Source organism: Triticum aestivum, chromosome 7D (assembly GCF_018294505.1).
Source record: "Triticum aestivum cultivar Chinese Spring chromosome 7D, IWGSC CS RefSeq v2.1, whole genome shotgun sequence".
In the NCBI taxonomy this organism is placed as follows: Eukaryota; Viridiplantae; Streptophyta; class Magnoliopsida; order Poales; family Poaceae; genus Triticum; species Triticum aestivum.
Window position 1 is genome coordinate 133,763,103 of NC_057814.1, and position 72,089 is coordinate 133,835,191.

The 72,089-nt window shown below is 46.4% G+C and overlaps 2 protein-coding genes across 3 annotated transcripts; one reads left to right on the forward strand and one right to left on the reverse strand.

Annotated features, from left to right (window-relative positions):
* Positions 1-39,422: 39,422 nt before the first annotated feature.
* Positions 39,423-43,793, forward strand: LOC123166572 (O-fucosyltransferase 7). 2 transcript variants are annotated; one of them, XM_044584379.1, is made up of 12 exons: positions 39,423-39,915; positions 40,016-40,093; positions 40,212-40,311; positions 40,409-40,476; positions 41,457-41,545; positions 41,630-41,810; positions 41,923-42,051; positions 42,152-42,285; positions 42,390-42,603; positions 42,689-42,873; positions 42,957-43,052; positions 43,141-43,793. In XM_044584379.1, exons 1-12 carry the CDS (start codon positions 39,745-39,747, stop codon positions 43,280-43,282), a joined length of 1,587 nt encoding a protein of 528 aa, XP_044440314.1. In that variant the 5' UTR covers positions 39,423-39,744; the 3' UTR covers positions 43,283-43,793. The 2 variants fall into 2 exon arrangements, with proteins under 2 accessions (XP_044440314.1, XP_044440315.1); XM_044584380.1 differs by having other exon boundaries at positions 40,019-40,093.
* A 748-nt stretch (positions 43,794-44,541) lies between these two features.
* LOC123168946 (26.2 kDa heat shock protein, mitochondrial-like) lies at positions 44,542-45,521 on the reverse strand. Its single transcript, XM_044586809.1, has 2 exons — positions 45,388-45,521; positions 44,542-45,260 (listed from the first exon to the last, which is right to left on the reverse strand). The coding sequence occupies exon 2, from the start codon at positions 45,205-45,207 to the stop codon at positions 44,839-44,841; it is 369 nt and encodes a 122-aa protein (XP_044442744.1). The 5' UTR covers positions 45,208-45,260; positions 45,388-45,521; the 3' UTR covers positions 44,542-44,838.
* Positions 45,522-72,089: the final 26,568 nt, after the last annotated feature.

A 72,089-nucleotide genomic window follows, 5' to 3' on the forward strand; every position in this document is an offset into this window, starting at 1 on the left:
ACATAGCCTCCACAATATTTATGTTCATGGTGGATTATATCCTACTCATGCTTGCACTCAATATTTATTAATTTTAATGCATGTTCATGACTGTTGTCGCTCTCTAGTTGGTCGCTCCCCAGTCTTTTTCTAGCCTTCACTTGTACTAAGCGGGAATACTGCTTGTGCATCCACTTTCATAAACCCCAAAGTTATTCCATATGAGTCCACTATACCTTCCTATATATGTGGTATCTACCTGCCGTTCCAAGTAAATTTGCATGTGCCAAACTCTAAACCTTCAAATGAAATGCAGTTTTGTATACTCGAATAGCTCATGTATCAACTAGGGCTGTCTGTATCTTCCATGCTAGGCGGGTTATTCTCAAGAGGAGTGGACTCCGCTCCTCACTCACGAGAAAATGGCTGGTCACCGGGATGCCCAGTCCCATGCTTTATGCAAATCAAATCGAAATAATTGCAAACAAAACTCCCCCGGGACTCTTGTTAGTTGGAGTCACTCGTTGTTTCGAGCAAGCCATGGATTGATGCTTGTTGGTGGGGGGGGGGGTATAAACTTTACCATTCTGTTTGGGAACCACCTATAATGTGTGTAGAATGGAAGATATCGAGATCTCTCGGATGTTATGTTGACAATGAAAGTATGCTGCTCAAAATATTATTTATCTATATTTCAAAATCGAGCTCTGGCACCTCTACAAATCCCTGCTTCCCTCTGCGAGGGGCCTATACATTTACTTTTATGTTGAGTCATCACCCTCTTATTAAAAAGCACCAGCTGGAGAGCACCGCTGTCATTTGCCTCCATTACTTTTAATTTATATTGAGTATGACTATGACTGGATCTCTTTTACCATGAATTACAATGTTTAGTCAGTCCTTGATCTTTAAAGGTGCTCTGCATTTATGTTTTGCGGTCTCAGAAAGGGCTAGCGAGATACCATCTTGTTATATCATATCATGATTGTTTTGAGAAAGTGTTGTCATCCGAGATTTATTATTATTGCTCGCTAGTTGATTATGCCATTGACATGAGTAAACATGAGACCTAAATGTTATTGTGAATATGGTTAGTTCATAATCTTTGCTGAAAACTTGAATGCTGGCTTTACATATTTACAACAACAAGAGGAAACAGAGTTTGTAAAAGTTTTTCTTTATCACTTTCACTTTATCAACTGAATTACTTGAGGACAAGCAAATGTTTAAGCTTGGGGGAGTTGATACGTCTCCGTCGTATCTACTTTTCCAAACACTGTTGCCCTTGTTTTGGACTCTAGCTTGCATGATTTGAATGGAACTAACCCGGACTGACGCTGTTTTCAGCAGAATTGCCATGGTGTTATTTTTGTGCAGAAATAGAAGTTCTCGGAATGACCTGAAAATCAACGGAGATTATTTTTGGAATTAATAAAAAATACTGGCGAAAGAATCAAGGCCAGGGGGCCCACACCCTGTCCATGAGGGTGGGGGCGCGCCTACCCCCTGGGCGCGCCCCCTGCCTCGTGGGCCCCCTGGTGCTCCACCGACCTCAACTCCAACTCTATATATTCACATTCAAGGAGAAAAAAATCAGAAAGAAGGATTCATCACGTTTTACGATACGGAGCCGCCGCCAAGCCCTAATCTCTCTTGGGAGGGCTGATCTGGAGTCCGTTCGGGGCTTCGGAGAGGGGAATCCATCGCCATCGTCATCATCAACCATCCTCCATCACCAATTTCATGATGCTCACTGCCGTGCGTGAGTAATTCCATCGTAGGCTTGCTGGACGGTGATGGGTTGGATGAGATTTATCATGTAATCGAGTTAGTTTTGTTAGGGTTTGATCCCTAGTATCCACTATGTTCTGAGATTGATGTTGCTATGACTTTGCTATGCTTAATGCTTGTCACTAGGGCCCGAGTGCCATGATTTCACATCTGAACCTATTACGTTTTCATGAATATATGTGAGTTCTTGATCCTATCTTGCAAGTCTATAGTCACCTACTATGTGTTATGATCCGGCAACCCCGAAGTTACAATAATCCTGACCACTCCCGGTGATGACCGTAGTTTGAGGAGTTCATGTATTCACTATCTGTTAATGCTTTGGTCCAGTACTCTATTAAAAGGAGGCCTTAATATCCCTTAGTTTCCAACAGGACCCCACTGCCACCGGAGGGTAGGACAAAAGATGTCATGCAAGTTCTTTTCCATAAGCACGTATGACTATATTCGGAATACATGCCTACATTACATTGATGAATTGGAGCTAGTTCCGTGTCACCCTATGTTATAACTGTTGCATGAATAATCGCATCCGGCATAATTCTCCATCACCGATCCAATGCCTACGAGCTTTTCACATATTGTTCTTCGCTTATTTACTTTTCCGTTGCCACTATTACAATCACTACAAAACTATCACTGTTACTTTTGCCACCGTTACCGTTACTTCCATATTACTTTGCTACTAAATACTTTGCTGCAGATATTAAGTTATCTAGGTGTGGTTGAATTGACAACTCAGCTGCTAATACTTGAGAATATTCTTTGGCTCCCCTTGTGTCGAATCAATAAATTTGGGTTGAATACTCTACCCTCGAAAACTGTTGCGATCCCCTATACTTGTGGGTTATCAGTGAAGCAAGTCTGGCGAAATGGGAAGGCCCATGTATTTAAAGGGGAAGGAACCAAGGTTACAATTGAGAAGCCGGGCCACCTTCAAAGCCTCAATATCATCAACGCCACTCACAATAACCTCACTCTTAGAAAAGTTGATTTTCAACCCCGAAACAGCCTCCAAGTAGAGGAGGATGAACTTGAGGTGGGCAATGCAAGCATCATTCAATTCCACCATAATGATGGTGTCATCAGCATATTGTAAATGGGTAACACCCTCCGGAATTAGACGAGAAACTACCGGAGAAATATGACCGTGATGGGCCGCCCTAGATAAGATGCGGGAGAAAGCGTCGGCGACGGAGTTGATCAGAACGGGGGACGTAGGGTCACCCTGTCGCAGGCCCCCGCCGTTGACAAAGAAGTTGCTAAAACGACCATTAACAGAGACCGCGGTGTGGCCCCCCGAGACCAGTTGCATAATCCGGTGAACATAGGCCCCATCGAAGCCTTTCGCTAAAAGAACCTTTCTGAAAAAAGGCCAACTGACCGAGTTGTAGGCCTTCTCAAAATCCAGTTTGAGGATGACAGCTTTAGAGCTACGAGATTTTAGGTCATGCCCAATTTCATGAAGGCAAAGGATCCCATCTAAAATAAAATGACCTTTAATGAAGGCAGATTGGTAGGGGCTGATAACTCTATGAGCAACAGGGGAGAGGCGAGTCGCAAAGCGTTTAGCCGGAAACTTCGCAAAGTTATTAATCAACGCAATTGGCCTAAACTAGGAAATCAGCTCAGCACCTTTAACCTTAGGAATCAGTGTGATCACTGCGTAGTTGAGGCGAGATATATCAATAGTGCCCAAACAAAAGCCCTGGATAAATGACACACCAACTGCCACAACTGCGGCCAGAATTTCTTGAAGAAGGGGATCGAGAACCCATCCGGGCCGGAGGCAGCATTGGGATTGGCAGAATTAACCACATCCCTTATTTCCTTATCTGAAAGAGGGATCATTAAGGCCTCATTTTCCTCGACCGAAACTTTCATATTATTATCCCACAGGGAGGGAAAAATAGTAAAGCCAGCAGTAGGCTTGGCTCCCAATAGAGAAGAGAAGAATTCCACCACATGAGAGAGGATTAGGGATTGGTCTGAAGACCGGGCACCATTAATGATCAAGCTATTAATGTAGCAACGTCTTCTACGACCATTGGCAATGGAAAAGTAGGCAGTAGGAGAATCCACTTTTAACGTCCAGTTCAAAGTGCCATGTTGGCGCCAATAAGCTTCCGCTTGTTGATGCAACTGCATCAAGGCGGCTTTGAGGTTATAGCGCAAAGCCCAACCAGCATCCGAGAGGCCCAAGGAATCAGCCGTATGATCGAGATCCTCAATCTGAGATTCCAGTGAGTCCTTCGCCCTAGGTTCCTCTGTAGCATGATTACGAGACCAACCCCTAAGAAATTTGCGCAACTCGTAGGAGCATCTATGCCAGTCACCCATAGGGCCAAAGGAGCGAGGCTGGGGAGCCAAGAGGTTAACGATCCTAGTAGCCAGCATGTCTGCAAAGCCCTCCACAAGGAGCCAAGAAGCATCAAATTGGAAACGGGAGGAGGGTCTAGATTGTTGCAACCCAGCATCAAGAAGAAGTGGTGTGTGATCGGAGCCCACATTAACTTTAGCGAGAAGGGAGGCCCGAGGAAAAAGGGAGTCCCACTTGGAGCAGATGAACACCCGATCCAGCACAGACTTGATCGGGGTGGCCTGATGATTTGACCAGGTAAAACGGGCCCCAACCCTAGGAAGCTCGCGAATGGCACAGTTGCTAATAAAATCGTTGAAAGCATTTGCCAAAGGCCAGGAAAAGTTAGAATTACTCTTGTCCGAGGGAGTACGAAGTAGGTTAAAATCGCTGCCGATGACTATCGGAATATTACAAGCCTCAATCTTAGCAGAAAGTTCATCCAGAAATAGGGAGGTCAGTGAGTGATCTGTTGGGCCATAAACAACCATGAATTCCCACAGAGAGTTAAGAGATTTGTGATATACGACAATACTTGCCCAAAAGATCCCATGATCAAAAGCCACAAAGTCAAACACGTCCCTTTTAGACCCAATTAGAATCCCTCTCGAGTGACCCGAAGAAGGTAGGACATTCCAGTCAAACATGTCCATGCCCGCAATCGCAGAAAGTTCATTAGGGGAGAAGGAATCTCTAAAAGTTTCAACTAGCCCGACTATGTCGATATTATCACCACGACAACATCTCTAATTTGGTCTCGGCGCTCCCTAGCACCAAAACCCCTAATGTTCCAGAATAGGGCTTTCATTTATAAGATAAATTTTTGATACGGAGGGTCGACCTGCTAGGGGCAGCGTAGGGTTTTGACCTTTTGGACATGCCCCTCCTAGAGGTACTGGTCTGGGGTTGGCCACTACCAACCTCCAGACCATCGACCCGCTCCCCAGGAACCACAACACCCGAAGCCGCAGAGGCAACGGCCTCTTTGGCCTTAGCTAGGGCAACCTGAGCCATCTCATTAGCCCTAATAGTAGAGAGGAGAAGAGAGGGTGGCCCTTGCTCGGGATCAATAGAAACTCCCACATCAGACATGATATTTAACAGGTGATCATCAGACAGAGAAGGTAAATCAAGCTGGATCGGGGAAGGGGGGGTCAGACTATGAGCATTAGCTGGGGGAGGGAGATCCTTAGTAGCAGCACGGCGCTCCGCCCGCGCCACCACCGATTCACCTGCGTCGTGCACCCGCCTGCCCCTGCGAGCCATGGAGGTAGGCGACCGGAACGAAGGCGAACGAGCCATGGGGGAGGCCGAGGCAGGACCCGAGTGAGACGCCGACCCGAGATCCTTGTCGAGGCGTCGGCAAATGCCCGTCATAGACTGTTTGGAACCCGAGGAAGCCCTGCTCTTCGCAGAATATTTCTGCACCGTAGATTTCTTCTTTCTCTTGGACTGGAATACGTCATCAGCACGCACGGGAGAAGGAGGCAGATCCTCAATACCAGAGTGGGTGGGAGAGAGCAGACGGCCTAGGAGGTTGGAGCAGACTCCCGAGATGGGAGTGACCGTGGCCGTGGGCCCCTTGTGCAGCAGCCCGTCCGCAGAAGGCGCCAGGGGAGCAGAAACTGGAGCAGCCACCGCCTCTCTAGGCGCCTTGTCAATAGGAGCATTGGATTTGAAGAGTTCCCGCTCAGATTCTTCCAGCCCATCCCATTCAGCTGCCGCATCACATCCTTCCGCCCTAAAATTTTTTTGCAAATGAAAATTTGCCACCGCGACTGTAGTCCATGTCAGCGGTCATAGTTCATGCCGGCAACAAAGCCAGCGGCCGACAAACATATGCCAGCCTACAAAATGATTAACCACCGAGGTTTCACGATGGCAACAAATACAGCGCCCAATACACTGACGAGCCTTCAAAATAAATGACCCCCAAGTTCTCTTGTCGGCAACAAAGACAACGGCCGACACACTAGTCAGCCTTCAAAATGAACAATACTCTAAGTTCTTTCGCCGACAACAAAGCCAGCGGCCGGTACACTTGCCAGCCTTCAAAAAGGCCATAGTCCACGGCCGAGGCCTCCCCTAGTTCATGTCGTATTGGTCGAACATCTCCTTTTGCCGGTTCATGAGCCAACATCTTCTCTTTGGGGACATGTTGGTTAAGTCCACACTCATGATTGCTAGCGCCACTTCTTTTGCTTTGGTGTCGGCATTGGTGGCCTCGATCGCGAGCTTCTTCAATTGGATGGCCTCCTCCATGTTATGCTTCTTCCTCTTGGCGGCCTCCTCCATGTCGAACTTCTTCGTTTGGAGCTCCAAATATATCTTCATTTGCTCCTCCTTTCCTTGGCGCTTCCTCTCAACCCTCACTTCCTTTTGAGTCATCATGTCGTGCAAAGTTTCTTGTAAGGCGATAAATGCCACATCGCGCTTCTCGTTAAGCTTCGAGTTGGTCTTGCTCCTCGGCCTCATGAGCACATCTTCATTCCCAGCCACGGCCGCCGATCGTCCTTTCTTCTTTAGAGCGGCATATTGGTCTTTGAACTTGGGACAATCTTTGATGAGCGACCAACAACGGGTTGGCGGGGGTGGCCGGCGCGACCACGCTGCCGTCCGGGTACGTGGAGAACCTGGTCTGAGCATGCTTGCGCGGCGCATGAAAACCAGGCGTCTCTGGTGTTATCGAGGAGCTCGACGACTAGTACTGCGGAGGGTGAACGGACAACGAGCCTATGCTTGTTGTGGTCATGCAGCAGCTGGGAGAATGGGTGGCCCGGTCGGCACAACCCTAGCATGACTAGGGCCTGCGTCGTCGCTGCCTACGTGGCCTTGGCGAGAATGGCATTGTTCTAGTCGATGGCGGCATTGTGTTGTGCACCCGCGGCCTCGGTGGGGTAGTCGGCGGTGGCTATCTTCTCCGCCGCAACGGTCCGTCGGGCCCTCCTCTTGGCCGATTTGAATTCGAGCCACACGGCCTCCACTAGTGTGAGCTCCGACTGCTCTTTCTTCCTCTTCTTCATCGCAGGGCGGGCAGTGGCGGTGGCTTGGTTGGTGGGTTTCCTCGGGGCACCAGCCTTGGAGGAGGGAGGGGAGGGGTGCGGGAGGGTTTTTGGAAAAGGGAGGGAAAGTGGACGCGTTGTGTCCCCGACAGGCGGGCCAAGGGAGGACAAGAGCGCGCGTCCCGCCTGTCCATGCGGTGTCCGTTTCGACACAAACGCGAACCAAATTTGGGTCAGAAATGCGTAGGTTGTAACAAAAAACATACATTTGTCCGTTTGCTCCCATGCGTTGTGCCGCGCTTTGTGTTCGTTTACCCCCAAACGGAAACGGCTGGACCATTTGGGGTCGTGCATTGGAGTTGGCCTAAGAGCATCTCCAACGCCGATCCGCATACGTCCGGACTGCTGATAACCCACAAGTATAGGGGATCGCAACAGTTTTCGAGGGTAAAGTATTTAACCCAAATTTATAGATTAGACACAAGAGGAGCCAAAGAATATTTGAAGGTATTAGCAGCTAAGTTGTCAATTCAACCACACCTGGAGATTAATTATCTGCAGCAAAGTAATCAGTAGCAAAGTAGTTTGATAGTTTTGATAGCAGTGACAGCAACAACAGTAACAGTAACAGTGATAGCAGTAGTTTTGTAGCAAGTGTAACAGTGATGATAGCAGTAGTAACGCAGCAGAAACAATATAAGATAAATTCGTAGGCATTGGATCGGTGACTTGTTGGATGATATTCATCATGTGACAGTTATAACCTAGGGCGATACGGCACTAGCTCCAGTTCATCGATATAATGTAGGCATGTATTCCGTAAATAGTCATACGTGCTTTATTAAAAGAACTTGCATGACATCTTTTGTCCTACCCTCCCATGGCAGCGGGGTCCATATTGGAAACTAAGGGATATTAAGGCCTCCTTTTAATAGAGAACCGGAACAAAGCATTAACACATAGTGAATACATGAACTCCTCAAACTACGGTCATCACCGAGAGTGGGTCCGGTTGTTGTCACTCCGGGGTTGTCGGATCATAACGCGTAGTAGGTGACTATAACTTGCAAGATCGGATCTAAAACATGGATACAATGATGAATTCATAAACGGTTCAGATCTGAGTTCATGGCACCCGGGCCCAAAGTGACAAGCATTAAGCATAGCAAAGTCATAGCAACATCAATTTAAGAACATAGTGGATACCAGGGATCAAGCCCTAACAAAACTAACTCGATTACATGATGAATCTCATCCAACTCCTCACCGACCAGCGAGCCTAAGAAGGAATTACTCACTCCCGGTGGGGAGCATCATGGAATTCGATGGAGATGGGTTGGCGATGACGAAGAACGAAGACCCCCCTCTCCGGAGCCCCAAATAGACTCCAGATCTGCCCTCCGGAGGAAGAACATGGCTTGGCGGCGGCTCCATCTCGTGGATCGCAATAATTCTTTATCTCCTTTTTTTGGAAATATGTGATTTTATAGTATCGGGGGGTCGTCTGCGGGGCCACCGAGTGGGTACAACCCACCTGGGCGCGCCAGGAGAGGGGGGCGTGCCCTGGTGGGTTGTGCCCACCCAGGGGCCCCTCTCCGGTAGATCTTGGCTCTAGAAATTCTCATTTATTACATAAAAAATCCTCGCAAAGTTTCGTTACATTTCGAGAACTTTTATTTCTACACAAAAACAACACCATGGTAGTTCTACTGAAAACAATGTCAGTCTGGGGTTAGTTTCATTCAAATCATGCAAATTAGAGTCCAAAACAAGAGGAAAAGTGTGAGAAAAAGTAGATACATTGGAGACGTATCAACTCCCCCAAGCTTAAACCCTTGCTTTTCCTCAAGCCATTCAGTTCATAAACTGAAAGTGAGAAAGAAAAACTTTTACGAACTCTTTTGCTCTTGTTTGCATAAATAAGCTTAAACAGCACCCAGGTTTTCAGCCAACATTATAACTAACCATGTCAACAATAACTCTTAAAGATTATAATGACTCATATCAATGACATAATCAGCTAGTGAGCAATAATAAGATATCTCAAACAACAACATGTTGTCAAAACAACCATGATATAATATGACAATAGTGGTATCTCGCTAGCCCTTTCTGAGACCGCAAAACATAAATGCAGAGCACCTCCAAAGTTCAAGCAGCGACTAAACATTGTAATTCATGGTAGAAAATATCCAGTCATGATGCACCCAACATTAGCTACACACAATGCATAAATCATGACAGTTGTGCTCTACTCAGTTTCTGGCGCTTGTGTTTAGAAGGTGGTGACACAACATAAAAGTAAATAGATAGTCCCTTCACAGAGGGAAGCAGTGATTTGCAGAGGTGTCAGAGCTCAATTTTTAAAACAGAGATAAATGATATTTTGGGACATGCACCCTTCTTATTCACTTCACGACTATCTGTTATCAACATCTTCCATGCTAAGCACGCTAGTGGCGGTTCCCAAGCGATAAAAGTAAAGGTTTTGACTCCGTTGGGAGTTTTTGTTTGATTATTTCAGAGATGAACTCTTTTTCATGTTTGTAGTTTGGGACTGGGCATCCCTATTAATGCCCATTTTCTCGTGCGATGGCGAGTGAATAAACACTCGACCTGAGAATAACCTGCTTAGCACGGAAGATATCGACCACCTCCTGTCGTTCCATGAACGATCCAGGCACACAAAACGGATAATTTTTTGTAGAAGTTTTTAGAGGTGGCACATGCAAATTTACTTAGGACGGGAGGGTAATACCGTATATAGGTAGATATGGTGGACTCATCTGGAATAACTTTGGGTTCAATGTTTTTGATGTACAAGCATAATTCCCACTTAGTACAGACGAATACTAGCAATTAAGATTGAGAAGCGGCCAGCTAGAGAGCAACAACGATCATAACCATGCATTATGCGTAAGTAACATTGGACACTAGCATGAGTAGGATATGAACACCATGAACATAAATATTATAGAGGCTATGTTGGTTTTGATTCAACTACATGCATGAACATGTACAAAGTCAAGCCACTCGAACATTTAGAGGAGGATACCATATCATCATACTACATCACAATCATTTTAACGCTATGTTGATATCCAAGATAAATCATTATCAACTCCCAGCTACTTATGCATGGCATGAGAAACTATAATCTTTAATTGTCATTGCAAACATGTTTAATCATAATGGGATGAAGCCTGGACACTAGGTTGAACATATTTACACAGACAGAACAAGTCGAGTTCATACCAGTTTCTCTTTGCCACGGCCAGTTCATCGTATGTCGTCATTATTGCCTTTCACTTGCACGACCGAATGATATGAAAATAATAATAGTGCAAGAGTGCCATGGACTAAGCTGGAATCTGCAAACATTTTATTCAACAGGAGAAGACAAGGTAAAATGTGCTCTTTGTTAGTTCAACAATTATTCATATGAGAGCCACTCAATATTTTCATCGTGGTTTTCTCCTTGGTACAACTCGAATAGAAAGAAAAGAAATTCAGAGAAACACACTGAAATATTTTTGGAGTTTTGGTTTTCTTCAACAAGCAAATAAAAAAGCAAAAACGAGAAAAACTATTTACACAGGAAAGCTCCAAACAAGCAAAAGAAGAACAAGGGAATCTTTTTGGATTTTCTTTTTAGTGCTATTACTAAGCATGCATAGAAAGTAAATTACTACAACTAATTTTTTTGGTTTTTCTAAGGTTTTTCAAACACACAAGTAGAAAGCAAGAAAATAAATGTAAGCATGGATGATACAATTAAAAAGTATGAACACCGACAAGTAGAATGATATGAACATGAGTGTAATGTCGGTGAGAACACGTACTCCCCTAAGCTTAGGCTTTTGGTCTAACTTGGTAGTCGATCAGTAGCCTGGATGATAATAGTGATCCTGAGGAGCAGACATCCACTCATCCCACTACTGAGGTACCTGTGCAACCTCTACAGCAGCGTGAGCATTTCAATAGGCGATGATGTCTGCATGCATAATCTTATATCTGCCCCTGGCAGCAGAATCAAACAAAGCAGGTGCAGGCAATGGAATAACATCACGAGTTGTAACACTATAGACCAGGTTATAAGGAATGGCAATATCAGGACGATCATGTGCAAGAGAGTGATGGTGTTCCATGGCTGCACGGTCTAGGTAAACCTTGGTCAGAGGGTAATCATGAGGGCGTATCTCAACCTCGAAGTGAGCCGCCAAACGAGTGGCAAAAATCCCACCATGTTTTTTACCCTGGGATTTATTAAGATGAAGGCGGCGAGCCACTATAGCTCCCAAGCTATACGTGTTGTCGCCCTCAAGTGCATGACGTAAAACAGCAAGGTCTGGTGAACTAAGTGCACCCACCTTCTCCCTAGCAAGCAAGCATTTGGTAATAAAATATGCAAAGTAATGAACAACAGGAAAATGTAAGCCAGTGACAGTGATGGCTGACACCCCTCTCTCATCACCCATAGTCAAAGTGCGATAAAAATTCTCAAACGCAGCCGGCCTAGGCTCAGCCAGACTCCCATCAGAAGGGATCAAGCATATGTCACAAAATTTAGTAAGTGGTATCTAATGGTTTTCAGCATATAAATCAAAGCTCACTTCAGGAGGATTATTTCTAGGCAAGAAAGTAAAGCTTTGAAGTAAATCAAAGATATTCGTGAGGATTTGGTGCTGTCCACACTCATCTGCGATGAAGTCGGTGAGGCCAGCATTAGCAATATATTGCGTGAACTCCTCAAAAATTCCAGCCTCTTGCAGGAACGGGGTGTGCGGCCATTCGCACGGCCGTACTTCCGCCAACCTCCGAGGGTGGAGATCATTGTCAGAAGACTCCCCAATGACACCCTTGGAGTTCTTCTTAGAACCAAACTTTATGAATATATTCATGTCCGCGCACAATTTTCTGAAAATAAAATTTTTGGGGTGACAAAAATTTGTCCACAAAACTTTATAAGATTGATAGCAACTACTCATAGGGATGCATAGAGGCCATAGCAAACATTCAAACTACTTAGAACACTAAGAATTCAACATGCAACCACATCTACAGCAGCACCAAGAGCAGCTAATTATTCAAAGTATAAACCACTAAAACAAAAACTAATTGGACAAATGGTGGAGTCACATACCAAGCAACAATCCTCTGAAACAGTTTCGGAAACGGAGCTTCGAGCAAAAAGATCAAAATCTGCGGGTTTGAGCTCAAGAACATGGGAGAGAGAGCAATGGGGATTTTTTTCTGGAGGTGAGTGAAGAAGTGGGCTAAAGAGATAAGTGAGGGGGGCCACGTGGGGACCACAACCCACCAGGGCGCGCCTGGGGGTCCTGGCGCGCCCAGGTGGGTTGTACCCACCTGGTGCACCTCCCTGTGGTATTATTTGCACCAAAAATTCTTAAAAAATCATATAAAATTTTCAGGGCATTCTAAGAACTTTTATTTTTGGGTCATTTTTTTATTGCACTGGAAATTCAGAAAACAGATAAAACATGACATTTTATTTTATTTAACTAATAAAAACAGATAACAAAAGGTAAGGACAGAAGGTAGTGCTTACTAAATCCATCAACTTCATACCGTTCAAAAATAATCCATTAATAAGGTTGATCAAGTCTTATTAACAACCACTTTCGATTAGCATGAAACCGAAGAACTTTCGTAAATCACTAAGTTACCTCAATTGGGATATGCATTTCCCCAACAATAAGCATTACATATTTCTTTTTGATAGTAGGTAGAGGTATTTGAAAACTTCCAATAGTGATTGTCGGAGATTTTTCAATAACATTAATACCATTCACTTGGAATTGTTTCTTCGGAAAGTGCACCATATGCTCATTGCCATTAATATGAAGAGTGACCTTGCTTTTATTGCAATCAATAACAGCCCCTGCGGTATTCAAAAAGGGTCTACCAAGGATAATCGACATGTTGTCCTCTTCGGGCATCTCAAGTATAACAAAGTCAGTCAAAATAGTAACATTAGCAACAACAATGGGCACATCCTCACAGATACCGATAGGTATGGCAGTTGATTTGTCAGCCATTTGCAAAGATATTTCAATAGGTGTGAGTTTATTCAAGTCAAGTCTTTTATATAAAGAGAAAGGCATAACACTAACACCAGCTCCTAAATCACACAAAGCAGTTTTCACATAATTATTTTTGATAAAGCAAGGTATAGTTGGTATTCCCGGATCTCCAGGTTTTTTAGGTACTCCATCTTTAAAAGTATAATTAGGAAGCATAGTGGAGATTTCAGCTTCTGGTATTTTTCTCTTATTTGTGATGATGTCTTTCATATACTTTGCATAAGGACGCATGATGAGGACATAGACCTGGGGTAGGGTAATAGGCCTGACCTATACGTCCTATCCAAGGTCACTATCTTAGAAGCAAAGAAGCTCAAGAGACAACAGGGAGGGCCCAACAAAGGTGTCGAGTGCAATCCACTCGACCTACCAGTCACTCGGAGACCCCTCCTTCCTTAGGTCACTCGACCACTCGATCATTCGACCATGCAAGAATCCATTCGACCTGTTTGAAGACTAGGAGTCATCCAGAACAACAAGGGGCAAGCGTCCACTCTGTAGTCTTTAAGGCCATTAAGGCATTTAAGGCTGGCATTACCAGTAACGCCACCTCTTTATGTACATTGAACTCTTGGTAACGGAGGAGGGCCAGGGTCCTAGCGCACTCTATATAAGCCACCCTCCTCCTCTGGCACAAGGGTTCGCACCCCCTGTAACACACACGCGCGCATAATTCAATCGACCGCCTCCGGGCACCAAGACGTAGGGCTGTTACTTCCTCCGCGAAGGGCCTGAACTCGTAAAACTCGTGTGTACAACTTCACCATAGCTAGGATCTTGCCACCACATACCCACCCCCCATTCTACTGTCAGTCTTAGATCCACGACAGTTGGCGCCCACCGTGGGGCTGGTGTCTTAGCGACTTTTGTGGTGAAGTTGCGATTTTTCCGATTCCTATCATCATGGTTTCCGGCGGTGTTTTGGCTGAGGGCCACGAGATACGTCTCGGCGCGCTCGTCTTCATCGCCGACGACTCCGCCTGGCTTCAAGAGGCTCCACTCGATGTCGAGGCGCTCCCCGTCCGCGGGGCGACGCACTTTCGCGCGTGCGTCCATGGCGTCCTTCTCCGGCAGCCGTCGACCCAGTACCGGTCGGCCCCGGTGGTGTCCTCGCTCCCCGCTGTTCGCCGGCGCAAGCATTCCAGTCGGTCGCGGCTCCAGTGGTGGGTGAGACACGCGGTGGCCCGTCAGTCGGCCACCCCACAAGTCGCGGCAATCGAACCCGACGAAACTCTCTACGGCCTGTTCGACTGGCTCCGTCGAGACCGCATCCGAGTACGACAGCAGCGATCCCGCGACGGAGGTCTTGATGGTCAACGGACCATGCAATCCTCCTGGCTTCCCCCGCGACGACGGTGGCGATGGCGGCGGTGATCCGTCTTGCGTTCACGAGGAGTACCGCCCCGAGCCCCTTTCCTCGCAGCAGAGGGAAGAACTTCGCCGCCGCAATATGGATGCACTTCACACTCCTATCGTTGGAGAAACCCCCGAGGCCCGGGCCTTGGAGGAGGCGCGCCTGGCCAACTTGGCTGAGCGCACTCGACTAGAGAACCTCCAGCACGCACTCGACGAGCGTGCTCGGCAGCGGGTCCCTGAATCCAGTCGGCGGTAGCTTTTTCCGCCTCAAACTCAGGTATACCGCACTCCGATCCAAAATCTCACAGCAGCGGCCCGAATAGCAGAGTCAATTCAGCCTTCCCAGTCAGAAGCTGGTAGAGGTTTGATGCAGATCCGGGCTTTGCTCCGGCCAGCCGGCGAGCAGAACACAGCAGTATGTCAGTCGCGGAATAGGATTCATAGCAGATCTGTGATGGCAGACACAGTCCAGTCGGCTCACAGCCCAAGATCGCCTCCGCGGCGTGAGGGACGTGGGCACCGGCAGGATCAGTACAGAAACCGCGAGCAGTATGATCACCGACTCGACCACGATGACCGTCGTCGAGTGCCCACTCCTCCTCCGAGGAGTGGGTCATACGTGCCTCGGCGGCATGATGACAGGCACCCCCACAGTGGCGAGCGAAGAGTACCAGTCGACCCAAGGGAGCCGGGCTTTGATGTGAGATCTATTCTTATTCAAGGTCTGGTTGACAGGAACAGAGCACACAGAGAAGGCCATGACAGAGATTATCCGACTGGCAGCAGAGCCATCAGGGCCGCAGTGATTCCTCCAAACTTCAGGTGGCGACTGGAGTCAGCAAGTTCACCGATGAGTCTAAGCCTGACACTTGGCTTGAAGACTACCGAGTGACTGCACAAATTGGTGGTGGCACTAATGAAGTGGCCATGAAGCACCTTCCTCTTATGTTGGAAGGCTCCGCCAGAGCATGGTTGACTCAGTTAGCACCTGGCAGTATATTCAGTTGGGAAGAGCTCGCCCGAGTGTTTGTTAGAACTTTTGAAGGTACTTGCAAACGGCCAGCAGGGTTGACAGAACTGCAGTCCTACATGCAAAAACCGAATGAGACCTTGAGAGATTATATCCAGAGATGGATCACATTGCACCATACAGTGGAGCATGTGTCAGATCACCAAGCAGTTTGTGCCTTCAAGGAGGGTGTTAAGTATCGAGAGTTGAATCTGAAATTCGGTCGGACGGGGGATATGTCCCTGACTCGGATGATGGAGATTGCCACCAAGTACGCTAATGGTGAAGAGGAAGACCGACTCCGGAGTGGCAAACACAAAACAGTCGCCCAAGAAACCGGAGGAGGGAATTCCAGTCGGAAACAGAAACGCAAGGCCGAACCAGCGGCTCCTGGTGAAGCTTTGGTCGTGGCTCAAGGAAAGTTCAAGGGGAAGCCCAAAGGGCCCTGGACCCCCAAGAAAGTGAAAGATCAAGCCGGAAATGACGTGTTGGATTTGCCATGTCACATTCACATCAAGAAGGACGAAGAGGGTAATCTGATTTATCCTAAACATACCACTCGATAGTGTCGAGTTCTGATCCAGCAGTTCCGAGAGAAACAACACAATGAGAAGGAAAAAGAGTCGGACAAGGGTGAGGATAAGGAAGAAGATGATGATGGTTTTCCCAACGTCAATAACACTCTGATAATTTTTGATGATGTTGAAAGTAAGAGTCGACTGAAAGTTATCAACAGAGAAGTGAACATGGTTGCCCCGGCAACACCCAGTTATTTGAAGTGGTCTCAAACTGCCATCACATTCGACCAGTCAGATCACCCAGCGCGTATAGCCACCCATGGGAGGCAAGCGTTGGTGGTCGACCCAGTTGTTTAGGGCACTCGACTGACCAAAGTGCTAATGGATGGTGGCAGCGGCCTGAATATCCTTTATGCTGAAACCTTGAAGGGAATGGGCATTCCGATGTCCAAGCTTAGTGAAAGCAACATGAGTTTCCATGGCGTTATACCTGGCAAGAAGGCTGAATCACTCGGCCAGATCTCCCTTGATGTGGTTTTCGGTGATTCCAAGAATTATCGCAAGGAAAAGTTGACATTTGAAGTAGTGGATTTCCAGAGTGCTTATCATGCTATTCTGGCAGGCCTGCTTATGCACGTTTTATGGCTCGACCATGTTACGTGTACCTCAAATTGAAGATGCCTGGTCCCAGAGGAGTGATCACCATCACTGGCAATCAGCAGAAAGCAGAAGAGTGCTTCCAGAAGGGCTCAAAAATCGCCGATGCACAAATGGCAGCAGTTGAAATGCAAGAATACCGGAAGAATGCAGATCTGAGTGATTTGCTGCGTTCCAAGAAGCCTGCCACAGATTCTGCATTTTAGTCGTCCGGTGAAACCAAGCCGATTCATATTCACCCGACCAATCCTAATGCTGCTCCTACTCATATCTCAACATCACTCGATAGCAAATAGGAAGAAGCGCTCATCCAGTTCCTCCGTGAGAACTGGGACATCTTTGCATGGAAGCCTTCTGACATGCTGGGTGTACCCAGGGGACTGGCTGTGCATCGTTTGCGAGTTGACCCGAAAGTAAAACCAGTCAAGGAACCTCTTCGACGGTCCACCGTACAGAAGAGAAAAGCAATTGGTGAGGAAGTGGCTCGGCTCCTGGCAGCTGAGTTCATCCGAGAGATTTACCACTCCGAGTGGCTCGCCAATGTTGTCATGGTCCCCAAGAAGGACGACTCACTTCGCATGTGCATTGACTTCAAGCATATCAACCGGGCCTGCCCGAAAGATCATTTTCCTCTCCCCCGCATCGACCAAATCGTCGACTCGATTGCGGGGTGCGAGCGATTGTCTTTTCTGGACGCCTATTCCGGGTATCATCAGATCCGACTGTATGGACCCGATGAGATAAAAAACGGCTTTCATCACTTCATTCGGATGCTTCTATTATGTCACCATGACATTCGGCCTGAAGAACACCGGAGCCACATTCATGAGGATGATTCAGAAGTGTCTGCTCACTCAAATCAGTCGGAATGTGGAAGCATACATGGATGACATTGCTGTCAAGTCACGTAAGGGTTCCGACCTGCTGGCTGACCTTGCTGAAACCTTTGCCAACCTCAGAAGGTATGATATCAAGCTTAACCCATCAAAGTGCACATTCGGAGTTCCTGGCGGAAAGTTACTCGGCTTCCTCATTTCCGAAGAGGGATCGACGCTAACCTAAGAAAGTTGGTGCTATACTCCGGATGAAACGCCCTGTGCGTGTGCATGATGTCCAGAAGCTTACTGGTTGTTTGGCCGCCTTGAATCGATTCATTTCTCGCCTCGGTGAAAAGGCTTTGTGTGACGCCCGGATAATTAAGCTACAGTAACCTCCGCTAATGATGCCATGTCACCATGATTACTGTTGTTAAATCCGCGATGGTTCAATCCCGTTCAAGTTCAAATTCAAATTTCTCAAACATTAAAACTAAAATGTTCAAAGTGTGGTAGATAATTCCTGGATATTTGTCATGTTGAAACTAATATTTTAAAAGGTTATTAAATGCCCTCAAACATTAAACCGTGCCAAAACAGCATTTTTTGAATGCTTCTCCATTTACGAAAAATTCAAGCTAAGTCAAACTTCCTCCTAAGTTTTTGGTGGTAGCACCTAACATTGCAATACTAAATATGTGTCCATCTCCACATTTTACAAAACTCATTTGCTAAATGAATTAAGTACAAAATAGAGGCTAGAGAAATAAAACATATGGTAATAAAAGAAAAGAGCTACACCTATTGTACAGATGGGCTCTAAGCCATTTTACCGTGCAGCCTAGCCCAACACCCCCTTTTCCCCCCTCCTCCTGCTACAGGAAGCAGAGGGGGGATCGTCGAGGCCATCCATGGTGCCCCGGCCACATGCCGGCCATCCCGCGGCCCTCCCTGGAGGTTAAGAGCATCGCCCCGCACTGCCCCAGAAACCATAGCCACATTTCCCCCCTTCCTCGCGCCGTTTCACTCTCTCCCACGCGCATCTCCCGAAGCTCCCCGCTATGGCCGATGTTGTTCGCACGCTCCCCGTCCTCCCCGCGACGTGGGACTGAGTCTGGGAGCACCGCCGTCGTCTGCTACGTCTTCCTCGCCCACTGGGTGAAGCCAGGACCCGTGCATCGCCTACATCAACTCCTTCTTCAAGCTCCGGCCGCCGCTCATCGCCGTTTCGATCCCCCGCCGTTCGACCCGCTCCGGCTTCACCAAGTTGCTCCTCGTCACCGATGTGAGCACCGCGTGGTTTCCCCTCTGTTCTCGCCTTCGATCTCGTCACCTAGCACTCATCCTCGCGAGTTCTGGCTCGGCCGTCCACCACGGCCGGCGGGCTCATCGCTGTCGTGTCCCCTAGCTCCCTCTGTCGATGCGTGCGTGCTCCAGGAGCTGTGTAGATGCCGCCTAGTCTCTTGGTTCGTTGAATCCGAGCCCCTGGGCTCGAGCTCGATCCCGTCGAGCGCCACCGCTGTCGCTGCTCGACCGTCGACGTCGTCGTCGTTCTTGGCAACTCCCGTCCAGGCCAGCGCCCTGGACTGATGCACCGTGCAGCCCCGCACCCGCCTGCGCATGGCCGTGCCCCCGCAGCGCTCGTCGTCGCCTAGAGTCGCCCGCTGCCGCGGCCCCACGTGCTGTCCCAGCTACCTGCAGGTGCTGCTGCCGCTGCTTTGGCTTCTGTCGCTGCTGCTCTTAGTTCCTGCTGCCGCTGCCCTTCTTGCTTGCACTACTACGCCCTGCTGCTTTGCTGCTGTTGAGATTGGCCATAGTCGCTGCCTCTGCGCCCATGTGTGTTGACCATGGTCACACAACCGTGGCAGAGCCATTGAACATGAGGCACGGCTGTACCAATGGCCGGCCCAGTTAATTAGGAGTAGGCTAGATTAGGGGCTAACTAGTACTACTAGTTAAAATTAGTTGCTACCCGGTGACATGTGGATGTGGGTCCCATTTAATTAGGTTAGTTTATTTGTTTAATTAGTCAAATGTGTAGATGACATGTGGCCCCTTCTAGATTATTTAGCCTAGCTACTTTTATTAGCTCTTGTGACACTTACATGTGGGTCCGCTTGAACCAGTTGACCAGTCAACATGCACTGCTCAACTGCTATTGACCCTGCTGACTGGACCACCCCTGACGCCACTGTCATACACAGTGGCTAGCTGCCGCTGTGTATAAAAAGTCATTACACTGTTTTCATTCGAATTTATTAATTAAGCTAAATTCGGAAAATGTTTAAAACTTAGAAAATTAATATAAAATAAACCGTAACTCGGATGAAAATGTTTTCTACATGAAAGTTGCTCAGAAAAGCGAGATGAATCGGAATACGTTGTCCGTTCATCTGTCACATGCCCCTAGTAGGCTGAACATGGAACATTTCCCCTCCGATCATCTGTCTAACACAGGTCCGGAACCGGGAACACCTTCCCGGTTGAATTCCCCCTTCACCTATAACGTCTAGGACCGCGTTAGAACACGTCTAGCTATGTATGTTGTCCTGTTATGCACTTGCTTGCTATGTATTTACTGTTTCTCCCCCCTCTTCTCTTCGGTAGACCCCGCGGCGGCTGCCGATGCCGCTGTGATTGACTACGTCACCGACGACCCCTCCTTCTTGTCGGAGCAACCAGGCAAGCCCCCCCTTGATCACCAGATATCGCCTATCCTTCTCTATACTCTTGCATTAGAGTAGTGTAGCATGTTACTGTTTTCCGTTAATCCTATTCTGCTGCATAGCCTGTCTTTGCCACTACTGTTGTTACCTTTACGTGCAATCCTACATGCTTAGTATAGGATGCTAGTTTTCCATCAGTGGCCCTACATTCTTGTCCGTCTGCTGTGCTATACTATCGGGCCGTGATCACTTGGGCGGTGATCACGGGTATATACTTATATACTCTATACATGATACCTGTGGTGACTAAAGTCGGGTCGGCTCGTAGGAGTACCCGCGAGTGGATCTTGTGGCGGAGCGACAGGGCAGGTTGAGACCACCTAGGCGAGAGGTGGGCCTGGCCCTGGACGGCATCCGCGGTTACTTCAAAATAACACGCTTAACGAGTTCTTGGTATTTGATCTGAGTCTGGCCATTTGGTCTATACGCACTAACCAACTACGCGGGAACACTTATGGGCACTCGACGTCGTGGTATCAGCCGAAGCCTTCGTGACGTCAGCCACTGAGCGGCGCGCGCCGGATTGGACTGGAACGCCTGCTAGGCTAGGTCTGCTTTCGGCCGCCCTTGCAACGTGCAGGTGTGCAATGGGCGATGGGCCCAGACCCCTGCGCCATAGGATTTAGACCGGCGTGCTGACCTCTCTATTGTGCCTAGGTAGGGCTGCGACGTGTTGATCTTCCGAGGCCGGGCATGACCCAGAAAAGTGTGTCCAGCCAAATGGGATCGAGCGTGTTGGGTTATGTGGTGCACCCCTGCAGGGAAGTTTATCTATTCGAATAGCCGTGTCCCTCGGTAAAAGGACGACCCGGAGTTGTACCTTGACCTTATGACAACTAGAACCGGATACTTAATAAAATACACCCTTCCAAGTGCCAGATACAACCCGGTGATCGCTCTCTAACAAGGCGACGAGGAGGGGATCGCCGAGTAGGAATATGCTATGCGATGCTACTTGGACGACTTCAATCTACTCTCTTCTACATGCTGCAAGATGGAGGCTGCCAGAAGCGTAGTCTTCGACAGGACTAGCTACCCCCCTTATTCTAGCATTCTGTAGTTCAGTCCACCGATATGGCCCTTTACACATATAACCATGCATATGTAGTGTAGCTCCTTGCTTGCGAGTACTTGATGAGTACTCACGGTTGCTTTTATCCCTCTTTTCCCCCTTTCCTTTCTACCTGGTTGTCGCAACCAGATGCTGGAGCCCAGGAGCCAGACGCCACCGTCGACGACGACTCCTACTACACCGGAGGTGCCTACTACTATGTGCAGCCCACTGACGACGACCAGGAGTAGTTAGGAGGATCCCAGGCAGGAGGCCTGCGCCTCTTTCGATCTGTATCCCCGTTTGTGCTAGCCTTCTTAAGGCAAACTTGTTTAACTTATGTCTTTACTCAGATATTGTTGCTTCCACTGACTCGTCTATGATCGAGCACTTGTATTCGAGCCCTCGAGGCCCCTGGCTTGTATTATGATGCTTGTATGACTTATTTATGTTTTAGAGTTGTGTTGTGATATCTTCCCGTGAGTCCCTGATCTTGATCGTACACGTTTGCGTGCATGATTAGTGTACGATTGAATCGGGGGCGTCACACTTTGCCTCTTTACCGACTGATGAAGAAATCTGATAAGTTCGAGTGGACCCCTGAAGCTGATGCAGCGTTTGCAGAACTCAAAGCCCTGCTTTCCACCCAGCCGGTGCTCGCTGCCCCAATCAGCAAAGAGCCTTTACTGCTTTATATTGCAGCCACTGGACAAGTTGTCAGTACAGTACTCACGGTCGAGCGGGAAGAAGAAGGAAAGGCCTATAAAGTTCAACGCCCAGTATACTATGTTTTTGAAGTTCTGACTCCATCGAAGCAAAGATATCCACATTACCAGAAGCTTGTTTATGGGATTTACATGACCACGAAGAAGGTTGCACACTATTTCTATGATCACTCCATTACAGTCGTCAGCGACGCACCATTGTGAGAGATCCTGAACAACAGAGATGCAACTGGTCGAGTGGCAAAGTGGGCGATTGAACTCCTTCCCTTGGATATCAAGTTTGAGGCAAAGAAAGCTATCAAGTCCCAAGCAATAGCAGATTTCCTCTCCGAGTGGGTCGAACAGCAACTGCCGACTCAGATTCACTCGGGGCATTGGACCATGTTCTTTGATGGAACCAAGATGCTGAATGGTTCCGGTGCTGGGGTGGTATTAGTATCCCCCCGAGGCGACAAACTCAGCTATGTTCTCCAGATTCATTTTGACTCCTCCAACAATGAAGCTGAATATGAAGCACTTCCGTACGGGTTGCGTATGGCCATTTCACTTGGCGTCCGTCGCCTCATGGTCTATGGCGACTCGGATTTAGTGGTTAATCAAGTGATGAAGGAGTGGGACGTCAGAAGCCCAGCTATGACTGGCTATTGTAATGCAGTGAGAAAGTTAGAGAAGAGGTTTGAGGGGTTAGAGCTCCATCACATACCCCGACTGAAAAATCAAGCGGCCGATGATTTGGCAAAGATAGGTTCCAAGAGGGAGGCCATTCCCAGCAATGTGTTTTTGGAACATATTCATACACCTTCAGTTCAAGAAGATCCTTTCACTGAAGAGCCCCCACAACCAAAGAGTTCCATTGATCCGACTGAAGTCGAAGTCCCAGCCGTGGTCGACTTGATCACCGAGGTTTTGGTCATCCGTCCTGACTGGACAGTGCCGTACATCGCGTACATTCTGAGGAAGGAGCTCCCAGAGGATGAAGAAGAGGCTCGACAGATCATCCGTCGATCCAAAGCCTTTACTGTGATAAGAGGACAGCTGTTCAGAGAAAGTGTAACTGGAGTCAGCCAGAAATGCATAACACCAGAAGAAGGTCGAGTGATCCTCAACAACATCTCGGGGACCTGTGGTCATCATGCGTCCTCTCGGACCATTGTGGCCAAAGCATACCAGGCGGGATTTTATTGGCCACGAGCAAATGAGATGGCAAAAGAAATAGTTGACAAATGTGAAGGTTGCCAGTTTTACTCCAACATGTCTCACAAGCCTGCATCAGCCCTCAAGACCATTCCACTCGTCTGGCCCTTTGCTGTTTGGGGATTGGATATGATTGGACCTCTGAGGACCGGTAGGAGCGGCTTCACTCACGTGCTTGTGGCAGTCGACAAGTTCACCAAATGGATCGAAGCCAAGCCTATCAAAAATCTTGAAGCTAGTACTGCTGTCAGCTTCATCAGAGAGTTAACATTCAAATATGGTGTTCCACACAACATCATCACTGACAATGGGTCGAACTTCGATTCTGATGAGTACAGAGCCTTCTGCGCTTCCCAAGGCACTCGAGTCGACTATGCTTCAGTCGCCCACCCCCAGTCGAATGGACAAGCTGAAAGTGCAAACGGATTGATTCTCAAAGGACTGAAACCCCGACTGAAGCGTGATCTTAAGCACGCAGCAGGCGCCTGGGTCGATGAACTTCCATCAGTGCTTTGGGGATTGAGGACAACTCCCAATCGGTCGACTGGCCGAACTCCATTCTTCTTAGTCTATGGAGCTGAGGCTGTACTTCCAAGTGACTTGCTTCACAATGCAGCACAAGTCGAGCTTTTCTCAGAAGATGAAGCAGAATAGGCACGGCAAGAAGCAGTTGATCTCCTGGAAGAAGAAAGAGAGATGGCCCTGATCCGGTCGACCATCTATCAGCAAGACCTGCGTCGATTCCACGCCAGAAACGTGAGGGGTCGAGCATTTCAAGAGGGAGATTTGGTTCTTCAAGTGGATCAGCAGAAACCACACAAGCTTGCTCCTGCTTGGGAAGGCCCCTTCATTGTCACCAGAGTGCTCCACAACAGAGCATACCACCTTTACAACGTCGAGCACAAGAAAGACGAGCCACGCGCTTGGAATGCGGAGCTGCTCCGCCCCTTTTACACTTCAGCTTTCAGACTGTTGAGATGTAATAAGAAATACCTTCTAGTTTGATTATCAAAGACACAGTTTTACAGTCTCCTAAATGATTGCTATTTCTTTTTTATATGTTTCAAATCCCCCAGTGGGTGCCTTAGATGCGAATCCGTTTCGCCTAAGTTTGAAAAAAGAATCCTGTCGAGTGAAGAGCAAGTCTCTCACCGAGGGCTTAGCTACAAATCCGTTTCGCCTAAGTTTCAAAAATCCTACCGAGTGGTGAGCAAGCCTCTCACTCGAAGGCTTAGCTGAGAATCGGTTTCGCCTAAGTATAAAAAATCCGACCGAGTGGTGAGCAAGCCTCTTACTCGGGGGCTTAGCTGTAGTCCAGTACTCGCCTAAGTTTGAAAAATCCTACCAAGTGGTGAGCAAGCCTCTCACTCGGGGGCTTAGCTGCAGTCTAGTACTCACCTAAGATTGAAAAATCCTACCGAGTGGTGAGCAAGCCTCTCACTCGGGGGCTTAGCTGCAGTCCAGTACTCGCCTAAGTTTGAAAAATCCTACCGAGTGGTGAGCAAGCCTCTCACTCGGGGGCTTAGCTGCAGGCCAATACTCGCCTAAGATTGAAAAATCCTACCGAGTGGTGAGCAAGCCTCTCACTCGGGGGCTTAGCTGCAGTCCAGTACTCGCCTAAGTTTGAAAAATCCTACCGAGTGGTGAGCAAGCCTCTCACTCGGGGGCTTAGCTGCAGTCCAGTACTCGCCTAAGATTGAAAAATCCTACTGAGTGGTGAGCAACCCTCACACTCGGAGGCTTAGCTGCAGTCCAGTACTCACCTAAGTTTGAAAATCCTTCCGAGTGGTGAGCAACCCTCACAATCGGAGGCTTAGCTGCAGTCCAGTACTCGCCTAAGTTTGAAAAATCCTACTGAGTGGTGAGCAACCCTCACACTCGGGGGCTTAGCTGCAGTCCCGTACTCGCCTAAGTTTAAAAAATCCTACCGAGTGGTGAGCAACCCTCACACTCGGGGGCTTAGCTGCAGTCCCGTACTCGCCTAAGTTTAAAAAATCCTACCGAGTGGTGAGCAACCCTCACACTCGGGGGCTTAGCTGCAGTCCCGTACTCGCCTAAGTTTAAAAAATCCTACCGAGTGGTGAGCAACCCTCACACTCGGAGGCTTAGCTGCAGTCCAGCACTCGCCTAAGTTTGAAGCACGCCCCTATCCGCAAGGACGACGAGGTGCAGGTCGACTGCAACCTTCTCTTCGGAGATACACCACAAATACAGCGCGCGCTCCATCCCTATACGCAAGGACGACGAGGTGTAGCTCGACTGCAACCTTCTCCTCGGGGTTGCGCCACAAGTATAACGTGCGCCCCGTCCTGATCCGCAAGGTCGACGAGGTACAGGTCGACTGGAATCTCCTCCTCAGAGCTGCATCTCAAGTACAAAGATTATTCCGAGTGAAGAACAAGTTCCACTTGAAAGCAAACATAAGCATATTCAGAGATAAACCAAGTTCAGATAAATCCTAAGGTTCCGGACCACGGATCAAAAGTACTCGTGCATCAAGCCTGAAGAAGTTTAACGATTACATAATCACTCGGCATTCCGAGGCAAATAAAGGTGGAGCATAATGTTTTTTGGTCACTCGTCAGGAGAAGGACTGGCTGGGTCGCAGAAACTGTCAAGGTCTATGCTGTCTACGATGCGAGTGGCGGCGTCAAGGAAAGTGTCCATGAAGGACTGGAAAGTGTGCCTTTTTGTGTTAGCAACCTTGAGCTCCGCCAGCTTGTCTTCTTTGACATCCTTGCAGTGCACTGGGACCAGGGACAGGGCGACATCAGCGCCGCAGCGAGCAGATGACTTCTTCCATTCTTGCACTCGGTCAGGTATTTGATTCAGTCGAGCCATCAGAGACTCGAGGTCTTGAGACAGTTCCGCCTAAGGCCAGAGTTCAGCATCAACCCGAGTCATCGCCGCCTTCAGGTAAGCAAGATAGGCAACCGCGCTGTCCATGCGAGATTCCAACCGCAGCACATTCATTGCAGCATCATCTTTGACTAGGCAATTTATGGGATCGAGACCCATCTTGACCCGCCCAGTTTCTGCTTCAAAGTCCTGGCAAAGTTCTGCACAGTCGAGTAAATGGTGAGTCGACAATATAATAAGACCTGTCAATCGACCATAACAAGTCAGTCAAACATCAGTACCCCCAAGCTTTAAGACCAGTTTTGCAGCAAGCTGGCCCAGATAAGATTCCAACTCGCCCTTCTTGGCTTTGAGGCTCCCAATCTCGTCAGTCAGCTTGTCCTTGTCTTTCTTCAGTCGCTCGACCTCCCAATTGGCGTCAGAGACAGCAGTCTTCAGCTTGGAGTTCTCTTCTTCTTACTTGCTGACTGAAGCAAGCTTCTTGTCAGCAAGTGCCGTTTTCTCTCGCGCTTCCTTCTGCGCGGCAGCAAGATCCAGATCCTTCTTCTCCAGAGCCTGCTTCATTTTCTCTAAAGAAATAACATTCTTCAGACGAGCTTGGAGTTGACGGTTTTCACTACATACATCTGCTCGAGTGGAGTCACTCGGTTCAAAAAATGAAAAGGAAAAGTGCCAGTCGTAAGATAGACAGTTAACGATTGGTTACCTCCCATGGTAGCTACTTCGTCACGAGCAGTCTTGAGATTCTTCTTGGCCAGTTCCAGATCAAGGTTGAGGCTGATTTGCTGCTTGTTCAGTGTAGAAATTTGAGCCCCAGGATCACAAGATTTCTGCAGTCAATATATAAGACATATCAGTCGACAGAAACAAAAGAGCATCACAGTGAAAGCTACTCTAAGACTACCGCCGAATCAAACATTCAATGGCAGTCTCGGGGACTACACCCAGTGGGTGCACTTAGCGTGCCCCCACCGGTTTGATTCAACACTCGGCATGGTCTGCCCAGCTCGAGTCAAAAAAAGGAAGTGAAGAAAGTTGTTCTCAGACCATAGTCAACTGCCCACAGTCCACCACGGTCTCGGGGACTACACCCAGTGGGTGCACTTAGCGTGCCCACACTGGTTCAGATTTTCACTCGGCATGATCCACCCATGCCGAGTGAGAAAATTCAGATTCTCAGACCACAGTCGACTGCCCGCAGTCAACTATGGTCTCGGGGACTACACCCAGTGGGTGCACTCAGTGTGCCCCCACTAGTTCAAAAATTCAATCGACTCAATCCAAGTCGACTCAAGTGGAAGAACTATACAACTTTAAGGCAGACAAACCCCAGTGGGTGATCGGATGAGAAATAAGATAAGTCGGAAATCAACTAACCTGGACATTGGCCTACAGAGCAGCGCCGGCGTTGAAGGCCAGCTAACTGGCCTCGTGCACCACTTTCATCTGCCCCATCACAAGATTCAACTGAAGAAGAGCTTCCTTGGTGGCACTCGGTGGGTCGTCTGGAGTTTGGTACGCAGTGAAAAGCGATGATGGCAGGGCAGTCGAAGCAGCCGCTGTGTCTGATGCGTGGAGTTGTATTGGAGCAACAGGGGTCTGAGCAGCTGACCCTGATGGACAGTCAGTCGACAGCGGGATAGCGAAAGTGACGTTGGTGCGAGCCGAATCTGTGGATCGCTCGACCGCCGTCCCAGGCATCAGTGTCGACTGAGGAACCTGAACCTCAGGCGCTTTCCCGCTCAGTCCTTTGTCCCTCCTCCTCCTTTCCCTCAGGGGCACTTCTTCTTCATCGTCCGGAAGCACAACAACGTCTCGTGGAGTTGCAGCAAACAGAAAAAATCAAAGAGACAACCGACGAACAATCCAGTCGACCGAATAAATTCGAGTCGGGCAGACTTACTGGCTTTGGAGGTAGCTGCGTCATCGGTTTCTTCGTCGTCTGGGACCTTGTCGATATCCATATCACTTGCGGTAGGGGCCGGGCTGGAAAAGTTCATCATCCACTCGGTCAGGACAGGAGAATCAGTCGGAGCAAGAAAACACGGGAAGAACATTTACCCAGAAGCAACAGGAACATCCATCTTGATCTTAGGCAAGGTCTTCCGGGCCTTCGAGGGATTGATCTTGGGCTGCGTGGTGACTTTCTCGGCCAGCTCTAGAGTCGAAGACCGAGCGTGCTTTTGAGATGGAGCGCTCGAGGCCACAACCTTATCGCGCCTGCCCGTGGGATCATGGTGCTGCTTGGATCGACGTTCTGAACGAGGCGGTGAGTCGACTACCTCCTCGTCGTCTGACTCGTCGCTCTCATCTTCATCATCGTCGTCTGGTGACTCCCATTCACCACTCTCCTCCGCGCTGTCCTCGCCCTCATGGTCCTGCTCCAGAGCTTGTTCACCATTGGGCATTGAGTACATCTCTGTGTAAATCTACAAGACAAGAAGTCGAGTGGAAATCAGTCGGATTAACAAATAGTCGGAAAACGCATCCAAATGCAATCGGTTATAGTGGCCAAACCTTGTCTGGCTAGTTGCTGTCGCTGAAAGGGTCTACTCTCCTGGCGCCCCTGGGGTTGTCCTTGTTTCCGGTGATGCTCCTCACCCATTGGGCCACTGTTTTGGCCGGCACCTCCTCTGGATGAACCCGAGCGGTGTCGCCGGCTCCGGAGTACATCCACATGGAGTGGTCACGGGCCTGGAGTGGTTGAATGCGCCGACTGAGGAACACCTCCAACAAATCCATGCCGGTGACGCCTTGGTTGATCAGCTGGACCACCCTCTCGACCAGCATGCCTGTCTCCGCCTTCTCCACGGCGGTTACTTTCAACAAAGAGGGAGTCTGAACACGATCGAAAGAAAAAGGAGGAAGTCCAGTCGACTGACCTGGAGTCGCGATATCCTGGCAGTAGAACCAGGTTGACTGCCAGCCTCTGACCGACTCAGGAAGAGTCATCGAAGGGAAAGAACTCCTCTTCCTCTTCTGGATACCCAAACCCCCACATATCTGGATAACGTGGGTTTTCTCGTCATTCGAATTTGCTTTCTTCATCGTCTGGGATCGGATGGGGAAAATGTGCTTGAAAAGACCCCAGTGCGGTCGACACCCCAAGAAATTCTCGCACACGGACACAAACGCAGCTAGATATGTGATGGTGTTGGGAGTAAAATGATGGAGTTGGGCTCCGAAGAAATTCAAGAAACCCCAGAAAAAAGGATGCGGAGGAAGCGAGAAACCACGGTCGACATGGGTGGCTAGCAGAACGCACTCACCCGGCCGCGGCTGCGGCTCCGTCTCCCCCTCCGGCAACCGGGTAGCTTTGTGGACGATCAGTCCGGACTCGGCCAGCTCATGCAAATCTTCCTGCCGAATCGAAGATCGGATCCAATCACCCTGGATCCAACCTGACGGCAGCCCCGAGCGCGATGAAGATCCCCGATTCGTCTTCTTGCCTTTCGCCGCCCCCGTCGCCTTCTTTGCGCATTCCAGCGCCGCCGTCTTTTCCTTCCCCATGGCGGCGAAGCGGCGGCATCGAGAGTGGAGAAGCCGGATGCGGTGGAGGGACAAGAGGAGGAAGAAGGAGAATGGACGCGCATAGTGCAGACGCCTCGGCCTTGCCACTTTTAAAGGCCCACTTCCGAGTGGCTGACGCGCGGGCCCGGGTGATCCTGTCAAATCCTTCAACAATCGCATGCGGGATACGTGGCAAAAAAGGTGGCGCGGAAATCAAAACGTTCATGTTTATCCACTCCGCTTGCCACGGCGCGCTCCGCCCGGCGCGCTTCCCTCGAAATTTCGAATCCCATGAAATCCGGGATCCGCCGTAACCGATCACGCCAAATATTTTGCGTCAAAGACAACACTCAACGGGTGACGTTAAACCAATCGGCAATTTCTGAATCGATCAAGGCGACTGAAACGAAGCCGAAGTTCCAACACTGGCCTCCGTTCAGAGATGAATAGTTGAGAAACACAAGAGTCAAAGCACGATCAACTTCAACCTTCTTTTCACTCGGACCTCAATCCATTCGGGGGCTAATGATGAGGACATAGACCTGGGGTAGGGTAATAGGTCTGACCTATACGTCCTATCCAAGGTCACTGTCTTAGAAGCAAAGAAGCTCAAGAGACAACAGGGAGGGCCCAACAAAGGTGTCGAGTGCAATCCACTCGACCTACCAGTCACTCGGAGACCCCTCCTTCCTTAGGTCACTCGACCACTCAATCATTCGACCATGCAAGAATCCATTCGACCTGTTTGAAGACCAGGAGTCATCCAGAACAGCAACGGGCAAGCGTCCACTCTGTAGTCTTTAAGGCCATTAAGGCATTTAAGGCTGGCGTTACCAGTAACGCCACCTCTTTATGTACATTGAACTCTTGGTAACGGAGGAGGGCCAGGGTCCTGGCGCACTCTATATAAGCCACCCTCCTCCTCTGGCCCAAGGGTTCGCACCCCCTGTAACACAAACACGCATAATTCAATCGACCGCCTCCGGGCACCGAGACGTTGGGCTGTTACTTCCTCCGCGAAGGGCCTGAACTCGTAAAACTCATGTGTACAACTTCACCATAGCTAGGATCTTGCCACCTCATACCTACCCCCCATTGTACTGTCAGTCTTAGATCCACGACAACGCATTTTCAAGATATCAGTCAAGCGAGTACGCAAAAAGACTGGCCTCAGCATTTCAGCAAAGCATTCAAATTTTTCATCATCTTTTTTTTAGTTGACTTGGGTGGACAAGGCATAGGTTTTTGAACCCACAGTTCTCTTTCTTTACCATGTTTTCCAGCAATGAAATCTCTTTTGTCATATCTTTTATTCTTAGGTTATGGGTTATCAAGATCAACAGGTGGTTCTATCTCAACATCATTGTCTGGTTCTTTATCATTGGTTGCTTGAGAGTCTTCATGAACCTCCTCATTATCTTTTTCATTATCACTAGGTGAGTGTTCATTACCAGATTGAGTTTCAGCATCAGATATAGAAATTTCATTTTCATCATCAGGAGGTTTTTCTATTTCAGGTTCATTAAAAGTATGCAAAGTCCTATCATTTTTCTTCTTCTTTTTCTTTTTAGAAGGACTTGGTGCACTAGTGTTATTTGTTTGTGAGTCTTGTTCAATTCTTATTGGGTGTCCCTTAGGATAAAGTGGTTCCCGAGTCATTTTACCTCCTCAAGTTGCAACTCTAACAGCAAAGTCATGCATATTATGATTAATTTATCAAGTAATTCTCTTTGTGATTTAGCAACTTGTTCTAACTGAGTTTGAACCATAGAAGCATGTTTTCCCACACCACTAACATCATTTGATATTCTAAATAACAAGTCACTCAAGCGAGCAATCATATCAGAATTATATTTCAATTGTTTCATAACATTTGCATAGAAGTGATCTTATTTTCTAATGTAGTTTTCAAACTCATAAGGCAATGACTAGGATGCATATTGTGAGGATTATCATTATCATTGAACTTCGTTAAAGAATTTACCTCTACCACCTTAGACAATGGTGGTGTATTAAGCCCATGTATTTCTTCAATAGGAGGTAAAATTTTAACATCCTCAGCTTTAATACCTTTTTCCTTCATAGATTTCTTTGTCTCTCGCATATCTTTAGGACTGAGATATAATATACCCCTCTTCTTCGGAGTGGGTTTAGGCGGTGGTTCGGGAAGAGTCCAATCATCATAATTCTTCAATATATTATTCAATAATTCTTCAGCCTGTCCAACTGTTCTTTCCCTGAAAACACAACCAGCACAACTATCTAGGAAGTCCCTAGAAGCATCGGTTAGTCCATTATAGAATATATCAAGTATTTCATTTTTCTTAAGTGAATGATCAGGCAAAGCATTAAGTAACTGGCAAAGCCTCCCCCAAGCTTGTGGTAGACTCTCTTCTTTAGTTTGCACAAAGTTAAATATTTTCTGTAAGGCAACTTGTTTCTTATGAGCAGAAAAATATTTTCCAGAGAAGTAATAAATCATATCCTGGGGACTACGCACACAACGAGGAGCAAGAGTATTGTACCAAGATTTAGCATCACCCTTTAATGAGAAAGGAAATAATTTGAGAATAAAGTAGTAGCGAGTTTTCTCATCATGAGTAAAAAGGGGGGCTATATCATTCAACTTAGTAAGATGTGCCACAACAGTTTCAGTTTCATAGCCATGGAAAGGATCAAATTCAACCAAAGTGATTAACTATGGGTCAACAGAGAATTCATAATCCTTATCATCAATAAAGATAGGTGAAGTAGCAAACTTAGGATCACATTTCATTCTAGCATTCAGAGATTTTTCTTTATACTTTTGTAGTAATTTCTCTAGATCCTCTCTATCATTACAAGCAATAATATCTCTAGTTGTTTCTTCACTCATAACATAACCTTCTGGTACCTTAGGCAATTCATATCTAGGAAGGTAGTTCTAGCAGGTGCTGCAGGAGATTCAGTTTCAAGCTCATCATTAGATTCAACAACATCATGTTGTATTACTCTAGCAATTTGTTCATCAAGAAATTCACCAAGTGGCACATCATCATTAGCAAGCAAGGTACTAGTTGTTGGAACCGCTAGTCCCTTGCAGCTGCCCTCCTCTCTCGCTCTGTCACCGTGGCTCGAACCAACGAGGAAGAAAGAGACGGAGGAACAAGAACAGGGACACAGCGAGGTGGTTTTCCGGTGCACGAACACCTTTCCTTGAGCACGAACTCAACACACACACCACGCCATTACAACGATCGCCACGACGACTCTTATACCTGGACAACGCCGGGCCACGACCCGCACACACCTTCCCACTACGCCACCCGGTCCGACCCGCTCGACGCGCGCGCACGACGCGCTCCCGCGCGCTCCCTGCGCCAAGCCCTCAACAGACCAGCGTGCTCGCCGCGTCCCCCGATCGCCAACGGCTATGCCGCGCACACGCCCATGCGGTGTTCACCTGCATGGACACACCCACGCACCACACGCACACCTACAAGCACGCCTACCCCGCGGACCCGGTGCACCCGACATGTCCGGCTCGCGCCCATACACGCGCCAGTCGAGCCCAGTGCACCGCCGCGGCTTATTCACCCAACACTCGCGCCCTAAGCCGCGGCACAGAGCAGTTCGGCTTCCTCGACATCGTCCACGAGCAGGGCTCGCTCTGCCGCCGGTGCTTTCTGGAGCTACGGGCACTCGCGATTGAAATGCCTGCGTTCGCCGCACTTGTAGCAGCGGCCGCGCCGGTTCCCGCCGAAGCCCGAAGCCTCGCTGCGCGCGTCGTCCTCGTCCCGCTCACCGCCCTGACGCCGCTCCCGCGCTCGCCATTGCGCCGCCATGTACAGCAGCTCGCCGTCAGCCCGCTCGCCGCCCGCCTGTCTGCGTCGCCATAGCCGTTCGTCGAACGCCTTCAGGCGCCCCAGCGCGTCCTCGAACAGCAGTGTGGACAGGTCACAGAACTGCTCCATCCCAGCGATCGCCGCATACAGGCACTCCGGGACACAGTCTAGCAGCTTCTTCACCATCGCCGCGTCCTCCAGCGCCGATCCCAGCCCGGCATAGCGCGCCGCCATGCTGCTGATTTTGCCGGCGAAGTCACCTCGCCGCTCCCCATCTGCAGCAGCTCGAAGTCGCTTCGCAGCGTAGCCAGCCGCGCCGCCCTGACACGATCGGCCCCGACTAAACGCGCCTTGAGGCTGGCCCAGACCTCCGCCGCCGTCTTCTTCGAGGCCACCTGCAGGAGCAGGTTTGCCGCGAGTGCGCCGAGCAGGTACGCCCTCGCCGGCTTGTCCTTCTTGACGATCACCGCCGCCGCCGCGTCCTCCGGCACGTCCACGACCTCCCACAGCCCGGCCGCGTCGAGGTTTGCCTCGACCTTGATGGCCCACGCCGTGTAGTTGTCGCCGGTGAGCTGTGGCACCGATCTGTCCGATCCGCCGGCGTACGGGACGATTGACATCGCCGGCGCGCCTTGATCCTCACGTGGCTCTGATGCCAACTGTTGGAACCGCCAGTCCCTCGCAGCTGCCCTCCTCTTTCGCTCTGTTGCCGTGGCTCGAACCAATGAGGAAGAAAGAGAAGGAGGAAGAAGAATAGGGACATGGCAAGGTGGTTTTTCGGTGCACGAACACCTTTCCTTGAGCACGAACTCAACACACACCCCACGCCATTACAACGATCGCCACGGCGACTCTTATACCTGGACAACGCCGGGCCACGACCCGCACACACCTGCCCACTACGTCACCCGGTCCGGCCCGCTCGACGCGCACGCACAACGCGCTCCCGCGTGCTCCCCGCGCCAAGCCCTCAACAGACCAGAGTGCTCGCCGCGTCCCCCGATCGCCAACGGCTATGCCGCGCACACGTCCGTGCGGTGTTCACCTGCATGGACACACCCACGCACCACACGCACACCTACACGCACGCCTACCCCGCGGACCCGGTGCACCCGACGCGTCCGGCTCGCGCCCATACATGCGCCAGTCGAGCCGAGTGCACCGCCGTGGCTTATTCACCCAACACTAGGATCATCATAAGCATCACTAGAACATGTAAGCGCGTGTTGCTGCGCCCGCCATCTTGATAATATTATAATTATTTAAGATGACAAAGTGAACAATTATAAATGAACATATCATAGAGTGTGTCAATGTAGTCATAGAGCATATTTATTCTAAGTTGTAGGTATAATATTAGATGTTTGAAGATATAGATAAATAAAGAGTAGATTGAGGCTGTCAATCCGAATCAGAGATACACATAAGAGCACTGGTTTAGTGGTCATATCGACTGCATACTCTAGAAATTAAGGTTTAAGTACAAAACATATTTTCAACACTAAACCAATGATTTGGACCTGCGGCAAAAAAAACTGTAGAATCAACACATACATAGCCAAAACTGGAACTGGGTACATACAGTGATTTGTATAGCAAAAACACAAATATAATTTCACCTCACGACTTGAGTCACTCAGGCTCTGAAAAAATGCATGGCATATCCCTTTTCATTAGTTGTGGCCGCTAAAAAATAAGATTACAAATTTCAATATCAAAAGGAAAGGACCAACACGGTGATACAGAGGGAAAATATTGTGCTAGGTAGATGATGACGTACTTGTCAGTGCTGCAGTATCTAATTGTCCTGTTCTGATTATGTGATTCGTGTAGTGAAGGAGAGATGGGAGTAATCGGGAGGCACAGTGGCGGCCGCCCGCGCCGCCGCTGAGCAGACGAGGAGACGCATCGTGGGGATGGAGATATAGCGAACGCACAGAACGGGCTGAGAGTTTCCTTCGCGGCTCGGTTGTAAATTTTGACTGGCCAGTTAAGGAGATAACGTCTAGGTCAAACTAAGGAGTAGCGGCCCGATGGGCTGAGCGAGGGCTTGCTGGCGACGGAAGAAAGAATCGCCAAAAGCGAATAAACGGATGATCAGGAAATCTGGAACGTTGGTCAACGTGATCGGACGGCCGGTAAATTCAAATCGCTCTGGAGGCGCGTAGGTCGCTCAATCTTACTGTTTTTTAATTCATAATAGAAGTAGCATCATCAATAACTTGCGATATGTTAGAATTAATAGTATGTAGTGGTGTTGCAAGTTTACTCATAACAGAAGGTGAATGTAAAGCAGAACTGGATGGCAGTTCCTTACCTCCCCTCGTTTTTGAGGGATAAATCTTAGTCTTTGGATCCTTCAGATTCATCATAGTGATAATATGATAATAATCCCAAGTGACTCAACAAATATAGCTATGCTCCCTGGCAATAACGCCAGAAAAAGGTCTTGATAACCCACAAGTACAAGGGATCGCAACCGTTTTTGAGGGTAAAGTATTTAACCCAAATTTATAGATTCGACATAAGGGGGGTCAAAGAATATTTGAAGGTATTAGCAGCTGAGTTATCAATTCAACCACACCTGAAGATTAATTATCTGCAGCAAAGTAATCAGTAGCAAAGTAGTTTGATAGTTTTGATAGTAGTGACAGCAACAACAGTAACAGTAACAGTGATAGCAGTAGTTTTGTAGCAAGTGTAACAGTGATGATAGCAGTAGTAACGCAGCAGAAACAATATAAGATAAATTTGTAGGCATTGGATCGGTGACTTGTTGGATGATATTCATCATGTGACAGTTATAACCTAGGGCGATACGACACTAGCTCCAGTTCATCGATATAATATAGGCATGTATTCCGTAAATAGTCATACGTGCTTTATTAAAAGAACTTGCATGACATTTTTTGTCCTACCCTCCCGTGACAGCGGGGTCCATATTGGAAACTAAGGGATATTAAGACCTCCATTTAATAAAGAACCGGAACAAAGCATTAACACATAATGAATACATGAACTCCTCAAACTACGATCATCACCGAGAGTGGGCCCGGTTGTTGTCACTCCGGGGTTGTCGGATCATAACGCGTAGTAAGTGACTATAACTTGCAAGATCGGATATAAAACATGGATATAATGATAAATTCATAAACGGTTCAGATCTGAGTTCATGGCACCCGGGCCCAAAGTGACAAGCATTAAGCATAGCAAAGTCATAGCAACATCAATCTAAGAACATAGTGGATACTAGGGATCAAGCCCTAACAAAACTAACTCGATTACATGATGAATCTCATCCAACTCCTCACCGACCAGCGAGCCTACGAAGGAATTACTCACTCCCGGTGGGGAGCATCATGGAATTGGCGTTGGAGATGGGTTGATGATGACGAAGAACGAAGGTCCCCCTCTCCAGAGCCCCAAACGGACTTAAGATCTGCCCTCCCGAGGAAGAACGGGGCTTGACGGCGGCTCCGTCTCGTGGATCGCGATAATTCTTTCTCTCCTTTTTTTCTTGAAATATGTGATTTTATAGTATCAGGGGGTAGTCTACAGAGCCACCGGGTGGGTACAACCCACCTGGGCACGCCAGGAGAGGGGGGCGCCCTGGTGGGTTGTGCCCAGCCAGGAGCCCCTCTCCGGTGGATATTGACTCCAGAAATCCTCTTTTATTACATAAAAAATCCTCGCAAAGTTTCGTTACATTCCGAGAACTTTTATTTCTGCACAAAAACAACACCATGGTAGTTCTGCTGAAAACAGCGTCAGTCCGGGATTAGTTTCATTCAAATCATGCAAATTAGAGTCCAAAATAAGAGGAAAAGCATGAGAAAAGGTAGATACGTTGGAGACATATCAACTACGCCGTTCGAACATATTTTACCATCCAACGCGGTCTTCTAGCGGACCGCTCGGTGGTCTGGATGCACTTTTCCCGCAAACTAGTGACAAATTAGGAGGCTTTGCGGGCGTTCAAACCACTGCAACATCCGCTTTTGATTGCGCCGACCCACCAAACAACCCCATACATGCCTCTTGCGCGTTTCCATCCAATGCACGCGTCGTTTCCTGCACTGCATCAATGTCAGCCGAGAGCACACAACGACCGGCATTGATGTCATGTGATGTGATCGGACGGGGGGACGGTGCAGACTCACACAACCTATCGAAAGTCGCCGCTTCAATGCATATGTGTTTTCCCGAGGAACCAACTCTAGCCGATGTGCCGCATTGAAGCGTCTGTATTGGGAAACGTAGTAGAAAACAAAAAGAATTGCGACTACGATCACCCAAGATCAATATAACGATGAATAACGGGTTGGGACTACGAGTTACCGTCACTGTGTTGCAGCGGAAGAAGAACGTGTCAGTGTAGATCGTACTTGAAGTCCCTCGTATCGTCGATAAACGATCCCTGGTACCGCCCACGAATAGTCCCTCGAACCGAAGACCGAAAGCACTACCTCTCCACTTGGTTGCAAGCGTGCAGCCTTGATACGTTTCTAACGTATCTATAATTTTTGATTGTTCCATACTATTATATTATCAAAGTTGGATGTTTTATATACACTTTTAAGCAATTATATATATATATATATATATATATATATATATATATATATATATATATATATATCACTTTTTGGGACTAACCTATTAACTTAGTGCCTAGTGCGAGTTGCTTTTTTTTTACTTGTTTTTGGTTTCGCAGAATATTGTCATAATTATTTGTTTTTCTATCAATTGCCCAACGGTAATTTGTTTAGCCACCGAATGCTAATTTTTTGAGAGAAACCTCTAGTGAAAACTACGGCCCTCGGGTCTATGTTTTATCATCTATTAAAACTAAAAATACCTTGCTGCAATTTTCCTTTATTTATTTTGTATTTTTGTCCGATCTATCTATCGAAAACTATACAATTTAATCTTGCTCGTGGCCGTCAAGGGGGTTGACAACCCCTTGTTTGCGTTGGGTGATTGCTTGTATCTGCATTGCGTGACCGTCAAGGGATTGACAACGCCTCCACCCGCACCGTTGCAGCTTCATCTCCAGCGGCGACAGCCTCCTTGGCCTCGAACCACGCCTTCCCTGCCTCTCGGCGATGCTTGAGCGCGCGCGCGGGGGGGGGGGGGGGGATATGCGGTCGAGGCGATTGAAGTTCCTTCACGCCCGTACTCCGGCATTGCGTGAGCGGGTACCGCGCGTGCGTGCCTGCTCCTTGCGCCATTCCTCCATCGGCGGGCGGAGGGAGGGGCTCCCGTCCTCCGCGTCGTTGCCGTGCTTGTGAGACGGCTCGCCGCCGAGCCAGCCGAGCCTGACTCGGCCACCCCTCACGCCGCCAGCACACGACATCTCCTCTCGCCTCGGGTGGCTTAACTCGCCGGAAAACAACGCCGGAGCCCGCTCGATTTATCGTCGGAGTAAAAGAAACGCGACGGAGGATGACAGAAAAGGAGGATGGAATCCATAAAATGCCCCGGAGCCGACATATATAGTGGAATCACGGGAGGTTCACGGCCCTCCCGTAAAGATTTTACGGGCCGGCTCATTTTTACCGGACCTGGTTGGGCCTTTTCTACGGCCCCGTAAATCCGTTGGAAAAAAACGTCCTAACGAGGATTTACGGAAGAAAACATCCCGACGAGATTTTATGGGATCTGCTAGAGTGGCTCTAACCACCTAAAAAGACCAGTCCAAGGAAAACCGACATAAACATTTGCACCTCCAAACAAAGACAATTTGGAGATACGATCACTTTACCATCAATTTTAGCACCACATCCACTACGCCGAAATTAATCAAAGCCTCCATGAAACCACGCCGAAAAGCACCAATAACGAACCGGTTTAATCGCCCCCAAACCCACCACTCCCCTCCCCCCTCCCTGCCCCTGGCACGAACCACGCTGCGGTTTTAAGACGGGCAGGGCAGGTGGCGAGGGCCATTGCCATCCGCCGCTCTCCGTCCCGTGCCGTCTCGTCCCGTCTCCAACAAAACCCCCGCCCCTCCGCCCCGCGCTCCCCCTTTCCCTCCGCCCGGCGCGGCCCCCGTTTTACCGCGGCCAGCATCGTCGGCTCCACACGCAAACGCCTCCCAGGGAGCGACCAAAAAGCCAGGGCGCCACGGTCTGGCCTGACGGCCCACCTCAGTCCATCAGGGGCGGGCAGCGCGGAAAACAGAACCGCGCGCGCCTACCTCGCTGCGGCGCCAAGCAAAGCGCGACGGCACGGGGCGGGGCTTTCTGGGAGGTCGGCGGATGAGATGGCGCTGCGGCGCAAGGGGAGGTCGGCGGGGCGCCGGGCGGCGGTGAGGTGGTGGCTGCTCTCCCTCCTCGGGGCCGGCGCCGCCGTCACCGCCGCGGCCGCGCTGCTCGCCGTCGCGCTCCACGTCTCCGCGTCCGCCTCCGCCGGCTCTCCCTACCGCCTGGCCAAGGTACGCGCGACTTCCGGGTCTCTCTTCGACCCTTCCGCCTCTCAGATTGAACTCTCTGGGGCGTGCTAAGTGCTAACGGATCGCCGTCTCGATGCCGCAGCAGCCGCGGGAGGCCGAGGAGCTGCGCTGGGAGCAGGAGTTCGCGCCGCCGCAGCTCGCCTCGCCGCACTCGCGGAAGGTGATTCCCCCCGCCGTGCGCCGCGGATGGCGCGTCTCTTACCGTTATGATTTTGTTATCCTGTTACTACTGTACATGGGAGCCCGTGACATTGGGGATTAATCTCTAGATTTGACAGCTGGACGGCGCGGCCGAAGACGAGCCGGAGAAGAGGCTGTGGCTGCCGGCCCCGTCGCGCCGGTTCGTGCCCTGCGTCTCCCCGTCGCTCGAGTACAGACGTACGCGCACTGGCACTTCAATCTAGCGGTAGAATCTCGCCCGCCCGGCGCACATTCTCGGTAGGCCGTTCTGATTTCGGTCGGCCTGTTTTTTCAGGCCCGGAGGCATCCAGGGGGTACCTGCTCGTACACACCAATGGCGGGCTCAACCAGATGCGCGCCGGGGTGAGTCATTGGTTCGTCCTGGTAAAAAATTCCCTAGTTGCCGTGGCATAGGAATAATGGTCCAGTTTGCATTAGATATGTTTGACTTACGTGGTGGGAAGCTGGAACCTAGCGTGCGTGCATGTGGTTTGTTTGATCAGGGTTGACGGTTTTGTAGCATTTCATCATCAGTGTTTGTGGGCAATGCTGTAATCAATGCGTACGGGTGGTTCTGGTGCTAGTGTAGACACCCGACTTCTGTGGGTAGTGTTTTGGTGTTTTATCCCCATCTAGAGGTATGCCTCCATAAGCTTGAAATGGTGGCTGTGAAACTGAACTGTTTGCTTTGTTTTTATTGCCCAACCGAGTTATCGGTGGAAGAGACATGAATGGCTCAACTGCACTCAGGATAAAGTCCTGAGTGTAATTGGTGGGTCTATGCTGTCTCAGCACTCTTCTGAATTTCTTGTCCCAATGTGTCGCAGTCAATTTGTTTGTCATGATAAAAGATGATTATCTGAAGGTGCTATTCCTATATTTGTGCCATCACTTCAGTCACTATCTTGTACGTTTCATTTATGACAACCAAGACAGCTGTATATTCTTGATAAAAAAGATGCCCGATTTGTTAGTTGATACCAAAAGTGAATACATTCTATTTGAGCATACACCCCCTAAGAGAAGTAACATCGGTCCTGCAAGTCCTTTTGAGTTTGATGCGTTAACAGAATTTGCTGGTTTTCTTTAGGCAGGCTTGAATTGAGACTGCATACCTTTTTGCAAGTTGGATGTTTTCCTATTCTCAGGAATGATCTTAACAAAAGTGTGATGTGACTTGGCAAATATAGAAAAGATGAAGCATATGTTTATTGTTTTGTCTTCTATCTTGTGTATACATGTCCGTGTTTACCAATCAATCATAATCATGGGAAGCTTCACTTTAAATGCAAGCTCCCACACACTTCCAATTTTTCACTGATTTGTTCTTATTCTTATGGCAGATCAGTGATATGGTAGCAGTTGCACGTATACTCAAGGCTACACTTATAATCCCAGAACTTGATAAGAAATCGTTTTGGCTCGACAAAAGGTGAACACTGCATGATTGTTTTTGCTCTGAGCCTTTCCCTTAACTGATCAAACTGACACAACCGTTTTTCATTTCTCAACACAGCAACTTTTCGGATGTCTTCGACGAAGAACACTTTATACGTTATTTGGCAAACGATGTGAAAGTTGAGAAAAAGTTGCCAAAGGAATTGGTGAAAGCACCAAAATCTGTTAGGTACTTCAAGAGTTGGTCTGGAGTAGATTATTATCAGAATGAGATTTCTCCACTATGGGAGCGCCGTCAGGTTTGGATTCCACAACTACTGCCCTTTTGTGGCTGCGTACTAATCAATCGTAAGCAGTAGTTACTGGATGCAAGTATTTGGAACTGTTATTCTGATCAAAGATTTGTATCAGGTTATTCGAGCTGCTAAATCAGATTCTCGCCTTGCAAACAACTTCCTTCCGCCTGATATTCAAAAGCTTCGCTGCCGGACCTTTTTCCAGGCACTTAGATTTGCTCCCCCAATCGAAGCTTTAGGCAATGTAAATCCTTCTCTAAAGTCCATCACGGGAAAAATATAACATTATAGTTCGAACTTCTAACGTATAAATGTATTGACAAATAATATCAACCAATTTGCAGCTATTGGTGGAGAGGATGAAATCTTTTGGACCATATATTGCTTTGCATTTACGCTATGAGAAGGATATGCTTGCTTTTAGTGGGTGTACGTATGGTCTGTCAGAGACCGAATCAGAGGAGCTTGCAATGATCAGGCAAGGCCTTTAAAATAGACGTGTTAGTCATTGCACTGTCTTTACCTTCTTGGTTTTAGAACTCTATAGTATTATGTGACTTACTTCTTCACCTATTTTAACAGAGGAAACACAACCTACTGGAAGGTGAAGGACATTGATCCATTAGAACAAAGATCACATGGTCATTGTCCCCTGACGCCAAAGGAAGTTGGAATGTTTCTTTCTGCCCTAGGATATCCATCAAGCACCCCAGTTTACATAGCTGCAGGGGAGATATATGGAGGTGAATCTCATATGGTCGATTTGCAATCCCGATTCCCAATTCTGATGAACAAGGTATGAACGCTGCCATTTTGTTTTTTCTAGTGTTTGATAACATGACTTCTGTTCCGTCAGCACATTGCGTCTTCTCCATTTGCAGGAGAAACTGGCCTCAGCGGAAGAACTGCGACCGTTCAGCCAATACGCTTCTCAAATGGCAGCTTTGGATTACATCGTTTCAGTGGAAAGTGATGTATTTATCCCATCATATTCCGGGAACATGGCGCGGGCTGTTGCCGGTCATCGGCGTTTCCATGGCCACAGGAAAACAATCAGTCCTGACAGGTGAAACCACAGCTTAGCACTTGTCTATAAAGCCGTGTGTCACTCTTCGCATCTTGGCCTCATCATCTTCTTTCTGTGTTCAGGAAAGCATTAGTTCATTTGTTTGACAAAGTTGATAGTGGATTACTCGATGAAGGCAAAAGGCTATCGCAAAAGATAATAGAAATGCACCAGAAGAGGTACCGAACTGGGCATGAGAGCTAAAGGACCCTTTGCTCTGTGTTTTAACTGTCAATGTTTCTTATGCTGTTCTTCATCTGTCTTCAGACAAGGTTCTCCTCGGAAACGGAAAGGTCCCGTGTCAGGCACAAGGGGCAGCGACAGGTTTCGCTCAGAGGAGGCATTTTATGAGAACCCTCTTCCTGATTGCCTGTGTCAATCGAATGACAGTTCTATTATCAACATATAACCACGATCATGGAGTTAACCGGTCTTCGCTACCCCTGCCCCCTGGCCAGCATGCCCAGGTACATAGAGCAAAGGGAGGCGCATACTGATAAAGTTCCACAGCATTAGAAATCTGCTTAGGTGACATTACGGTCCAACGATTCGTTGGCACACACGGTTCGACTCTCATTCCGCAGAACAAGTTGCCAATGTATCAAAAGAATCGAAGATGTTCAGAGCAGCTGTACAGCGGTTTAGATGTAACTGCAGTTTGTAAGCTTGGGTATAATTATTACCTCTTGTAAGTATAGGACTAATAAAGAGCGGAGGATAGTTTCTGTTGAAACATCTTGACGCTAGTAGTATCTCACTGGAGATAGTTTCTGTTGACTGACATCACACGATGGCAGCATGAGGATGAGTATGTTCAGAACACGGCTGTGCAGGGCTTTAGATGTAGCTGCAGTTGTAAGCCTCCTGTGTAGGTAAAACCAATACAAATAGAATAAGAGGAATAGGTGAAACATGCTGAATTCCTAGCTGGGTATTTCTGAATCAAAGTTTGAGCTTGGACGAAGGAACTATACAGCAGAGCACTGGAAAACATCGCACTAACATTGAGTTTCTGATTTCTTTGTTACAAGTGCACACCAGAATGTGCTAAATTTCTTTTGTCTTTTGTCTTGTGAGTTACAATCATGTTATGTTTGTCACCATGAAAATCACGAAGGAGCTGATAAACAAACGCCCATCTCATATGGTTGTTTACACAAGAAGAGTACAAGTACCTACAAAAAGTAACACACAGGATAGACACAAATTTCAGTGAGCAACAACCATTAGTTAGTACTCCCGTTCACCACTAACTCCAGTTCATCACGTCAGACTAGAGGGAATCAACCAAGTTCATGGCCAATTTCACCATCAAATAAGTTCATCAAGCAAAGCTGGAGTAAATCATAAGTTCCATGACCAATTTCACCAAAGTAGTTCAGTTCATCACGTGCAAGCTTGAGGAAATCAACAAAGTTCATGACCACTTTCGCCACCAAATCAGTTCATCATGCGCAAGCTTGAGGTAATCAACAAAGTTCATGACCATCCCTCGGAAAAAAGAAGTTCATCACCAATTTCACCACCAAAATCAGTTCATCACGTCAAGCATGAGGAAATCCTGCAAGTTTCATGACCAATTTCACCACCAATGCAGTTCAGTTCATCACGTCAAACTTGAGGAAATCAACAAAGTTCATCACGTCAAACTTGAGGAAATCAAGCATGAGGAAATCAACAAATTTTCATGACCAACTTCACCATTAAGTAGTTCATCATACGCCAAACTTGGGATATCAACATAATCCGCGACCAAATTCACCACCAGTCGATCAGAAACCACGATCCAAGACGATCAACAAAGCAAAACAGGGCAGAAAGACACCAAACATGACCACATCAACAAGGCGTCTCTCACACTCTCGCGCCGGCCATCCTCCATGAGCACTACCACTACCACTACTAGACTCTGATCCGTCTTCCATGAGTACTACCACTACGACTACTCGCCTCGCCTGAGTCTCCCTACTCGATCTTCACCTGGAACACGTCCTTGCGCTCCTCCTCCTTCAGCTTGGGCAAGGTCACCTTCAGCACGAAGTTCTTCATCTCGGCCTTGATCTTGTCCATCTTGTACGCGCCAGCGGGCATCTCGATGCGGTGGCTGTACCTTGACATCGCGGGGTCGTAGTCGCCTTTCCGGGGCGCCTTCTCGCCCTCGCCCTTGATCACCAGGATGTTCCGCTCCGCCCACACCTTCACGCGCTCCTTCCCGAGCCCCAGCATCGGCACCGTCAGGTACACCGCGTCGTCGTCGTCCTTCTCCACCCACCACCCGCGCCGCGGCGCCCCTGCCGCGGAGGAGAGGCCGGGCGGAGCGGCACCGTCCTCCATCAGAGCGTACAGGTGGTCCACGCATGCCGGGATGCCTACCGGGTCGAGCACGTCTGCGGAATCAATCAAGAGCGGCAAAAGCTGTTGTGATCAGAACCCCGATTCGCCTCACGATGCTAAAAGCGAACGCAGAGAAGGACGCGGCGAGGGCGGGATGGGTGAGGACGCATGCATACATACCCTGCGAGGGGAAGCTGGAGTCGTCGTCGTACCAGCGGGGGGCTCCTTGCCCTGGGTGCCGTTCGGGCGGCGGGCGGGGGTGACCGCGGGGTGCCGGTGCGGAGCGCGTAGAAGGCCACGGGCGCACCGGACTCTCTCTCTCTCTCTCTCTCTCTCTCTCTCTCTCTCTCTCTCTCTCTCTCTCTCTCTCTCTCTCTCTCTCTCTCTCTCTCTCTCTCTCTCTCTCTCTCTCTCTCTCTCTCTCTCTCTCTCTCTCTCTCTCTCTCTCTCTCTCTCTCATATGCGAAATGGAGCGGGTGCGAAACGGGGAGGGCTAATTTTTTTTTTGGAAAAATCTAAAATAAACCTTGAACTTGTACACGAAAGCTAAATCAAACCCTGAATTTTGAATCCCTGAAATCAGCACACCGAACTATATGATCCCGGTCTATTTTAAACCTTGAGTGCATTCCCAAACCAGAATTGTTGATATGCAGCTGAAACCCGGGATTTCTGACCGCAGGCGGACTGTACTGGGCAGGCCCACTAGGCGAATTTAAAATCTGCCGCTGGATGGCACTGGACCAGCCCACCAGGTAAACTTAAAAATACCAAAACAATGGAGATGTTGTCAGGAATCGTAGTATCATTGTCTAAAAAAAAAGGAATCGTAGTTTCAACCTCGCGTTGCTGACCTTGTCAGGATAGCCACTCTACCTCGTAGCTGTTTTTCTTTTGAGAATCACTACCTCGTAGTTGTTCATGATAAAAGAGAAGCGCGAAAATATTTAACAACAAACAGTAGTGTCGAGATTTGAAAAGATTTCTGAAATTTTTAGATATATTTTCTTGAAAATTGTCAACAATTTTGAAATCCGAACATTTTTTGGAATTATGTGGAATACACAAACAAATTTTGAAAACGTGTACCATTTTTGAAATCCCCTATGATTTTTAAAGTGCGAACACTTTTATAAAAGGAATAATTTCGGAAGCTGAACAAAATATGAAAGTGCGAACAGTTTTGTGAAAATTTGTTCCCATTTTTAATAAGTTAGAAAGTGTTCGCACATTAAAATTTTATTCAGGTTTCAGAATTTGTTCACATTTTTACAAAGAAATGTTTCTGTTTCAAAAAAATCTCGTCTTGGAAAATTCTGCGCACTTATTTGTTTAGGTTTCAAAATTTTGTTTGCTTTTCTAAAGGTGTTCGCACGTCAAAAAATGTTCGGGGATTTAAAAAATGGTTCGTGTTTTCAAAATTTCTTTGTGTTCCTTTTTTGCTTTTAAGAACACTTGGATTTCAAAATTGTTGACCATTTCCAAGAAAATGTTCCGAAATTAAATGTTTCAAATCTCGACCCCGCGGTGTCTTATTAAATATGTTCGCGCTTCCAATTTTCAACAAAAGTTATTAGCTAGGATGGTTGGCGGTATGAGCTTGGAAGCAGCAGGTCCCAAGTTCAAATCTTTGTTCACGATTTATTTTGTCTTGGGTATTTTTAAGTCGCGCGATATACTCAAAAGAAAAAGATGCTTCGCGCCTGATGGGCTGGCCCAGTCATAGCCTTACCAGCCACGTCGACAATCCCCTTGAAAAGACGCTTAAGGTTTAAAATAGACCGGGATCTTTTAGTTCGGTGTGCTGATTTCAGGGATTCAAAGTTCAGGGTCTTATTTAGCTTCCGTCTACAAACTTAAGGTTTATTTTAGACTTTTTCCTTTTTTTTAATTGGGATGCCATTTTCTTGAGGGTATTACTTTTGATATGGTCAGCTACGTCTGTAATGAATGATTTGCTTTTCGGAGTTGGACTACTTTTGCATTGAATTCCTACCGTATGGTTTGTTATTTTTGCAGTGCCCTCGCCCATATATTTCGGCCACATTTTTTGGGTTGTTATTTTTGCACGCCTATTGCATTGCTTACACTATTACACATATGAGAATAGAGCGATCCTAAAAAGAAAAGAAAAACATATGACAATAGAGTATCAACTCAACACTACTGTTTGGTTTGCTAAACTTATGCCTGTTCCCGGATAGTCGTGCAAGAAAACATAAACATCCCTCGTACCCCCTCGTGTCGCCCCCGTGGGCGACCAGGGTGAAACCCTAGCCGTCGGCGCCCGTACTCCCCCGCATCTCCTTCATCCTCTCCGCCGTCCGCAGCGCCGGCGGGCGAAGCCTGGCTGGCAGGGGCAGCGGCAGGGCTCCCCTCCCCTTCGCGCGAATAGGCTGCGCGGGGCGGCCGTTCGAGAGGAGGCGTCGGACTTTTGCGGGGTGCGGCGGCGCTGCATATGGATCCTGGCCGCGACGTGCGCAGCGCGTCGGCGGTTGGGGTTCGTGCTCGCGGCGTGGTGCGGCCGCTGGATCTGGTGGTCGCGTGCGTCGTTAGTCTCGGGTCAGATCCTTCTGGATCCGGCGCCTGAATGCCGTCGGCCAGCGCAGGATGGTGGCTTTCGTCGCTGACCAGGTCGGATCTTCATTGATCCGGCGCCTGGATGGATCTACGCCGGAGGTGTTGAGCCTTATGGTTCTTCCCTCTCTGGAGTTTTCGTGTCTTGGCTTCTGCCAGATCCAGAGCAGATGGAGATTGATGGTACATGATGCGGACCGGAGGAAACTTTGGTCGGCTAGCTTGGCCCAGCATCGACGACGGCTTTGACGTCGTTACCCTTCTTGAAGGCGAAGTTGAGGTCCCTCCTACCCACCTCCGCCCCTTCCCGGATGAAAGTCCAAAATCCGTTTTGGATTGGACGGCGGCGGCGCCCTTCGCATCGTAACCTCCATGGAGGTGCCGTCTTGGGAGGCTTGGGCGTTCGGGGGAGAGTTGCTATGGGCGAAGGGCTTCGCGTGTCAGATCCAGCAGCGGCAATGGTGTGGAGGTTGGCAGGAGGAGCGGTGTTCTAACCGCGTCAGATGCGTCTGGTAAGAGATGCCAAGTCATGCCTGGCAGACAGGTGCTACGCTGAGTCATGCCTAGTCAGCAGGTGCTACGCACGACAAATCTTCCAGAGTGTCTGCGTGGGGATGGACGAGCCCAGAGCAGTGGAGTCGTTGGGTGCCGTGGTGGCGTCGACGGATGGCCGGACTGGCAAGAATGATGCGGATCTCTCTCCTGAAGATGGTACAGTGGTTCGATGATGATGGCGGCCTCTAAAACGTGTGCAAGGGGTGTACGCTTTAGGTTTGCTGCACCGGTTGTTTGTTCCGATACGTTAGGTGGATGGATCGGCGACGACATCGGCTTTAGATATGGGGAGTGAGAGCACTCCACATTATCAAGTTTGTAGGTGTGAGTGGTGGCTTCGGGTGGCTTGATGTATGTTCTTGTCAGACCCTCGTGGAATAATTAATAAAGATGGCTGCATGCATCGATTGATGCAGAGGCCGGGGGTTTAACCTCCATTTCCAAAAAAAAACAAGGCTCCTAATAACCATACAGAAAATAAACAAGTAATTATACTACTCCCTTTGATTCATATTATTTGCCTCTTATTTAGTAGAGAGTATAAAATCATGTAAGTTTACGGAATTCAAAATGTCAAAAGAAATGTGTACCCCCTCCTCCCCCAAAAAATGATATGTATACTCCCTCCGTCTAGGTTTATAAGTCATTTTAGGTTGTGCACCTCAACCAAGGCGGAGGGGAAGATGAGAGAACTTAATGTGTTTTTTGCTAACTAATAGCATTGCATGCAGTGAACTAACCACTGCATGTCATGTTTGGTAGTCTCAAGTCACTGAAAGCATGCACGGACCACATCTCTTATTGGTTGATATTTCACGAAACAAGAAACGAGGAGGGAGTTAATGTACCGTGCCTAAGTGTTTTGGGATTATTTGGTTTTCGTAAGGTGACTACACACCTAGACGGAGGGAGTACACAATTCACTTTGGTGGAGAGGACTAAGGTCATGCAAGTGCGGGGGCACACACTTTGTGGGTCGTTGATCTATGCCAGATTCGCACATATGGTTTGTGTATATAGTATTTTTGTGTTGTATAACATTTGGTATATTTTTGTAATGTTATGTACATTGAATTGTATATCCGTTTTTCCGTGGGGCCAGATAACTGTTTGCGTGGGGTATATACAGTAAGTGAATTTGCACATATACACGTCCCAAGGAAAACGATCCTTTCGGAGTACAGATAGCTAGCTCTTCTTCCCTTGTTCTTGTTCGTTCTCTCTCTTCTAGTTCGATCTCACCTTACAATAAATAGAATCATGTAGTAAACTTAGTTATTATTTGAATATACTAAAGTAGATACAAATTATCAGCAATACAAGTGGAGTTCTATAGGAAGGTTGGTCGAAAAGGTTTGTTATATTTTCATATTTCATCTTCATACATTTTTGAGATCTATAATATTTGTCGAATGTCCTCATTGTTTTTGTGTTTTGCACATTGATGATTCATTCGTTTGTTTGGCTTGTTCAATCGACATACTGGATGTATTAACTGTGTTTACTCTAAAATACTAGGATTTTCAAACTTCCAAGGAAAATAAACTGTTACTAGCGTTGCAATGCATATATGAATAATTTTTGTTCAGTTACTGAGGATGAAGCTTAGTCTATTCAACTTTTATTTATTTTATTGTTTTACTTCATGAGTAGTAAAATATATTGACTATATTAACTTGAAAGCCTATATTAAATGTGTTTGATGTGACATGCTACGATTCCGAATGTTACATGCGGCATAGCCATTCTTCTATTGTTCTTCTTAGTTCTTGTTTCTTCTTATCTTCCTCTTTCATTGAGCATCCATGGTTAAGCCTACTTTGAATCGGTCCTTGCATGTTGAAGGCCACGAAGATAAGAACACATGCGGCAATATATAGGTAGGAAAAGGGACAAATTTCTTTGAGAAGCTTGATTTTCTTATCTAAATGGAATAGATCATCTTCTTTCCTTATGGATTGAAGGGATTCAAACATATGAACGCCCGCACAAAAATGCTGTTTCAAAAAGGTTTGGTTTTATCGATCTTGTACAACTGGGAAATTTCATTGTTAATGTTGTTCTTAGTTACTTTTTAATTTTTTTTATCCTGGAACAATTTATGTGTTTGTGATTTGGATTGGGGTGAATTGGATCTTAGAATGCAGCTACAGTAACTGGCAGTACATGTAACAAGTTAGAGTCACTGAAAATTTATGTTCAGACGGTTTATGGAGAAGTTACATGTTATGAAACTTAAGATGAACATAATACTTGTTTTTTGGTATTTATTTTTATAGTTGCATACTTAGTCGTGTTGGTAAATTCTGATAGACGAATTAAATTGAATTATAATATAATATTAATTCAATATTATTAATCATGTTTATGTCTTTAAATTTTTGTTATTCTTCTAAACGATATTATTATTTCACATATTTTTTGAGATATCAACATTCTGAACAATGCAAGTTTATGATTCAGAACATTGTGAACAAAATCAGTTGTTGGACATTTATTCATGTCGAAACCATCGATTTAAGTTACTAGGTCAAGAATTAAATCTTAAAGAACTATATTAAAAAACTTAAACTGTAAATAAGACTATTACTATAGTGAAAGTTGACTACTAAATTGACCTGAAGGTGAAAAGTTATCAAATGATGATTGTGTTTAGAAGAATGTCGAGCAATAATTATTTACAACAATTCCGTAGGTTAATGTACAAGAATAAATAAGAACCCTAAAAGTGAATGCAAATTCTAAAACAGAACAGGAAACAGGAAACAACGGTTCCCTCTACGTTGTAATCCGAACATTCTAACCACTAAGGACTAAAGAGTATTGCTCATATTGAATATCCCACTCATGTAAAAGCTAAACCTCAAAACCTAAGGCCCAAAGACCATATTAGATAAATGAACCCTAAACCGCATAGACGTAAACCCTAAGACTAAACCGTAAGCCCTAAGCTCTCAATCCTAATTCCTAAACCCTAAGCCCTAAATCTTAAACCTAAGCCCTAAACCTTAAACCCTTAATGCTAAGCCCTAAGCCTAAACCCAAAATGCTTGTACTGTTGAAAGAACATGCGGTGGCCCCATGTTTGGTTTTGGTAATTGATGACAATCTCTATGGACTAATGGTTGCCTTAAGTTATATTTGAAGGTTTTGTCCATAGGCTTTTCTTGGAATACACGTGTTGGTTTCAAGGAGAGTTTGTGTCGACCAAGGTGCTATTCAAGGAATTACCTAAAGATTGGCCTTGTGAGAGGTTGATCAAGACTAAGTCAAAGAGTGAATCAAGTTGATCAACACACAAAGTGTAGAAGATGTACCGAGAGGGATCGAGCGATCGCATGGTATGGTAAGCATTGTTAATTATGCTTTGTGTACTAACCCATGGTCTTCGTGAGAGTTCTTTGTGGGGTTAGGTTGCGGTGTGCAAGTTCAAGTGATGCATCATGAAGACATCAAGTGCTTGAAGCTTGCCGTCCATTGTGGTGACAATGGAGTTGTGAAGATGTGCCGAAGAGTGGCTCACCCATAGTGGAGTATGGGGGAGTAATCTACTAGTCTTCACCGAGCCAACGCAATCAAGAAAGGTGGCCCAACTTGAGGAAGTCAAGATCGTCTACATCTAGCTCAAGTGGACTTTGTGCAATATAAAGGTTTGCCCTTGATAGGTTTTCTATTTTACCGGTCTCCTGGTAGTTGTGGGAGACCGGGTTATAGGATCGATTGTCGTACTATCAAGGGGGGCTCTCGATAAGTAACTTGATCATATCGTTCATAGAGAGCTCAAACCATTGCATCCTTGCATCATATTTCTTGGTTCTTGTTTGGTGTTTCTCTTTGTGAGTTTTGGAGCTTATGGTCATCTTGATGACAAGCTCGAGTTCATCGAAAACGGAGTTCACTCATGCATCTTCTATGATGTTTCCGATGTTGGAGGTTATGCTGGTTCTTCTCTAATGGAGGGTTCACTCCTCTATATCCTAGGCATACCTCCCCAGCCTCTTCTTACTATAATCATATGAAGAAGTTATGTCTGTTTTGATGCTACTCGTCTTCCTCTATCCAACAAGCTTGAGTTTGCTCAATTCGAAGCTCATATGAAGAAGTTATGGCAGTTCTGGTTTTCTCCCTGCGGTAGTACCGCGGTCGGCAGTGGTAGTACCGCTTGTAGCGTCAAGCGGTAGTACCGCTCTACTACCGCCTCGATTTTGCCTTGCATCTCTCGTGTCGGGTTTCGCGGTAGTTGAGCGATAGTACACCTTATAAGCGGTACTACCTCTCCCCTCGAGCGGTAGTACCTCTTATAAGCGGTACTACCTCTCCCCTCGAGAGGAAGTACCTCTTATAAGCGGTACTACCTCTCCCCTCGAGCGGTAGTACCTCTTATAAGCGGTACTACCTCTCCCCTCGAGCGGTAGTACCTCTTATAAGTGGAACTACCTCTCCCCACGAGCGGTAGTACCTCTTATAAGCGGTACTACCTCTACCCACGAGCGGTAGTACCTCTTATAAGCGGCACTACATCTCCCCGAGCGGTACTACCTCTCTGGCAGAACTTCAACTCGTGTTTTTCTCTCTCGTTGGGCTGTTTTGACCGTGCTAAGTGGTAGTACCACTCCTCCAGCGTTAGTATCGCTCGTGGAGTGGTAGTACCGCTCTGTGCGGGCTGTGAGCATAACGGTTGGATTTTTCCCCACCTATAAAAGGGGGTCTTCTTCCCCAATGAACCTTATCCTTTGAGCTCGTGTTCTTCCCCCATTGTTGATTTTCTTCGAGCTTGCTAACTCTCAATCCCTCCATGGATTCTTGCTAGTTTTTGGGGGAAAAGAGAGAGGAGATCTAGATCCACATTTCCACCAATCACTTTCTCCTCTATGTGAGGGGAACACTTTGGATCTAGATCTTGGAGTTCTTTGTGTTCTCTTCTTCGTTCTTCCTCTCATTTTCCTCCCTAGCATTAGTTGCTTCGGTGGGATTTGGGAGAGAAGGACTTGGGCACTCCGTGTGCCCTTGCCATTGCATTTGGTGCATCGGTTTGAGTTCTCCATGGTGGTACGTGGAAGTTACAAGTTTAGAAGCTTATTACTCTTGGGTGCTTGGTACCCTTGAGCTTGTTCCTCTTGGGTGCTTGGGCGCCCTAGACGGTTGGTGGTGTCCGGAGCTCAATCATTGTGGTGTAAAGCTCCGGGCAAACGTCGGGGTCTCTAATTAGGTTGTGGAGATCGCCCCAAGCAATTTGACGGGTACCGGTGACCGCCCTCAAGGGTTGCCAAAGTGTACGGGTTCGGTGACCGCCCCCAAGGGTTGCCATTTGTACGGGTTCGGTGACCGCCCTCAAGGGTCCCTTAGTGGAATCACGACATCTTGCATGGTGCGAGGGCGTGAGGAGATTACGGTGGCCCTAGTGCTTCTTGGGGAGCATTGTGCCTCCACACAGCTCCAAACGGAGATTAGCATCCGCAAGGGTGTGAACTTCGGGATACATCGTCGTCTCCGCGTGCCTCGGTTATCTCTTACCCGAGCCCTTTACTTATGCACTTTACTTTGTGATAGCCATATTGTTCTTGTCATATATCTTGCTATCACCTAGTAGTTTATCTTGCTTAGCATAAGTTGTTGGTGCACATAGGTGAGCCTAGTTGTTGTAGGTTTTGTGCTTGACAAATTAACCGCTAGGTTTATTCCGCATTTGTTCAAGCCTAAACCGTATTTTTTAAAGCGCCTATTCACCCCGCCTCTAGGCGACATCCTCGATCTTTCAATTGGTATCAGAGCCTCGTCTCTCTTTATAGGGCTTAACCGCCTAGAGAGTAAGGATGTCTACTAGGGGTTTAGGATTCTCTGACACTCTTAGTTTCAATGGCACAAATTTTGATGTTTGGGTAATTAGCATTCTTAATCTCTTTAGGGTCATGGACCCAAATTTAGAGCGAATTGTAGATATGGGTTTTTCTCCTCCAATGGATCCCCAAAGATTATCTTTAGAGGATGAGAAAAACTCTTATCTCAATGCTCAAGCTTCTAATGTGCTTTTTGATGCTTTGAGCAATGTAGTTATATTTCAACTCATGCCGTTCCGGGATGCTCATGAGTTGTGGAAAAAGCTTCAAGATAAATATGGTGTGTCCAAGTTTTGTGGGGATGATTGTTCTCCCTCCACCTCTGGCCGTGCTGCCTTCTCAACTTCTTCTACTTCACCTACATGTGGATTGCCACAAGGTAATGATATTGTGAGTAGTGGTGTTCATTGCAATGATGATAGTGGGCTTATCGTTGATGATTCCTCATCACTATCTTATTGCAATGCCCCATCTTTGGACTTCAACACTTCGAGCTCTCTAAATGTTTCACATGCTTGTGTTGATAGTCCTTGCATATCATGTAGAAATTGCTTTACTAAATCTCATGATGATATGCTTGCTATGTCTTGTTGCCATGACAAAAGTGCATCTATTTCCTCGAATTGTTGGGCTAACAATGTAGAGGAAACCCAACACCCCATGGAACAAGATGTGGTCTTGAAAGGTGCCTCAAGGGATCCTACATCATCATCGATTGCGTTTTGCCTTATGGCTAAGGCTTCAAAGGTATCTCCCAATTTGTCTCAATATATCTTGTGATGATATTGATGATGACAAGAATGATGATGATGATGTTGATAGTTATGAAGAGAATGATAATGTTGCCTCCTTAAAAATTAAGTGGGAAATGATTTTTAAAGCTCTTCGTAAGAATAAAATTGCTCGTTCCAACTTCATGGAAATCATGTCTATTGCTATTGAGGGCAAGAAATATATTGATGAGTTGGAATCTCGTCTTGAGGAGCATGATGTCACCATTGAGAAAATGGAAGGTCATGAGCGTGATTACGCTAATGAGATTGCGGACCTCTCCCAAGCTCTTGAACTTGAACAAACCACCAAGGAATCTCTTGAGGAGACTTTTGCTCTACAATTAGCTAGAGTGAAGGAATCTCATGATAGAGCTCTTGAGGTGGCCAATGTTTTTGAAACTAAAAATGCTAAGCTTGAAGTTTCCCATGCTAGACTCCTTGAGGATTTTGAGCACCTCGAAAATGGCTCAAGGGTCATCAAGGGTGAGCTCATCAAACTCACCGAGTCTCATGCTCAACTTAAAGCTTCATATTCAAAAGAGCTTGTAAAGTTGCCTTCTCCTCTTGCTTTTATTGATGATGCTTGTGCTACTAACTCTATTACTTGTGAAGCATCCATTTTGAAGGAGAATGTTGAGCTACGGGCTCAACTTGAGTTGCTATCTAGCAAATATGGGAAATTGGAAGAAAGTCATGAAAAGCTCTCAAACTCTCATGATGATATTCTAGTATCCCATAAAATGTGCTAAAGATGGCTCATGAGGCCATGCTTGCTAAGGTAACATCTAGTGAGCCTCATGTGGATACTAGCACTACTTCTAGTCAAAATGCTATATTGCTATGTGCTAGTCCTTGTAATTCATCTACTCACAATGTTGGTACATCTTGTGATGAATTTCTTTCCTTGCCTTGTTGCTCTAACGATGAAGCTTATACTTCCTCTAGCACTTGTGTTGAGACTAACCATGTAGAGGAAATCAAAGAGCTTAAGGCCCAAGTCACTTCTTTGAAGAAAGACTTGGAAAAGTGTCATGAAGGGAAGGCCACACTCAACAATATCTTGGGTGTGCAAAAATCCCCCAATGACAAAGGTGGACTTGGATTCAACTCCAATAAGAAGAAGAAGTCCAAGAGCAACAAGAAGAAGGGCCAAAAACAAGTCAAGAATTCGGCCAAGATCATTTGCTTCAAGTGCAAAATTGAAGGGCATCATGTTAGATCTTGCTCTTTGAAGAAGAAGGCCATTAGTGACAAGCAACAAGGGAAGCGGCCACAAGTTCATTCTCATGCTCAACCTCAAGTTGAAGAAAGGCCTCTTCCCAAGAAAACTCAAGCTAATGCTTCTCAAGTTGAGAAATCAAGTGAGAAGGAAGTGAAGAGTAGACGTTGCTACCTATGTCGTGAGAAAGGTCACCTTGCTTCCTCATGCACTAGTGGTAACTTATCCAACCCAATTATTATTGATGATATCTACTCTCTTGGGAAGGATAAGGTTGGCAATGTCTTTGCCAAAGTTGTTGGTACTCAAAGTGGTGTCAAGAAAAGAACCATTTGGGTAGCCTAGCTTATTGTGACTAACCTCTTAGGACTCAACTTGGTTGGGGACCAACCAGCTCAAACTTGATCAATAGGTGTTGTTGGAGGTCATTGGAAACTTGGCTACATTATGAAGATTTAAGGGGCCTTCATCATTCATATTGTCTCAAGCCAAGTCATTCGGATTATCTTTCTATCGTATATCCAATGTTCCTCCTTGCGGTAACTCATGCTTAAATTGCTTACATTGAAAGTTACTTGCCCCTTAGCATGTTGTGGTTTTGTACCTTGCATGTGCTTGTATATGTTGTGCTTCCAATTTGCTTATCTTGAGAAATCAAGTATGTGTATGTTGGTTTGCACATCATGTACGTGTGTGTTGTGTGTTGAGCCTTTTTGCATCTTGTATGTATCTTAGTTGGCTCCTGTGAGAGATTAATGGAACATCTCATTTTGGGGGAGCGATGTGCTTTGTGCACCTCACAATCCTATAAATGTGTGTACACGAGGAATACCATCTAGTATTGATATTACAAGATTATCTAGTCTCTATGTGGTATGTCTTCTCATGAGAAATTCAAATTCTTTTCGGTCCATTAATTATCTCTTGTTGGTCCTCTTATTGCCTCTTGTTAAGTTTTATTTAATTGGTATCACATTATGGGGGAGTAATATGCTATGTATATTACTAGCCTAGAAAATGTGTACATTTGAGATATTGTCACCTAGTGTTGATATTGTAGATTATCTTGTTCCTAGGTGGCATGTTAGCTCTACAAGTTACAATTTGCTTGTGTTTGGTGTGAAGATGATGTTGGATATCCTTGCTATCTACCAACGGGAATTATTTCCAAATACTTCTTGTCTTATGACAATTGGTATTCACTTATGTGTGGTAGAAATTATTGATCATCTTTACATTGGCCTTTGCTTTTATTTGCCTTATCTCGTGCCTAGGATTGTGTCAACTCCCATTGTATCCCATACCACTTGTGGATCTTGTTATTTCCTTAAGCATGTCTAGTGTTTGTATAGATATAGTGAAAGTGGTGATCCCATCTTGTGCTTTTTGTATTCAAATGCAAATTCTCTATAATGCACAATGCTTGGGGGAGCTATCCTATTTTTCTTAGAACGCTCACCTTGTGATCCTTATCAAGTGTATGTTGGTGGAATGCAAACCGTTTCTTTTTGGTACTTTGTGCCATCATGAAACTTTATAGAGCACCTGGTTTGTTTGGAACCATTCTCTCTTTTGGGAGTTTGACATCTTTCTTTTTGCGTGTATCATTGGATATCTCATTCCTTGATGTATCTTTCATTTGATATCCTCCAAGTGTTGATTTATTATTTGGTATCTCTTCTTCACTTGGTATTTCTTTGTCAATTGGTATCGGTTCTTGAAAGTATTGAGCATGCATATTAACTTCATGTAGTTTCTTTGGCATGCTTTCCTTCTTTGACCCAATATATAGGGGAAACTCCACCAAGTCTCAAATTGGATGAGATGTGCATGAAATTCATTTCCTTATCTATATGCACATATTTATGTGGAGTTTGTCCTATGTATATTGGTGTTTCTAACTCTTTGGTCCCAATGAGTTTGGGTACCATTTTGTTTGTGTTGTTGTTCTAGGAACAGTTGGAGATGCATTGGATGCTCGGCTCACTCACAAGGAAGGTGGTGTCACCATGTGCTTATTGGAGTCAAGCTAGGATGCTCAATGAACTACTATCTACTACCTTCAATTGGTTTCTTCTACATCCTTCCAATGATATCTCGGTAACAAGTATCTATTCATGCATTCTTTTCTTGCATTCAACCTTGTGTAGGTTGCATCTTGGCATGATATTCATTCCATCTTGTGATACTTGTTTCCTTCTCAAAGCATCTCAACGATGATCTCATGTTGCTAGTTGTGATGTCTTTGATGGGTGTGTGGTAGGATTTCATTTATATACTATAAGACCATATCTAGCCATGTGCTATGCTTCCAAGCAAATATCTTATTGGTATATGTATGACTTCCTTTTGTATATCTTGTTCCTTTGTGTTGTAACTATTTCGGGTGTACATCCTTCTTTGTAGATATATATCATCATGATTTCGTCTACCTAGAACCTTATACACTTGAGAGAAATTACATCTCTAGATGATATCCTTTCTTTCACTTCCACCTTGTCCTTCTTATGTTATTCTTTTGTGGCTCCGTGAAAGCTTTTGCCTTGAGTGCGTGTCTTATCTCGTTGCATCTTGATGCACTCTTGTGTGGTGAAGATTATTTCCCTCATGCTTGTGTTTACGAGGCTTTTGCCATCTTAATTGGTATCCCTCGTCTTGATGAGGCTTTCATCTTCTATCTTCACCATGGGTTGTCGCAAGCTTTGTTGTTATCTTTTTAGTGAGCTTGTGAACCCATTTTCTAGTTGGGTGTGTGTGGGGAGGACATGTCATGCACCGTGTATCTCATTTATCCAAGACTATCTTGATGCTTAATGCTCATCCTTATTTTAGTCTTCTCAAGTGCTTTGCCATGACTCACACACATCATTTTGGTTGAGCCTATTCTTAAGTTGCCTCTTTTACATGTTGCTCAACCATGTGTTTGTTGCTTGTGCTAGGCTTTGTTTCCTACATGCTCACTTACACTTGTTGTGAGTTTATATTGATTTTCGAGGAGTGATGGTCCTATTTTGTGCACTTGGTATCCTAATGCAAATATTCTAAGGAGTGCACAAATCATGGGGAGCTTCACTAGTGTATTTAGTACACTTCGTTGCTCTCTTGCACTTGTCGTGAGGTTCTATTGATCTCGGGGGAGTGACAATCCTATTTTATGCTCGATGTATCCAATTACAAAACTAAATTGTGCACAAATCATGGGGAGCTTCTCTAGTTTATCTAGAACACTCCTTTGCTCATATCATAATATCTTTTATTCATGTGGCTTGTAGGATCATTGGTCTAGTTGGTTCAATTGGTATCTTTTGATAGCTTGCTTCAATTGGTATCTTTTGATTGCTTGATTGCTTGTTTCTCTCTTTGTTATGTCTTTGTGGCATATATTATTCTTTTGCAATCTTTGGGCCTCAATATAGTTTGTCTTCCTCCAAGTATTTACCGTTGGATATGTGTATTGCATTCCACTCTCTTGTGGAGAAATACACAATTTATGGAGAAACACAATTTATATTGGCCTTCTAAGCTTCTCTCCCATTTTGGCAATCGATGCCAATGGGGGAGAAGTTTCAGAGAGTTTTGTGGAGGAGTTTAGAGAGTCATCTTTTCTTTCTTTGGTTGTGTTCCTAAGCGTTTGCACCTCATATGCATGCATTATTGGTTGTTGCATTGCATGGTGATGCATAATTCCTTGTATAAACTCTCTTGAAAGTGATTGTCATCAATTACCAAAATGGGGGAGATTGAAAGAACACGCGGTGGCCCCATGTTTGGTTTTGGTAATTGATGACAATCTCTATGTACTAATGGTTGCCTTGAGTTATATTTAAAGGTTTTTTCCATAGGCTTTTCTTGGAATACATGTGTTGGTTTCAAGGAGAGTTTGTGTCGACCAAGGTGCTATTCAAGGAATTACCTAAAGATTGGTCTTGTGAGAGGTTGATCAAGACTAAGTCAAAGAGTGAATCAAGTTGATCAACACACAAAGTGTAGAAGATGTACCGAGAGGGATCTAGCGATCCCATGGTATGGTAAGCATTGTCAATTACGCTTTGTGTACTAACCCATGGTCTTCGTGAGAGTTCTTTGTGGGGTTAGGTTGCGGTGTGCAAGTTCAAGTGATGCATCACGAAGACATCAAGTGCTTGAAGCTTGCCTTCCATTGTGGTGACAATGGACTTGTGAAGATGTGCCGAAGAGTGGCTCACCCATAGTGGAGTATGGGGGAGTAATCTACTAGTCTTCACCGAGCCAACGCAATCAAGAAAGGTGGTCCAACTTGAGGAAGTCAAGATCGTCTACATCTAGCTCAAGTGGACTTTGTGCAATACAAAGGTTTGCCCTTGATAGGTTTTCTATTTTACCGGTCTCATGCTAGTTGTGGGAGACCGGGTTATAGGATCGATTGTCGTACTATCAAGGGGGGCTCTCGATAAGTAACTTGATCGCATCGTTCATAGAGAGCTCAAACCATTGCATCCTTGCATCATATTTCTTGGTTCTTGTTTGGTGTTTCTCTTTGTGAGTTTTAGAGCTTATGGTCATCTTGATGACAAGCTCGAGTTCATCGAAAACGGAGTTCACTCATGCATCTTCTATGATGTTTCCGATGTTGGAGGTTATGTCGGTTCTTCTCTAATGGAGGGTTCACTCCTCTATATCCTAGGTATACCTCCCTTGCCTCTTCTTACTATAATCATATGAAGAATTTATGGCTGTTTTGATGCTACTCGTCTTCCTCTATCCAACAAGCTTGAGTTTGCTCAATTCGGAGCTCATATGAAGAAGTTATGACAGTTCTGGTTTTCTCCCTGCGGTAGTACCGCGGTCGGCAACGGTAGTACCGCTTGTAGCGTCAAGCGGTAGTACCGCTCTACTACCGCCTCGATTTTGTCTTGCATTTCTCGTGTCGGGTTTCGCGGTAGTTGAGCGGTAGTACAGCTTATAAGCGGTACTACCTCTCCCCTCAAGCGGTAGTACCTCTTATAAGCGGTACTACCTCTCCCCTCGAGCGGTAGTACCTCTTGTAAGCGGTACTACCTCTTCCCACGAGCGGTAGTACCTCTTATAAGCGGTACTACCTCTACCCACGAGTGGTAGTACCTCTTATAAGCGGTACTACCTCTCCCCGAGCGGTACTACCTCTCTGGCAGAACTTCAACTCGTGTTTTTCTCTCTCGTTGGGCTTTTTTGACCGTGCTAAGCGGTAGTACCACTCCTCCAGCGGTAGTACCGCTCTGTGCGGGCTGTGAGCATAACGGTTGGATTTTTCCCCACCCATAAAAGGGGGTCTTCTTCCCCAATGAACCTTATCCTTTGAGCTTGTGTTCTTCCTCCATTGTTGACCTTCTTCGAGCTTGCTAACTCTCAATCTCTCCATGGATTCTTGCTAGTTTTTGGGGGAAAAGAGAGAGGAGATCTAGATCCACATTTCCACCAATCACTTTCTCCTCCTCTATGTGAGGGGAACCCTTTGGATCTTGATCTTGGAGTTCTTTGTGTTCTCTTCTTCGTTCTTCCTCTCATTTTCCTCCCTAGAATTAGTTGCTTCGGTGGGATTTGGGAGAGAAGGACTTGGGTACTCCGTGTGCCCTTGCCATTGCATTTGGTGCATCGGTTTGAGTTCTCCACGGTGGTACGTGGAAGTTACAAGTTGAGAAGCTTATTACTCTTGGGTGCTTGGTACCCTTGAGCTTGTTCCTCTTGGGTGCTTGGGCGCCCTAGACGGTTGGTGGTGTTCGGAGCTCAATCATTGTGGTGTAAAGTTCCGGGCAAGCGTCGAGGTCTCCAATTAGGTTGTGGAGATCGCCCCGAGCAATTTGACGGGTACCGGTGACCGCCCTCAAGGGTTGCCAAAGTGTACGGGTTCGGTGACCGCCCCCAAGGGTTGCCATTTGTACAGGTTCGGTGACCGCCCTCAAGGGTCCCTTAGTGGAATCACGGCATCCTGCATTGTGCGAGGGCGCGAGGAGATTACGGTGGCCCTAGTGGCTTCTTGGGGAGCATTGTGCCTCCACACCGCTCCAAACGGAGATTAGCATCCGCAAGGGTGTGAACTTCGGGATACATCGTCGTCTCCGCGTGCCTCGGTTATCTCTTACCCGAGCCCTTTACTTATGCACTTTACTTTGTGATAGCCATATTGTTTCTTGTCATATATCTTGCTATCACCTAGTAGTTTATCTTGCTTAGCATAAGTTGTTGGTGCACATAGGTGAGTCTAGTTGTTGTAGGTTTTGTGCTTGACAAATTAACCGCTAGGTTTATTCCGCATTTGTTCAAGCCTAAACCGTATTTGTTAAAGCGCCTATTCACCCCCCCTCTAGGCGACATCCTCGATCTTTCAACTGTAAATACAAACAATAGGCGCGTGTAACAAAGTTATAAATAAATAAAAACAGTAAAATGAATTATTATTTAAGGATGATACGTCTCTAACGTATCTATAATTTTTGATTGTTCCATGCTATTATATTATCTGTTTAGGATGTTTTATATGCATTAATATGCTATTTTATATTATTTTTGGAACTAACCTATTAACCTAGTGCCGAGTGGCAGTTACTGTTTTTTTCCTTGTTTTTGTCTTTTACAGAAAATCAATACCAAACGGAGTCCAAACGAAACGAAACTTTTCGATGATTTTTCTTGGACAACAAGACATCTAGGAAGCTTCGGGAGGAGGCCAGAAGACCCACGAGGAGGCCACAAGCCCTTGGGGCGCCGGGGGGGGGGGGTCCTAGGCTTGTGGGGCCCTCATGGCTCTCCTAACCCTAACTCCAGCACTATAAATTTCCAAATATTCCCCTCACATTAGAGGGCACACCAAAAATACTTTTTCGCCGCTGCAAGCTTCTATTCTCCTGAGATCCCATCTTGGGGCCTTTTTCGGCACTCCGCCGGAGGGGGATTCGATCACGGAGGGCCTCTACGCCAACCTTGCTATCCTTCCGATGATGCGTGAGTAGTTTACCACGGACCTAAGGGTCCATAACTAGTAGCTAGATGGCTTCTTCTCTCTCTCTGATCTTCAATACTATGTTCTCCTCGATGTTCTTGGAGATCTATTTGATATAATCTTCTTTTGCGGTGCGTTTGTTGAGATCCAATGAATTGTGGATTTATGATTAGATTATCTATGAATATTATTTGAGTCTTTTCTGAACTCTTTTATGCATGATTAACATAGCTTTGTATTTCTCTCCGATCTATCAATTTGGTTTGTCCTACTAGATTGATTTTTCTTGCAATGGGAGAGGAGCTTTTTGATGGGTTCAATATTGCGGTGTCCTCACCCAGTGACAATAGTGGTAGTGAGGCACATATTTTATTGTTTCCATTAAGGACAAAAACATGGTTTTTTACCATATTGATTGGATCTATCCCTCTACATCATGTCATCTTGCTTAAGGTGTTACTCCGTTATGAACTTAATACTCTAGTGAAGGAAATATGCCCTAGAGGCAATAATAAAGTTGTTATTTATATTTCCTTATACCATGATAAATGTTTATTATTCATGCTAGAATTGTATTAACCGGAAACTTAGTACATGTGTGAATACATAGACAAACAGAGTGTCACTAGTATGCCTCTACTTGACTAGCTCGTTAATCAAAGATGGTTAAGTTTCCAAACCATAGACATGAGTTGTCATTTGATTAAAGGGATCACATCATTAGAGAATGATGTGATTGACAAGACCCACCTGTTAGCTTAGCACGATGATCATTTAGTTTGTTGCTATTGCTTTCTTCATGACTTATACATGTTCCTATGACTATGAGATTATGCAACTCCCGAATACCGGAGGAACACTTAGTGTGCTATCAAACATCACAACGTAACTGGGTGATTATAAAGATGCTCTACAGGTGTCTCCGATGGTGTTTGTTGAGTTGGCATAGATCAAGATTAGGATTTGTCACTCCGATTGTCGGAGAGGTATCTCTGGGCCCTCTCGGTAATGCACATCACTATAAGCCTTGCAAGCATTGTGACTAATGAGTTAGTTGCGGGATGATGCATTACGGAACAAGTAAAGAGACTTGCCGGTAACGAGATTGAACTAGGTATGATGATACCGACGATCGAATCTCGGGCAAGTAACATACCGATGACAAAGGGAACAACGCATGTTGTTATGCGGTTTGACCGATAAAGATCTTCGTAGAATATGTGGGAGCCAATATGAGCATCCAGGTTCCTCTATTGGTTATTGACCGGAGATGAGTCACGGTCACGTCTACATAGTTCTCGAACCCGTAGGGTCCGCACGCTTAATGTTCGATGACGATCGGTATTATGAGTTTATGTGTTTTGATGTACCAAAGGTTGTTCGGAGTCCCGGATGTGAGCACGGACACGACGAGGAGTCTCGAAATGGTTGAGACATGAAGATTGATATATTGGAAGGCTATGTTTGGACACCGAAAAGGTTTTGGATGAGTTTGGGCATTTTCTGGAGTACCGGGGGGTTACCGGAACCCCCCGGGGAGTTAATGGGCCATGGTGGAAGAGAGGAGGAGGCGGCCAAGTGGGAGGCGCGCCCCGCAAGCCCAATCCGAATTTGGGGGCCCCCCCTTTCCTTCTCTCCCTCTCCCTCTTCCTTCTACTCCTACTCCAACTAGGGAAGGGGGGAAACCTACTCCTACTAGGAGTAGGAATCCCCCTTGGGCGCGCCCCATGAGGCCGGCCCTCCCCTCCTCCACTCCTTTATATACGGGGGAGGGGGCACCCCATAGACACACAAGTTAATTGTTTAGCCGTGTGCGGTGCCCCCCTCCACATATTTCCACCTCGGTCATATCGTTGTAGTGCTTAGGCGAAGCCCTGCGTCGGTAACTTCATCATCACCGTCATCACGCCGTTGTGCTGACGAAACTCTCCCTCGGCCTCAGCTGGATCAAGAGGTTGAGGGACGTCACCGAGCTGAACGTGTGCAGATCGCGGAGGTGCCGTGCGTTCGGTACTTGATCGGTTGGATCACGAAGACGTTCGACTACATCAACCGCGTTACTTAACGCTTCCGCTTTCGGTCTATGAGGGTACGTGGACACACTCTCTCGCTCGTTGCTATGCATCACATAGATAGATCTTGCGTGATCGTAGGTAAATTTTTGAAATGCTACGTTCCCCAACAGTGGCATCCGAGCCAGGTTTATGCGTAGATGTTATATGCACGAGTAGAACACAAAGAGTTGTGTGCGATAATAGTCATACTGCTTACCAACATGTCATACTTTGATTCGGCGGTATTGTTGGATGAAGCGGCCCAGACCGACATTACATGACCACGTTCATGAGACTACTTTTACCGCCGTGCTTCGCACACAGGTGTCTAGTGGGTGTCTGTTTCTCCAACTTTAGTTGAATCGAGTGTGACTGCGGCCGGTCCTTGTTGAAGGTTAAAACAGCAAACTTGATGAATCACCGTTGTGGTTCTGATGCGTAGGTAAGAACGGTTCTTGCTAGAAGCCCGTAGCAGCCACGTAAAACATGCAACAACAAAGAAGAGGAGATCTAACTTGTTTTCGCAGGGCATGTTGTGATGTGATATGGTCAAGACGTGATTATATAAATTCTTGTATGAGATGATCATGTTTTGTAACACAGTTATCGGCAACTGACAGGAGCCATATGGTTGTCGCTTTATTGTATGAAATGCAATTGCCATGCAATTGCTTTACTTTATCACTAAGCGGTAGCGATAGTCGTAGAAGAAATAGTTGGCGAGACGACAACGATGCTTCAATGGAGATCAAGGTGTCAAGCCGGTGACGATGGTGATCATGACGGTGCTTTGGAGATGGAGATAAAAGGCACAAGATGATGATGGCCATATCATATCACTTATATTGATTGCATGTGATGTTTATCCTTTATGCATCTTATTTTGCATAGTTCGTCGATAGCATTATAAGATGATTTCTCACTAAATTTCAAGGTACAAGTGTTTTCCCTGAGTATGCACCGTTGCTATAGTTCGTCGTGCCGAGACACCACGTGATGATCGGGTGTGATAAGCTCTACGTTCACATACAACGAGTGCAAGCCAGTTTTGCACACGCAGAATACTCGTGTTAAACTTGACGATCCTAGCATATACAGATATGGCCTCGGAACACTGAGACCGAAAGGTCGAGCGTGAATCCTATAGTAGATATGATCAACATAGTGATGTTCACCATTGAAAACTACTCCATCTCACGTGATGATCGGACATGGTTTAGTTGATATGGATCACGTGATCACTTAGATGATTAGAGGGATGTCTATCTAAGTGGGAGTTCTTAAGTAATATGATTAATTGAACTTTAATTTATCATGAACTTTGTACCTGATAGTATTTTGCATGTCTATGTTGTTGTAGATAAATGGCCCGTGCTATTGTTTCGTTGAATATTAATGCGTTCCTAGAGAGAGCTAAGTTGAAAGATGATGGTAACAATTACACGGACTGGGTCCATAACTTGAGGATTATCCTCATTGCTGCATAGAAGAATTACGTCCTGGAAGCACCGCTAGGTGCCAAACCCGCTGCAGGAGCAACGCCAGATTTTATGAACGTCTGGCAGAGCAAAGCTGATGACTACTCGATAGTTCAGTGTGCCATGCTTTACGGCTTAAAACCGGGACTTCAACGACGTTTTGAACGTCATGGAGCATATGAGATGTTCCAGGAGTTGAAGTTATATTTCAAGCAAATGCCCGGATTGAGAGATATGAAGTCTCCAATAAGTTCTATAGCTGCAAAATGGAGGAGAATAGTTCTCTCAGTAAGCATATAATCAGAATGTCTGGGTACCACAATCACATGACTCAGCTGGGAGTTAATCTTCTAGTTGATAGTGTCATTGACAGAGTTCTTCAATCACTGCCACCAAGCTACAAGAGCTTCGTGATGAACTATAATATGCAAGGGATGGATAATACGATTCCCGAGCTCTTCACAATGCTAAAGGCTACGGAGGTAGAAATCAAGAAAGAGCATCAAGTGTTGATGGTCAACAAGACCACTAGTTTCAAGAAAAAGGGTAAAGGGAAGAAGGGGAACTTCAAGAAGAACGGCAAGCAAGTTGCTGCTCAAGTGAAGAAACCCAAGTCTGGACCTAAGCCTCAGACTGAGTGCTTCTACTGCAAAGGGACTGGTCACTGGAAGCGGAACTGCCCCAAGTATTTGGCGGAGAAGAAGGATGGCAAAGTGAAAGGTATATTTGATGTACATGTTATTGATGTGTACCTTACTAATGCTCGCAGTAGCGCCTGGGTATTTGATACTGGTTCTGTTGCTAATATTTGCAACTCGAAACAGGGGCTACGGATTAAGCTAAGATTGGCTAAGGACGAGGTGACGATGCGCGTGGGAAATGGTTCCAAAGTCGATGTGATCGCCGTCGGCACGCTACCTCTACATCTACCTTCGGGATTAGTTTTAGACCTAAATAATTGTTATTTGATGCCAGCGTTAAGCATGAACATTATATCTGGATCTTGTTTGAAGCGAGACAATTATTCATTTAAATCAGAGAATAATGGTTGTTCTATTTATATGAGTAATATCTTTTATGGTCATGCACCCTTGATAGTAGTGATACACATATTCATAGTATTGAAGCCAAAAGATATAAGTTTAATAATGATAGTGCAACTTATTTGTGGCACTGCCATTTAGGTCATATTGGTGTAAAGCGCATGAAGAAACTCCATGCTGATGGGCTTTTGGAATCACTTGATGCTTGCGAACCATGCCTCATGGGCAAGATGACTAAGACTCCGTTCTCCGGAACAATGGAGCAAGCAACAGACTTGTCGGAAAATAATACATACTAATGTATGCGGTCCGATGAGTGTTGATGCTCGTGGCGGGTATCGTTATTTTCTGACCTTCACAGATGATTTGAGCAGATATGGGTATATCTACTTGATGAAACATAAGTCTGAAACATTTGAAAAATTCAAAGAATTTCAGAGTGAAGTGGAAAATCATCGTAACAAGAAAATAAAGTTTCTACGATCTGATCGCGGAGGAGAATATTTGAGTTACGAGTTTGGTCTTCATTTGAAACAATGCGGAATAGTTTCGCAACTCACGCCACCCGGAACACCACAACGTAATGGTGTGTTCGAACGTCCTAATCGTACTTTATTAGATATGGTGCGATCTATGATGTCTCTTACTGATTTACCGCTATCATTTTGGGGTTATGCTTTAGAGACGGCTGCATTCACGTTAAATAGGGCACCATCTAAATCCGTTGAGACAACACCATATGAACTGTGGTTTGGCAAGAAACCCAAGTTGTCGTTTCTTAAAGTTTGGGGTTGTGATGCTTATGTGAAAAAGCTTCAACCTGATAAGCTCGAACCCAAATCGGAGAAATGTGTCTTCATAGGATACCCAAAGGAGACTGTTGGGTACACCTTCTATCACAGATCCATAGGCAAAATATTCGTTGCTAAGAATGGATCCTTTCTAGAGAAGGAGTTTCTCTCGAAAGAAGTGAGTGGGAGGAAAGTAGAACTTGATGAGGTAACTGTACCTGCTCCCTTATTGGAAAGTAGTTCATCACAGAAATCAGTTCCAGTGATTCCTACACCAGTAAATGAGGAAGCTAATGATGATGATCATGAAACTTCTGATCAAGTTACTACCGAACCTCATAGGTCAACCAGAGTAAGATCCGCACCAGAGTGGTACGGTAATCCTGTTCTGGAGGTCATGTTACTTGACCATGACGAACCGACAAACTATGAGGAAGCGATGATGAGCCCCGATTCCGTGAAATGGCTTGAGGCCATGAAATCTGAGATGGGATCCATGTATGAGAACAAAATAAGGAATTTGGTTGACTTGCCCGATGATCGGCAAGCCATAGAGAATAAATGGATCTTCAAGAAGAAGACTGACGCTGACGGTAATATTACTGTCTACAAAGCTCGACTTGTTGCGAAAGGTTTTCGACAAGTTCAAGGAGTTGACTACAATGAGACCTTCTCACTCGTAGCGATGCTTAAGTCCGTTCGAATCATGTTAGCAATTGCCGCATTTTATGATTATGAAATTTGGCAAATGGATGTCAAAACTGCATTCCTTAATGGATATCTTAAAGAAGCGTTGGATATGATGCAACCGGAAGGTTTTGTCGATCCAAAAGGTGCTAACAAAGTGTGCAAGCTCCAACAATCCATTTATGGACTGGTGCAAGCCTCTCGGAGTTGGAATATACGCTTTGTTAGTGTGATCAAAGCATATGGTTTTATACAGACTTTTGGAGAAGCCTGTATTTACAAGAAAGTCAGTGGGAGCTCTGTAGCATTTCTGATATTATATGTGGATGACATATTGTTGACCGGAAGTGATACTGAATTTCTGAATAGCATAAAAGGATACTTGAATAAGAATTTTTCAATGAAAGACCTCGGTGAAGCTGCTTATATATTAGGCATCAAAATCCATAGAGATAGATCAAGACATTTAATTGGACTTTCACAAACCACATACCTTGATAAAGTTTTGAAGAAGTTCAAAATGGATCAAGCAAAGAAAGGGTTCTTGCCTGTGTTACAAGGTGTGAAGTTGAGTCAGACTCAATGCCCGACCACTGCAGACGATAGAGAGAAAATGAAAGTCATTCCCTATGCTTCAGCCATAGGTTCTATCATGTATGAAATGCTGTGTACCAGACCTGATGTGTGTCTTGCTATTAGTTTAGTAGGGAGGTACCAAAGTAATCCAGGAGTGGATCACTGGACAGCGGTAAAGAACATCCTGAAATACCTGAATAGGACTAAGGATATGTTTCTCGTTTATGGAGATGACAAAGAGCTCGTCGTAAACGGTTACATTGATTCAAGCTTTGACACTGATCCGGATGACTCTAAGTCACAAACCGGATACATATTTATATTAAATGGTGGAGCTGTCAGTTGTGCATTTCCAAGCAAAGTGTCATGGCGGGATCTACGTGTGAAGCGGAGTACATAGCTGCTTCAGAAGCAGCAAATCAACGAGTCTGGATGAAGGAGTTCATATCCGATCTAGGTGTCATACCTAGTGCATCGGGTCCAATGAAAATCTTTTGTGACAATACTGGTGCAATTGCCTTGGCAAAGGAATCCAAATTTCACAAGAGAACCAAGCACATCAAGACACGCTTCAATTCCATCCGCGATCAAGTCAAGGAGGGAGACATAGAGATTTGCAAGATACATACGAATCTGAATGTTGCAGACCCGTTGACTAAGCCTCTCTCACGAGCAAAACATGATCAACACCAAGACTCCATGGGTGTTAGAATCATTACTCTGAAATCTAGATTATTGACTCTAGTGCAAGTGGGAGACTGTAGGAAATATGCCCTAGAGGCAATAATAAAGTTGTTATTTATATTTCCTTATATCATGATAAATGTTTATTATTCATGCTAGAATTGTATTAACCGGAAACTTAGTACATGTGTGAATACATAGACAAACAAAGTGTCACTAGTATGCCTCTACTTGACTAGCTCGTTAATCAAAGCTGGTTAAGTTTCCTAACCATAGACATGAGCGTCATTTGATTAACGGGATCACATCATTAGAGAATGATGTGATTGACAAGACCCATCCGTTAGCTTAGCATGACGATCGTTTTGTTTGTTGCTATTGCTTTCTTCATGACTTATACATGTTCCTATGACTATGAGATTATGCAACTTCCGAATACCGGAGGAACACTTAGTGTGCTATCAAACGTCACAATGTAACTGGGTGATTATAAAGATACTCTACAGGTGTCTAGGATGGTGTTTGTTGAGTTGGCATAGATCAAGATTATGATTTGTCACTCCGATTGTCAGAGAGGTATCTCTGGGCCCTCTCGGTAATGCACATCACTGTAAGCCTTGCAAGCAATGTGACTAATGAGTTAGTTGCGGGATGATGCATTACGGAACAAGTAAAGAGACTTGCCGATAACGAGATTGAACTAGGTATGATGATGCCGATGATCGAATCTCGGGCAAGTAACATACCGATGACAAAGGGAACAACGTATGTTGTTATGCGGTTTGACCGATAAAGATCTTCGTAGAATATGTGGGAGCCAATATGAGCATCCAGGTTCCGCTATTGGTTATTGGTCGGAGATGAGTCTCGGTCATGTCTACATAGTTCTCGAACCCATAGGGTCCGCACTCTTAACGTTCGATGACGATCAGTATTATGAGTTTATGTGTTTTGATGTACCGAAGGTTGTTCGGAGTCCCGGATGTGATCACGGGCATGATGAGGAGTCTCGAAATGGTCGAGACATGAAGATCGATATATTGGAAGGCTATGTTTGGACACCGGAAATGTTTCAGATGAGTTCGGGCATTTTCCGGAGTACTGGGGGGTTACCGGAACCCCCTGGGGAGTTAATGGGCCTTAATGGACCATGATGGAAGAGAGGAGGAGGCAGCCAAGTGGGAGGCGCGCCCCCCCCAAGCCCAATCCGAATGGGGGGGGGGGGGCTTTCCTTCTCTCCCTCTCCCTCTTCCTTCTTCTCCTACTCCAACTAGGGAAGGGGGGAAACCTACTCCTACTAGGAGAAGGAATCCCCCCTTGGGCGCGCCCCATGAGGCCGGCCCTTCCCCTCCTCCACTCCTTTATATACGGGGGAGGGGGCACCCCATAGACACACAAGTTGATTGTTTAGCCGTGTGCGGTGCCCCCCTCCACATATTTCCACCTCGGTCATATTGTTGTAGTGCTTAGGCGAAGCCCTGCGTCGGTAACTTCATCATCACAGTCATCATGTCGTCGTGCGGACGAAACTCTCCCTCGGCCTTAGCTGGATCAAGAGTTCGAGGGACGTCACCGAGGTGAACGTGTGCAGATCGCGGAGGTGCCGTGCGTTCGGTACTTGATCGGTTGGATCGCGAAGACGTTCGACTGCAT

Bases quoted from the DNA above. Each gene is read 5' to 3' on its own strand.
- LOC123168946 (XM_044586809.1), bottom strand. From the start codon at position 45,207: ATGGAGGACGGTGCCGCTCCGCCCGGCCTCTCCTCCGCGGCAGGGGCG.
- LOC123166572 (XM_044584379.1), top strand. From the start codon at position 39,745: ATGGCGCTGCGGCGCAAGGGGAGGTCGGCGGGGCGCCGGGCGGCGGTG. The intron at 41,546-41,629 runs GTGAACACTGCA...TTCTCAACACAG, and splicing joins TCGTTTTGGCTCGACAAAAG to CAACTTTTCGGATGTCTTCG. The intron at 42,604-42,688 runs GTATGAACGCTG...CTCCATTTGCAG, and splicing joins TCCCAATTCTGATGAACAAG to GAGAAACTGGCCTCAGCGGA.